The sequence below is a fragment of the Phocoena phocoena genome, chromosome 11, assembly GCF_963924675.1.
Source record: "Phocoena phocoena chromosome 11, mPhoPho1.1, whole genome shotgun sequence".
NCBI lineage: Eukaryota > Metazoa > Chordata > Mammalia > Artiodactyla > Phocoenidae > Phocoena > Phocoena phocoena.
The window spans coordinates 10596690-10665250 of NC_089229.1; the positions used below are offsets into that span (position 1 = coordinate 10596690).

A 68561-nucleotide genomic window follows, 5' to 3' on the forward strand; every position below is an offset into this window, starting at 1 on the left:
AGTCCCTGTTAAGATTTTAAGGAGCTAATTTTGGAAACTGTTTGTACATAATATGTCCCATATACAAGTGCTCAAAACTGTTGGCTATTGTTGTTATTGAGTGCCAACTCTGTGCCAAGCACGTTCCATAAAGCCATTCATTTAATGACATACAACCGTTATTGTCTCCACTGACCAGGGGCATGACCTCACTGAAGTGTCTGGTTTGGACTTTGAACCTGGGTCTGTAGGATCCTGCGTTTGGTCCTGGCAGGCGGCAGAGGAAGGCATGCAAGCCAGTGGGGCCCCAGTGACTCAGAGCTGGCAGGTCCCCTGGCCCGCCCTTTCCTACTGACTCAGCCCAGGCAATTCCACGGGCTTTTCTGTGGAATTCAGGGCCCCCAGGCAACGTTCCTGAGTGGCTGCCTTCTCCTGGATGCACTCCCTGGAGAGCTGGCAGGCGGCTCATGTTCCCATGGCAGCCTCGGGTGTGTCCCTCAGGTGTGTCCCCCTTGGGGTCTCCATCTTCTCTCAGGAGGAGAGGGTCAGTGACTTGCTGGGATGGACATCTCCCTCCAATTACCTTGTGGTGCAGAGGGGCAAGCCGAGGCAGAGAGGACCTGTGATGTGGCAGGGTGCTACAGTCATGGGTGGGGGTAGGGGTGGGCCAGAGAAGCTCATCTTCAATTTCTGGCTGCCTCTCCTGTCTTTTCTCAGCCCAGCCCTGGACCTCCTGAATGGGACCCCTCAGCCCAGCCCAGCTCCCAGCCCCTGGGAGCCCAAGGTCAGACAGGCACAAATCTCTCCATAATTGATCTGAACTGGAATGAGGGTGAGTCGCCTTTCTGCTCTGCTGCTGCCGAGGCTGCTGAAGGCAGTCACGGGGGAAAGAGAAGGGGGGACACGGCCACCCATTCTCCTCCTGACCCCTGTGGAGTCTCTAGCTCAATCACGTGATGCTGGAGGGTGCCCAGCTGTTCCTGCTTTGGGGAACCCAGGACTCACCCAGGCCACCAAAGCCTCGGGCCTCAGTTGCCCCAATTTCTGTAAAATGGTACTCTTATTTCCCCAGTGTCATTCAGATATAATTGATATACGATGCTGCATTAGTTGAAGGTGTACAGCACAGTGATTTGATACATGCATATATTGTGAATAATTACCGCGATATGTTTAGTTCACATCCATCACCTCACATAGCTACAAATTGTTTTCTTCTTGCCATGAGAACTTTAGAGATCTACTGTCTCAGCAATTTTCAAATATACAATACGGTATTGTTAACTATAATCACCCTGCTGTATATTACGTCCCCAGCACTTATCTTGTAATTGGAAGTTCGTACATTTTGACTCCCTTCACCCATTTCCCATGCCCCTAGCCCCCATCCCTGGCAACCACCAATCTGTTCTGTTTCGATGAGTTCGGTTATTTCGGATTCCACATATGAGTGAGATCATACGGTACTTGTGTTCCCTGTCTGACTTATTTCACTTAGCGTGATGCCCTCCAGGTCCATCCACGGTGTTGCAAATGGTAGGATTTCCTTCCTTTTCACAGCTAATGAAAGGTGATAGTCCTAAAGGCCCTTCTGGCCTAGACTCCTGCGATTGGCCACAGAAGACTCCCCAGCCTCCTCCTTCCTTCCCCATCTCCGTGGAACAGGTCCCAGGGAAGCAGGTCCCCCCTGGCCTACTGCACAGGGTGACCCTAGGGGGACACTGGACAGTGGGACAGAAAGAGATGTTGTTAGATGAATTCAATTGATAAGGTGCATTTAGGCCCATCAGATGAAGGGTAGAGAAAACTTAAATTGTGACTTGCCCAGGGTCACAAACGAGCGTTATACTGGGATTTGAACACTGGGGTGGTCTGGTTCTGGTGTCGTGCATCCCATCAAAAGGAATTCTCTCCAGTGCCAGGTCCATTCACCAGTCTCTTACTGAACACCTACTGTGTGCCAGGTCCCATGCTGGGTGCTGTCACCTATGCACCTATGGGACCCAGGCCCTGCTCTTGGTGAAGAGATGGCCAGACAAGGTGAGATCAGCCTGGGGGCTGGGGTCGGGGAGCCCAGGTCCACCATGCATCCACATTTCCAGTCTAGAGGAGAGAGAAATCAAGGCTCTGATTCCTGGGATGCAATCAGAGGCCGCCTAAGAGGAACAGAGAAGGTGCCAGTGTTGGGGGCCTCCCTGAAGGGGTGAACGAAAAAGTAGATGCCCGCCTCTGTGGGCCTTGAGGCTGGCTTGGGGGAGACAATAATAATCTGGTACAGTTGATCCTTGAACAACATGGGGGTTAGGGACACCAACCCCCGTGTAGTTGAAAATCCTCTTATAACTTTGCAGCTGGCCCTCCGTATCCCAGGTTTCGCGTTCTTGGATTCAACCAACCAAGGATGATACCGTAGTACATAGTTACTGAAAAAAATCCGCAAATAAGTGGACCTGTGCCGTTCAAACCTGTGTTGTTCAAGGGCCCCCAGTATTACTACTGATAAAAGGGAAAGCCAAAGTCTTGACAATAACCTGTATGGCCTTCTGCTCTGTATCCTTTCCCCTATCCTCCTGCCTTCTCCAATCTCCTCTCCTGTCCGACTCCACATCTCATCCTCACTGTTCTTGGAACATTCCAGCCCACTCCTGTTGACCAAGACATTTCTGTTCTTGGGGCAGAAGCAGGCAACAAACAGGTAAAGTAATCGAAGAATGGGGAAGTGTCTGATGATGGAGAAAACAGCACAGCGGGGCTTGAGGGCGTGCATGGGAGCCGTGCAGGGCGAGCTCTGCCTGTGTGGATGCTCCTGTCCCAAGGGAGGTGACTTTTTTTAAAACTAAATTTTATGTATCAATTAATTTATTTTTGGCTGCATTGGGTCTTCGTTGCTGCGCACAGGCTTTCTCTAGTTGCGGTGAGCGGAGGCTACTCTTCGTTGTGGTGCGCGGGCTTCTCATTGCAGTGGCTTCTCTTTGTTGCCGAGCACGGGCTCTAGGTATGCGGGCTTCAGTAGTTGCAGCACGCGGGCTCAGTAGTTGCAGCACACGGGCCCTAGAGTGTGAGGGTTTCAGTAGTTGTGGCTCACGGGCTCTAGAGCACAGGCTCAGTAGTGGTGGCGCACGGGCTTAGTTGCTCCGCAGCATGTGGGATCTTCCTGGACCAGAGCTCCAACCCGTGTCCCTTGCATTGGCAGGTGGATTCTTAACCACTGCACCACCAGTGAAGCCCAATTTTTTTTTAAAGATTTTTTTTCTGATGTGGACCAATTTAAAAGTTTTAATCGAATTTGTTACAATATTGCTTCTGTTTCATGTCTCGGATTTTTGGCCGCGAGGCATGTGGGATCCCAGCTCCCCAACCAGAGATTGAACCCGCAGCCCCTGCACTGGAAGACGAAGTCCTAACCAGTAGACTGCCGAGGAAGTCTCAAGGGAGGTGACCTTTGATCTGAGACTTGAATAGCTAGAAGGAGCCCTCCATGCCAGGAGCTGAGGGACAAGCGTTTCAGGCAGAGGGAACAGGCTGAATGAAAGCACTGAGGTGAGAAGAGCTGACCGGTTTCAGGAACAGAATGAGGCTGGTGAGTGAGGGGGGCAGTGGGAAGAGATGGGGCGGGGCAGCTGGCAGGGTCTGGGGGGCAACTTGCTTTATATTCCCGTTTGGTGGGAAACCTCTGGAGGGTATTAACTGCTTTTAAAGCCATCCCTCTGGCTACAGAGTGCACTGTAGTCCAGCGCCCTGTGGGTGGGCAGGTTAGTGGCTTGGACCAGCAGGGTCAGAGGTGGTGGGGCATGGATTTGTTTGCGATATGGGGACATGCTTTGCTCTGAAGCAGGAAGAGGACTGACTGCTCAGTGCCCATTTCACAAATAAAGGAACTGTAGCTCAGAGGCAGTCCCTGCATAGGGTGACCATTTTGTCCATTTTACAGATGTAGAAATTGGGAAGGGAAGGAATTTGTCCAAGGAGACATAACTAAGGTCAAATGTGCCCTAAAGTCCCTAGGGCACTTTCTCTGCTCCTAGACAGTCTTCCTCTCTAGGTGTGGCTGGAATTACTCATCACCTGCCTTTTCAGACAAGGAAATTGAGGCTCAGAACAGCACTCGTGGCAGTCAGCCTGGGTTAAGACCCAGGGCCGCTGATGCGAGGTCTAGACCCTCTGTCTCCCTGCCTCAGTTCCTGCCTTCCTGGTGTGGCTGTAGAGAGATGAATGTAGCAGAATCCACAAGAGGACATAAGGTGATCTTTTAAAAAAATATTTATTTAATTTATTTATTTGGTTGCTTTGGGTCTTAGTTGCAGCAGGTGGGTTCCTTAGTAGTGGCTCGCTGGCTCCTTAGTTGTGGTATGTGTGCTTCTTAGTTGCGGCATGCACATGGGATCTAGTTCCCTGACCAGGGATCAAACCCGGCCCCCACCCCCCCTCCACCATTGGGAGCGTGGAGTCTTAACCACTGCACCACCAGGGAAATCCTGAGGAGGTGATGTTTAATGGCACTCTTCCACCCTCGGTGCTGTGGACGCTCAAGGAAGCTCTGCCTTGTGGGGAGGGCAGGTGTGTGCCCCCTTGTCTCCCACCTGGCTAGATGCCCTCTGTGGGTGAGTGTGTGTGAGTGTGCCTGTGAGTGTGTATAACTGCATGTGAATATGTGAGCATGGTGCCCATGGGAACTGCAGGTTCTCCAGGACTGCTGGGCATCCAGCGACCCCCTGCTCAGGTTAGTGTCCCATCACTTCTCTGTCTACTTACCTGCAGGCCCCTTGGTTTCTGTGCCTTATCTCCAGGCCCTGCTTAGGCTTCTTGATGAGGAAATAATTAACCACAGAAAGATTTTCAAAGACTTTCATCCCATTATCCTGGCCAAGTTAAAAATATTGACAATGAACAGGGCTGCTGGCGGGAGGATTACAGGAAGCCGAGGGTACCTGGGGCCACTGGGAGGAAGGCCTGGTGTGTGCCTGGGCTCAGAGCCTGGCTGAGGAGACAGAGGGGCCAGGGGCTGGGCTCTGGCCTGGTCCCATTTCTTCCTCGCTGTGTGAATTTGGGCAAGTTCCTTGCCCTACTGGGCACCTGCTTCCTCCTCTGTGAACTGGGATTTGCACTAGAATCCAGTACTTCCAAAGCATTTCCCCCCATGTAAACTGGTGATCTCCAAAACAAAACAAAAAATGGTTAATTAAGTTTGGGAAAGAACACTAGGATTTATACAGTTAAACCAGTTTCTTTATGGCAGGGCTTTTCAGGGCCTTCATTTGTTGAAAATTTTTACTTCTTTGGATAAATAACACAAGTGCACATGGCATTTAAGTCAGATGGTATGGAAGGAGTTTGGGGAGCTTAGAACCCTTTCCTTCCGCTCTTCACTTCCAGCAGGCCCCACTGGCAGTTTCTAACCCACGGAGAGACGCTGTCGCGGTGCCAGCAGATATGGGTGCACACTTTATCATGATAAGTGACTACGAGTTTCCCAAGGTGGCAGGGGGAATATGGAGGCAGCGTTTCTCAAACTTTCTTGACTTGACCACAGAACCACTCCCAAGCATTTCTGGGTCTAGCATCTGGAGGAACACTCTTTTGGGGAAATGGATCCCTGGTCGTCGTGTTCTGCCATGAGACTTTAGGTAGAAGGGGATCTGGCAGGGGTGCCCTGAGAGTTCAGACTCCCATCTCTGAGAACACAGCCCTACTTCCGTCTTTTGTGGCCCACCCAGGGGCTGCGTTTTAGTTTGAGGGAAGGTGCGAGAGCTGGCAGTCTACCTGGGGACACTGAGGTCTGGGAAGGCAAGCACTCGCCCGGGTCAGGAGCAGGTCAGAGGCCTGGCTGGGGATAGGATCTCCTGCTCCCAGGCAGTGCTCTCACACAACGGGTCCCAGTAAGCCCACAGCTGAGCTGGGCTATAGAAGTGCTCTGACCCTGGGGCAGCTCTGGGGGAGAGATCTGCGGAGGTTCTCAGAAGCATGGGAGCCCTGCCCCACACTGCATGGTCATTTCCTGAGAGACGGAGGAGATAAGATTGTGACCGGGTGCGTGGCATCTGCACAGGGTTGGCGTGACACGTGGGTTGTCTGGGACCTTTGAGTCCTGAGTACACTGCGCTGGTGTGACGTCGTGTGCCGGTGTGACGTCGTGTGCCGGTGTGCCTCTTGCTGATGTGATGTGTGCGCCGTTTGGCCACCGTGCAGGCTGTGGGTCGAGGTGGGCGCCAGGTGCCAGGTGGGAGCTGCCGCGCGGTGCGCCGTGGGAGCTGACGCCGCGTGCCCCGCGCGCACGCGAGAGGGTGAGAGCTTGCATGTCCCGCCCGCGCCGCCGAGCCCCGAGGCCAGGCAGGTGTGGGCGGGCCATCGGGACCCCGCCGAGCCAGGGCCGGGAGAGCCGGCGGGAAACAGGAAGCGGGGGGAGGCGCGCGGCGGCCGGACGGCGGGGAGCCGGGCGTGCTGGCGGACGTGCGGGTGGTTGGCCGGCCGGACGCTCCTCGGCCCGGGCCCGGGCGGCGATGTGGGGAGGCCGGGGCAGCCCGGGCGGCGGCGGGGCCGGGGCCGGGGGCGGGGCCAGGGGCGCCGCGGACCCCGCCCCCCTGCGCCGGCGGAGCCGCCGCCAGAGCGCTGACCCGGGAGTCCGAGACGGCTCCGGCGTGCGGGGTGAGTCCCGGGGACGCGGGGGCCGGGCACCCGCCGGGCGGACCGGGCGCGGGAGGAGGGGGTTCCGGCGGCGACGGGCGGCTGGTCCAGCGGGCGACGCCCAGTGCTGGGATCGGCCGGCGCACCCCGCCCCCGGCGCCCGCGCTGACCCCCGCTCGCCTCTGGCCCGCAGACCCCGAAGACGCGGTCATGCCGGGCGGGGCCGAGGCAGGGGAGGCCGAGGAGGAGGCTGGGGCCGGCTCCGGGTCCGAGGCGGAGGAGGACGCGCTGTGGGAGCGGATCGAGGGCGTCCGGCACCGGCTGACGCGCGCCCTCAACCCGGCCAAGCTCACACCGTATCTGCGCCAATGCCGGGTCATCGACGAGCAGGACGAGGAGGAGGTGCTGAGCACCTACCGCTTCCCGTGCCGCGTCAACCGCACCGGTGAGCCGTGTGGGGCTCGGGGTCGGGCCTGAGTGGGCGGTGCCGGCCTTCCCTGGGGCCTTCTTCGGGACCGTCGGGCCAAGGGCTCCGATCCCCGGGGCTTCGGTCTCCACATCGGTAGAGTGGGATGGTTGGTGCGCCCACCATCCTCCCTCCTCCTGAACCACAGCGTGACCCAGCGTGTCCGCGGTGCCTAGACCGCGTCTGGATTTTTTCTCCCATTTCCTGGGCCCCCCTTAGAGCAAGGGGTTGGCTGTAGTTGCCGGTGCGGGCTGGGCTTGGGACCTCCCGATCACAGCTGGTGGATTTGGCAGCTTTCCTGTGTCCTTTGATCTCTTCTGTTCTCTCTGCTCGCCCCCCGCCCCCCACTTCTGTGTGCTACACACTCCTGGGAGCGTTTTCCTCAAGTGCTCAAGACCCATCTCAGCTTTCTGAGGGTGCCTTCTCCCATAAGTTGTGCCTTTGAACAGAGCTGGCAAAGGGATGAGGGTCTAATGGTGGAATTTCAGGCGTTGATCAACGAGAGAAATATTTTTCTTTGCGTTTGGGGATGGAGGGGGCTTCCCTGTGCCATTGAAAAGGCAGGCTGCGTTTGCTGGCCCTATATCTGTGGGGGCCGCAGGCAGCGTCTTGGAGTGCCATAGAGGGGGTGGATCCTGGCTTTCCTGGCCGTGGCAGACGGGCTCTCCCCGCTGATGTGTTGAGTCAGGCCCCTGTGTGTGTCACCGGTTCAGAAATCTGGGGAACGTGGGCCCTGGAGTATGGCGGGGTGTGGGGAAGGGGGGAGAAAGCAACTAGGCACGGGGAGAAGCCCTCACCTTGACCCTTGGGCACCGCCCCCGCCCCACTTCCCAGGGCGCCTGATGGACATCTTGCGTTGCCGCGGGAAGAGGGGCTACGAGGCCTTCCTGGAAGCCCTGGAGTTCTACTACCCCGAGCACTTCACGCTGCTCACGGGCCAAGAACCTGCCCAGCGCTGCTCCATGATCCTCGGTGAGTGGGTCCGCCGTGGGTGCCAGCGCCTCGGACACCAGTGCAGAGGTTCCTTACCCCGTCCCTGTCAGGGAGGCACTCCCATTGTCGCTGTTGAACAGGTAGGGAAACTGAGGCACAGAGAGAACTGTACCGGTTTGCCCAAGGTCCCCCCAGCAGGCTGAGTGTGGGACTGCGATTCTAATGCAGTTATAGTCTAAGTTCAGAGCCCCACACACTTAATGCAGCTCTTTCCCCCAAAGATGTGTCAGGCATGTGCCAGTTTACAGTTTCTTCTGTAAAAAATTCAAATACTCCAGGAGACTTGAAAGTAAATAGGAAAGATCTTTACTTCTTCCTTCAGCTCTGCTCTGCCGGTATCAGTGTGGCGAGTTTCCTTTCTCTTTGCAGTTATACACACAGACACACACACAGGGAATCATCTTACACGTCTTGCTCTGTGTTTCACTTTTTCTCAGAACAACTGATGTTTGTGTTTCTTCCACATCTGTTACACTTGTTTTAAATGGCTGCGTAGTGTTTATTAGTGACGTGCCAGTCATTTAACCCATCCCCTGTTGATGGACATCTAGGTTGTTTCCAGTTTGCACCATTACAAACAATGCTGGGAACGTCCTTCTAGGTGCATCTTTGTGCAAATGTGTGTCTCAGGAGGAGAGGTTCTGAGAAGTCAAATTTCTTAGAGAATGTGTATTTTGAAAGTTAAATCAGCATACATCCCTCCAGCAGTGTATGAGTGCCCATTTTGCTGTACCCTCATTCGTCCTGGGGATCATTTAAAAACATCTTATGCAGTCAGATATGTGAAGAATATGTTGTTGTTTTAAGTTTGTACTTTGTTGAGAGATGTTCACAGCTTACTAGTTAGTTAACCTTGGGCAAATGGCTTGACATTTCTGTGCCTCGGTTTTTCTGGCTTTAAAATGCGTACAATAAACAGTACCTATCTTAAGTGTTGTTGTGAAGATTAAATAATATATGTATGTAGGCCAAAGAATAAAGTCAATTGTTAGTGGTACTACTATTATTGTTATTATTATTGCTAGTGAGTTGGAACGTATTTTCCTATGTTTACCAGCCATTTTTGTTTTGGGATTTGCCTATTGATAGTTTTTGCCCACATTTTTATTTGATTGTTTGCTTATTGATTTGTAGGAGCTTTTCATATGTTGTGGCTCTGAGTCATTTGTTATATTTGTTATATTTTCTCCCACTCTGTTACTTGTCTTTTAACTTTGTTTCTTATATCTGTCATCGTTTAGAAATCTCTTAGAGCTCTTTGATTTTGTGCCTTGTTTAGGAAGGCTTTCCCTGTCCCCGAATTGTAAAAATTGGTTCCAATTTTCCTTCTAGTGTTCTTCTGGTTTGGGTTTTTCTGTGCAGTCTGTCATCCCCTTGGATTTTTATGTATTGACTTTTCAATTTTATAAAATCCCCTTGGATTTTATTTTATGTCTTTTCTCTCCCCTGCCCCTGGCAGATGAGGAAGGGCCCGAGGGCCTGACCCAATTCCTGATGACAGAGGTGCGGCGGCTGAGGGAGGCTCGCAAGAGCCAGCTGCAGCGGGAGCAGCAGCTGCAGGCCCGGGGCCGGGTGCTGGAGGAAGAGCGGGCGGGGCTGGAGCAGCGGCTGCGGGAGCAACAGCAGGCTCAGGAGCGCTGCCAGCGGCTGCGGGAGGACTGGGAGGCGGGGAGCCTGGAGCTCCTGCGGCTTAAGGACGAGAACTACATGATTGCCATGCGTCTAGCACAGCTCAGCGAGGAGAAGAACTCGGCCGTGCTGCGCAGCCGGGACTTGCAGCTGGCGGTAGGCCCTGGGGAGATGGGGGGTGCTGTGGGAAAGGGGCAGCTTTGCAAAAAGTGACGGTCATATGGTAGACAGCCGGTGTCCCAAAGCCACCATCTGTTGCATATTGGACTGTGGGCAAGTCCCTTCCCTGCCCTGTGCCTCAGTCTTCTCATCTGTAACATGGGAGTGTGGACTTATTACGGGAGCATTTATTTCATTGAATTATGACGGTGGTTTCGACTGGGAGCGATTTTGCCTCCCTCCTCCCGCAAAAAAAAAAAAAAAACAAAACAACATTTGGCCATGTCTGGAAACATTTTTGGTTGTCACAACCAGGAGTGTGCTGTTGACATCTAGTAGGTAGAGACCCAGGACGCTGCTAAACATCCTGATTGCACAGGACGGCCCTCCACAACCAAGAATTGTCCAGCCCAAAATGTCAGCAAGTGCTGAACCAGAGCAACCTTGGGTTACGAGGATTCCTTGAGTTTAAGTCACAGGATTTAAGACATGTACAGTGCCTGGTACAGAGTTAGTGCTCAAGACCTGGATTATCGTTAGCCGTTGTTATTGATATCATTATTAAGTGCTACTCGATGCCACACAGGTTACGTGCATCCTGTCATGTAATCTCACTAAGGCACCATGCACCAGGTTCTCATTTTGAAATAGATACAGGTTTAGGATTGTAAAGGGATTTGCTCAAGGCTGCAGATTGGGAAGTGGCGCAGCCTGGGTTTGAACCAGGTCCACCTGGCTCCGGTGCTGGCCTCCGCCCCATGACGCTGTTCTGTTTGCTCCCGTCCAGGTGAAATCTCACCTAATTCTTTTCCGTCAGCGAGTGAGGCCATGGCCTCTTACAGGCTGAGAAGCTGAGCCTGTCTTTCTTGGTTCCTTACTGGGGCTTCGCATGGGATTTTACTGCTGCCGAGGGCTGTCCCAAGGATTTGACAGTGCCCGCGGCACACAGTAGGCTCTCCCCAGTCATACCCAGAGAGGTTCCACAGGGGGGATTCTGACTGTGGGATTTGAAGCCCCCTGACCCCATGAGCCTCAGCTGTGGCTGGAGCTCCCCAGGGGGTGGCAGGTGCCCGTGGATGATGGGTGGCACGTGTGAGGCTGTCAGTGCGGTGCACTGGTGCGCTGGAGCCTGCGGCCGTGCGTGCTGGGGGTTTGATGTCTGGGGAAGTGAGTCCTGATTGGGGGTGTTGAGGCCACAGGTTGACGGGCCCAGGCTGCCAGGCCTACTTTAGCCTCAGCTTCCTCATCCTTGAAGCGCAAGGTCATGGATGCAGATGACATCACAGCAAGACAGCACCTCCTGTGCTGCAGGCATGGTCCTCTGGGCTTGCCGTCCATCAACTCCTTTAATTTCCCAGCAACTCCATTGGAATGGGGGTTGGGAGGGAACTCTGTTATTATCCCCATTTATGGATGAGGAAACTGAGGCACAGAGAGGTTGGTTGGAGTGCTTTCCCAAGGTTCGGAGATTGAGCATTTCTGACTTTGCTCTGGGCACTGCCGGGAGTGGGGTGGGGTGGGCTGGGGTGGGGGCCGGTGGGGAGAGCCTGCTCAGAGAGGACAGCACGATGGCCACCGGCCCCCCTGGGTGTTGGGAGGGGCTGTGGCCTGCGCGGTTGGTCTCACCTTCGTGACTGGGGTGGGGGATGCCCTGTGTGTGTGTGTAGCTGCCTGGAGTCTCCTGGGGTTGGGTAGGGGGATGTAGAAGAGGTGTCGGAGGTTCTCCGTGTGTCTGCGGTTCAGCTGTAGGTGCACACAGTATGGCCCTAGGGGTATGGAGATCTGCCAGTAGGCAGATAATAGCTGCTTTTTCCCAGTGTAGCGTTGGAGGGTGAGGGATGAAATTCAATTAATAGATAAGCTTTTCTTTAAATGTAGCTACCCTACATTTGCCTTAACTTACTGGAGCTTTTTGGCAACAAATTAACAAAGGCTTTGCCGATGGAAATGAACAGAGCAGCTGATGGTGCTTTTCTCGGCAGCTTGGGTTCCCTCCCGCTGTGGACAGGTGTGTAGTGGCTGTGATTTAATACTGTGTTTTATAAGGTGCAAATGTAATGAGCTGTTATTCCTAAGCAACATAAACGTAAAGGAACGAACGCTATAATTTTGCGCTAAGTGAGTTTGTACACCAGGATTAAATGCATCCGTATTTCTTGGCATTCAGCGGAGAGTCCCAGGTGCCCCGTCCCCTGAGCTCATCGGGGGAGCCTGCTGACCGTGGGTCGGGTGGGAGGCCATGGTGTGTGGCTGCGGTTTGCTGGAGAGGGCGTGACCACATTTGCCCTTGTAACTAGCTGTCTTTCTCTGGCAGTTCACAAAGCGTGTTTTGTGAGGGGAAAGGAATGTGAGAGTCATGAATTTCTTTCTGAGTCCTCTGCGGAGGAGGAGTGGGGGTGTTAATTCGTGGAACGGCCTGACCCAGCCTCCAGACCCTTGCGTGTGTGTGTGTGTGTGTGTGTGTGTGTGTGTGTGTGTGTGTGTGTGTGTCGTGGGCGGGGGGAGGAGGGGGGGTGCCATGCCAGGCTCTGGGGGTGTGCGGCTGCAAGTCCTTTCCAAGCGAGGCCAGGGCACTCCTAGGGCACCAGATGTCAGCATGCCTGAGTATAGCTCCAGAGGTCATTGTGCCCTTTTTCCAACAGTGACTTCATTTTGTGGCCTGCCACCTGCTTCTCCTCTTGTCACTGTCTAGCCATCACAGGTCTAGCCACCTGGACCTGCTGGACACCAGACTCTGGCTGAGTGCATTCATAATCCAGCAAACTGGCCGTGCATATCTGCTGTCTGCCAGGCGGCCACCACCCAGCCGCCCACCCAGCACCCTTGGCCAGTTTCTGCTGCCCACACTGAACCGGTGACAGTTGGGGGTCCTAGGATTTTATTTAAAGGTGTAAAGATAGCCGCTGTCGCACCCTCAGCAGCTCCATAGTTTAAAGGCCTCCGTCCACCTGCTGTCTTGTTTGATTCCTGCAATGACTTTGGGAGGCAGGTGGTGGAGCAGGGGGATTGAATGGGCCCATTTTCCTGATGGGAAAACTGAGGCTCAGAGGAGGTAAGTGACTTGCTCAGGATGACAGAGGGTAAAATGGTACAATTGAAATATGGATCCCGGACTTGGAATTCATGTTGGAGTGAACCAATCTCATAATCTTCCCAAGTGGAGGCTCTGGTAGGAATATCTTTAAGGGAGGGTGAGACTCACATGTGTTCCATGAGTGTATGTTGAGTGGGGAGGCTGGGTGAGAGGGGGACATCCTGGCCCCTGGGCTGGGTGAAACCCTCAGAATCCTCCTCCTCCTTCTTCCCCCCACAAGGAGATGAGGAGATTGAGGCACAGAGAGGGGCTGTGACTTGCCCAAGGCCACACTGAGTTAGAGGCCGAGCTGGGCCCAGCCCCTGGGTCCTCCTATTCTTGGTGCAGCCCTCCTTCCCCTCCGTTATGCTGGTCCTGTGCGCAGTGTCAGAAGTGTGGGACAGAAGAGCGTGTTATATACGGCCCCTCCACCCACAAGTCCTTGAGGCAGATTCCCCTGGGAGGGTGGCTTGGCCTTGCTGCCCCCCTTCCTTCCTTATTGTATTTGTCCAGCCTGTCCCTTCTTCCTAGACACGTCTCGGGAGGACACCTGCTTGGGCCTCTCTGGGAATCGGGGAGGCACCCAGGAGTGTGGGACAGGACCCCTCCTCTCTGGCCTGGCTGGTACTCCCTCCCCGAGCTGACCCCTGTCCTGGGCCCCAGGTGGACCAGCTGAAGCTCAAGGTGAGCCGGCTGGAAGAAGAGTGCACACTGCTGCACAGGGCCAGGGGGCCGCTCCCTGCGGCCGAGGAGAAGGACAAAGAGCCTGACAGCGCGGACCTGGTTTCCGAGCTGCGTGCAGAGAACCAGCGGCTGGTGGCATCGCTGCAGGAGCTGCAGGAGGGCCTGCAGCAGGTACGGGGTCGGGGGTGGGGGCGAGTGGGGGCAGTGCCGGGGGGCGGGGGGAGGCCAGACCCTCCTGCTGCTCACTCGTCCCCCTGAGGCCTGGAGAGTGAGGATTCTGGATCCGGGGATCTGAGATCTGGATGGAGTCCTGGCTGGCCCCTCGTCCTAAGCTCTGAGTGGAGGGCCTTCAGTGCTCAGCTTGCGCTGGGTGTTGAGTCTGGGGTCTGCGGGGGTCGGGGGGGGGTGGTGGTCAGGTGGGGCAGGAAGCCTCTAAACTCCCTGAAACTGGGTACCTGATTTTGTGTGTGAGCATTTTTCCGGGGAGAGGGCCTCCGCTTTCCTTGGCTTCGTAGAGGAGTCTGACCCTGGAAAGCCTGAGACCCCTGGGTGGCCCTGGAGCTTGCTCAGGGTCCTGTGGCAGGTCGGGGGCAGTGTGGGCCTACCACCTGGCCACTGCTCCTCGTAGGAAGTGGGGGAGGGAGCCGGGGCTCTGGTGTATTTCACAGGGTTGGGCGTGCCGGCTGGGGTGTGTGTCTGTGGGCTGGATCTTAAGCCTTCGGTCTACCTCCCTGGGCCAGGCTCAGACCCTGTGAAGACCCATTGTCGGGGTGGGGGGAATAGGCCTTGGAAATATTACCCGTCTGCTGTCCTGGGTGGCAGGTAGGGCCCAGAGCAAGAGAGAACAGGCCTGGTTCTTGTTGAAGAATAAGGTCCTGGTCCAACTTGTCTGAGCACGCCCACATCCACTTACCTCATTTGTACCCCCAGATGCTCCCTGGAGGGTGGGCAGGGCTGTTGGCGCCACACACACTCTACGGAGGGGGAAGCCGAGGTCAAGAGAGGTCAAGGCCCTTGGCCAAGGTGGCAGAGCTAGTAGGGTGGGGCTGAGGGCTGAGGTCTGTTTGTCCCCCTTACCCCACACTCAGGGTGGGCCCTGAGCCAGGGGCTGAGGCAGCCCTGAACTCTGACCCCACAGGAGGCAAGCCGGCCAGGGGCCCCAGGCTCAGAGCGCATCCTCCTAGACATCCTGGAGCATGACTGGCGCGAGGCGCAGGACAGCAGGCAGGAGCTGTGTCAGAAGCTGCACACGGTGCAGGGGGAGCTGCAGTGGGCCGAGGAGCTGCGGGACAAGGTAATGTCCACATCTCCCCCCTCCCCTCGCACCTGCCTTGCCCCCACCTGCCTTCTTCTTTTTTAACATCTTTATAATTGCTTTACAATGGTGTGTTAGTTTCTGCTTTATAACAAAGTGAATCAGTTATACATATACATATATCCCCATATCTCTTCCCTCTGGCGTCTCCCTCCCTCCCACCCTCCCACCCGCCTTCTTGCTAACCGCCTGGGGAGGGCATCACCAGTTTACTTCAGCCAGCCTTCCCCCAGCATCCGCTGTACGCCAAGTCCTGTGCCAAGAACTGTGCATTCATTTGCTCTCAAATATGTATTGAGATCGATCGGTGAACGGAACAAAGGTCCCTGCTCCTGGGGAGGGCAGATTCTAACAGGGGAGACAAACAGGACTCCATACACGTAATCCGCAGTCCGTTACCTCATGTCACAGAGGGCGATGAGTGCTGTGGAACAAGTAGAGCGGGGTAAGGGGGCAGATTGCACTTGAAATGGGGAGGCCCAGGCTGGCTGGGACCGGGTTGTTATCCCCATTTTACAGATCAGGCAGCTGAGGCCCAGTGAGGTGATGTCAGTCAGTGGCCCAGGCCACCCAGCTGGGGAGGTGGGCACTCATTATTGGGGCTCAGGCCTCTCTCCCTGGACCTGCTGGACACCAGCTGGTTAGCTGCCCCTGTCCCCAGCCCTGGGGTCCGGCCTGGGCGTGTCCCACCCCGCTCCGCCTGCCCACAGTACCTGCAGGAGATGGAGGACCTGCGGCTGAAGCACCGTACACTGCAGAAAGACTGTGACCTGTACAAGCACCGCATGGCCACCGTCCTGGCCCAGCTGGAGGAGATCGAGAAGGAGCGGGACCAGGTGAGCCCGGCCTGCGGTGTGCCCGGCCCTGGTTTTCGTCCAGGGGAAGATGACGAGAGGCAGACAGGACTGGAATTGTAGACAGAGATGAGCAGTACCCTTATCAGCTTAGGAGGGGACAAGTAGGCCAGGAGAAACAGACAGGGGGCCTGAGATGTGCCAGCCCATCCCCTCAACACACCTGCCTCACTGGGCTCTTGTGACAGGTACAAAGTTGGTCCTGGCGGCCTTTGCATCTGAATCCCTTGTTCTCCCTGCCTCAAGGGCAAGGCCTACACAGTGGGAGGTACTTACAGATATTTGCTGGTGAAGAAATCCTCAAAAGTTCTGGCTCCCAGGCCCTGGGTACCATAGCCCTCATCTCCTGAGGCCATAGGGTAGGCCGAGGACCTCGGGCCAGTTCCTCCGGGCCCGCAGCCCTCCTTGCGTGAGGCTCCCCATGCAGCGGGAAGGGCAGGAGGTTTTGTCCTTGGACCACGTTTGAATCCCACTAGAGGAGTTGAAGTGTACACGTGAGAACGGGCCTCAGGATCCCCTGGAGGGCCAGGTGAAAGCGCAGATTTGAGGCTTCGTCCCCAGACATTCTGATTCGTGTGGTCTGGGGTGGGCTCAGGAATGTGCGCTTCACCTGCCTGCTCCCAGCCTGTGGGCCTCTGGCCCCAGCTCCCTCTGAGACAATGGGTAGCAGGTCCTGGCCATGGGCCCAGCTCTCAGGGACCCTGGTCTTCACTGTGGGGAAAGGCACTTCGGGGGCACTGGGCTGGATTTGAACCCTGAAGGCTGGGAATAAAGACCCCTGCACCCAGTGGGTCCCACAGAAGAGTTCTAAGTTGTTTCGGGGAAACGGTACGAGCCTGGACTCTGCAGCTCTGTCCCTGCTGGCTTGGTGTCCACGTCTGTAAAATGAGAAGAGTGAGAATCTCTAAGTCGGAGAGTTACTGTGAAGATTAAATGAGCTGATACTTAACACAGAGGGCCTGGCACCCAGGAAGTCCTTAAGAAACGTTAGCTGCTGTTCCTGTTGCCACCCCCGCATCTGAGAGGTCAGAGGCCAGGACAGCTGAGCCGATGTGGCTCCTTCAGCTGCTGGCCCAACACCCTCCCTGCCCTCTCTCACCAGGCCATCCAGAGCCGAGACCGGATCCAGCTGCAGTACTCACAGAGCCTCATCGAGAAGGACCAGTACCGGAAGCAGGTCCGGGGCCTGGAGGCCGAGCGGGATGAGCTGCTGACTGCGCTCACCAGCCTGGAGGGTGCCAAGGCCCTGCTGGAGGCGCAGCTGCAGCGGGTCCAGGGTGGCCCCTACCTCAAGGTGAGCAGGGTCAGGAACCCAAGCTGGAGCTCTTGGCCAGGGCGGGACCTGGTGGGAGAACTCAGCCGGGGGTGGGGACAGGGGGGACCCATTGGGAGTCCTCAGCTGGGCCTGGGAAGATGCAGGTTCTGGGAGGAAATACGTGGGTCTTGGCTGGAGCCCTCACCCAAGGTCAAGAACATGGCAGTCTTGGAGGACCCTGTTGGCCAGGGTGGACAAAATGTCGCTCGGGTAGTTGTGGGTTGGTGTATCAGGGAACAAGACAGGAGCGTGGGAGTCTCTTGAGTTTCTGGAGTTGCACCTGGGGCACAAAGTATAGTTTGAAGCCTGGCTTAGCATATACTTGGAGAAGCCCGGCTGCCCGAGGGCCTGTGAGCATCTTAGAATGCAAAATGTGGGCCCTAGAAGTCCCTCAGAGACCAGCTAGTCCAGTTCCCTCATTGCACAGGGCCCAGAGAGGGTCAGAGGCTTCCCCAAGATCACACGGCCAGCCAAAAGTGGAGCTGAGCCCCCAGACGCCTTATAAACCAGACACTGGCTCTCAGATCTCTGCCTGGAACTCTGCCTTTTCCTATCATGGGTTTGCTTAAAGATGATCAGTTGAGTTTAATGCTTGAAGAAATAGAACAAAGGAAGTGTGAATCTGTGATTTCTGACTTTTAAAAATCCTCAGTGGCTTTTAGGTAAAGGCAAAACCCCTTACCGTGCCCTACAGGCCCTACAGGGTGCCCCTCCGCCCCTGAGCCTGGTTCTCTCGGTCTCAGCCTTTTAATTCCTGGAATGTGTCACAGTGCTGCCTCAGGGCCTTTGCACATACTGTTCCATCTGCCTAGACCATCCTTGAGTTCTCAGTTCCAACCACACTTTCTCTGGAAAGCGCTCTTATGCCCCTGGCTGGGTGGGGCCTTTTGAGTCCCTTCCCCACCCTGGCTACCTTCCTGCCTGGCCTTCCTGGCCGCTGAGCCTTACTTCCTTCATCTATCTGCTTGTTTATAGCTTATCTCCTCCACTAGGGTGTGAGCTCCACAAGGGCAGAGATCCAGCCCTCCTTCCCCACCACATCCCTGTTCCCAGCAGGTGTTGAGAAAATGGCAGGGGCTGGCCCTGGCCCAGGGCTGCTGACCTCTCCCCACCCCCTTCCTCTCCCAGGCCTGCGCCTCTTCCCATTCCCTGTGCTCCAACCTCAGCAGCACCTGGAGCCTGAGCGAGTTCCCCTCCCCGCTGGGAGGCCCTGAAACAGCTGGGGAGGTGGCTGTCACAGGGGGATCTGAGCCCCACACCTCGGTAAGACACCTGCCCTAGCCCGGACATGGCGGGTATGGATGGCCATCGTAGAATTACTGACACGTAGAGTACTCTCCAGTTTGCTGACAGTTCGGTTTCACACGAGAGGAAATCGAGGCCCACGAAGGCCAAGTGCCTTGTTTAAGCGTACGCAGAGCCAGCTCAGTGCTGGGCCTGGGCCTGGGTGCCGGGAGACCTGGGGAGCCACTCACATGCCCATAACCTTGCAGAGCCTACCCCTCGGCTCTGGGCCCTAGTTCCCATCTGTGAAATGGGCACAAACTAGGTACGATGAGTTGTGGGCAGGTCCCGTGGGGGTGATCAGGCCCTGCTGTGGCTTTGCAGGAGGAGGCCACGGACAGCGAGAAGGAAATCAACCGGCTCTCCATCCTGCCTTTCCCCCCCAGCGCCGGCTCCATCCTCCGCCGGCAGCGGGAGGAGGATCCCGCACCCCCTAAGAGGTAAACAGCTTCCTCCCAGGATCCCTGATGCCAGAGTCAGGTCCAGGCTGTCACCTCCCTTTACTGCCCTTAAATGGCTGGAGCTCTGGAAACCCAGGTTGCAGGAGTGATGGGCATGAATGAGGTCAGGGGTTAAGACAAGGTCAAAGGGCAGCGTGGGCTCAGTCCCTGCTGAGCACCTTGACGTGAGAGTCACTGGAGGTCAAGCCTCAAAGATCCTTAAGGGGGAAGCCTGGGTGGTTCAGGGCTAGGAGACATGGCGGAAGTTCCCAGGGGTCAGGGACCTCAAGCAAGAAAGTCAGGCCCCAGATTCAAGCAGCAGCAGAAAATGGGGGCCAGAAAAACTGAGCCGTATCACTGATGGCAAGACCAAGGGCAGGAGACGCCTCCTGCAGAGCTTGTGTCCCCCGTCATGGGCTTGGTCCCCCGTCATGGGCTTGGTCCGATGGATGAACTTGCCATGACAGGTGTGTGATGGGAAGATCATGGTCTAGTGTTGGAGGGAGGCAGAGCCCAGAGTCACGAATGACGAAGGTAGAAAGCGAGGCTGAGATGAGGCGTGAGAAGTCAGGGCAGCCTTCCGGGAGGGGGTGGCATTAAAGGACAGGCTAGGGCATTCTAGGTGGAAGAGCTGGGCAGAGGTCAGGGTGTTAGCTTCTCCTGTGTGTTTAGGGGACTGGGTGGCACGAGTGCACTGTGCCCGAGGCCCCTCCCGGGTTCTAGCCTGCACGCGCTTGGGGGTTGCAGGACATTTGGGAGGCACCGGAGCGCCGTGCTCAGTGCGGGCCCCTCTCGCCCTCTCTCTGCGCAGGTCCTTTAGCAGCATGTCGGACATCACAGGTAAAGGCCCGGGGACTCCGTGGGGAGGGCTCATCTGGGGGCTATGCTGCCTGCTCTGCCCTTGGCCTGCGTCCCCCTCCCTGAGGCTTTGCTGTCCTCTGGCCGGGCAGGGAGGCTCTGCTTGGGAGGCCCTGGGGGAGTTGCTTCCCACCTCTCACCCCGAGCCCACCCTGGTCCTCTCTCCTGGTCCCGGCTGTGCTCTATGGGGCTCCTCAATTCCAGCCTGTCCTCCACCCTCTTCTGGGAAACTGAAGGGTCACCCTGGCCAGCCCGGGCCCAGCCCTGAGCCCCGTGAGTCCAACGTGTTCCCGGGGCCTCAAACCTGCCAAATCCCCAGGCCTCTGGGCCATGGGCCATCCCAGGGCTTGAGGGGCTCAACCCGGGCCCTACCCCATTGCTCAGTCTGGCACCCCTAAACCTTACTCCTCCTCTCCAGGGAGTGTGACGCTTAAGCCCTGGTCCCCTGGCCTCTCCTCGTCCTCGTCCTCCGACAGCGTGTGGCCTTTGGGAAAGCCGGAGGGCCTTCTGGCCAGAGGCTGTGGCCTGGATCTCCTCAACAGGTACTGCAGCTGCCTGGGGGTGGGGGGGTGGGGGTGGAGCTGGGGGGCTGGTTCGGGTTCCCAGGGAGGGGCGAGCAGGGGCGGAGCCTTCGCCTCACGGCTGTCACACCATTAAGGTCTTTAGACAGAGTCACACGTCGGATTCATATGCCGTCACCACCGCTTATCGTCTGGGAGACTTGGGCTGGTCACTTCACCTCCCCGGGCCTCAGCTCGCTCACTGGCTAAAGGGCCACAGTGATGTCTTCCACAGGTGGTGTTCGGAGGTTTAGGGCTCGTGGCAGCAAAGCCCCCCACTTTGCCAGGCGGGTGGTGGGTAGATGGTAGCTGTTACTCGCGCTGCTTGCCTGTCCTCCCGGCTTGGGGTTCCCAGCAGGACTCAGCCTCCCAGCAAAGTTCACGCTGAGGGTGGGGTGGGGCCCCTGCAGCTGGGCTGGCCCCAGGCCCACAACTGAAGTCATGAATCGCCTCGGCCCAGAGCGTGCTGCAGGCCGTGTGCTCTGTCCGTTTCGGTGGATGCGTGGTCTCCCTGCTCAAGACCGTCCGTGATCTCAGGAGGGCAGGAGATGGAGGAGGCCGGTCTGAGAATGTGACCTTTGAACTCAGGGGCAGGCATGGGGGTGCCGCTGGGTGACGCGGAAGAAGAGAGAACAGAATCTGTTCAGGGATGGACCTGGAGTTTGGTGGTGACTGGAGTGTGAGGGTGGGGGAGGGGAAAGGCGAAAGGCTAGGGCAGGCTTTGTGAGTCAGGATGGGGAAGTGTGGATTTTGGCTTGCGCACCCTGGGAGACCTGGTTGTGGCTGTGGGAGCTTAGCTGTTACTAAATGCAGGGCCGGCTGCTGGCTGCCTTACAGCGTTCCCTCTGTCCTCGGAGGCAGGCATTATTATGATTACCCCTGTTTTGTAGGAGAGGAAACCGAGGCTCAGAGAGGTTAACTGACTTGCCTGAGGTCACACAGCTGGGACGTGCCAGGGCCAAGGTGCAGAGTGACCTGATCAGCTTTGGGTTTTGGAGGGGGCATAGGAAGCGCTGGTGTCAGAGCTGGAATGCGGGGGATGCTGATCACAGAGTGCAGGTCACACAAGAAATCAGGGCACAGCAGAGCCAGGGGCCTCCTGCCTCCTGGAAGCAGCTTGGCCAGGCCCCTGCCCCCACTCTCACCCTCCGGCACAGGGCCCAGTGTGACATTGTTTCTCACTGTGCAGGACGTGCTTCTGGGGGAAGGGGCGGAGGCGCCTCCCTTCCTGCCTGCCTCAGCCCTTCCTCCCTTCCTCCGCTCAGGCCTGCAGCAGGGGTCCTGGCTGCTGTCCAGGGGGCGCTGGGATGCAGCAGAGGGAGCTGGAGGTTCTGGCCCAGCCCCCACCTGGGCCCCATGATCACGTGGGGCCACCTCTGCTGCCCACGAAGTTCCTGGGGAGGAGGGAGATGGGGGAAGAACGAAGACTGAGGTGGACCGGGAGAGAAAGGGGTGGAGCGATGGGAGGTCAGGGACTCGAGTGCCCTAACGGGCTGGCGAGTGCTGTTTGCATGTGTCCTGGGCTGGAGGCAGGGTTACAGCTCAGAGCACAGGGGGAAGAACAGTCTTGGGAGCCAGCTGAAGTCCAGGCTCTGTCACTCGCTACTGTGGGGCCTTGGGCAAGTCATTTAATTTCTCAGTGCCTCAGTTTCCTGCTCTGTAAAATGGGTTCACAATAGTGCCTGTCCCCTGGGGTCATTGTTGGGGGTTCCGGTCCTCCTACTAGAGCGCTTAGTACAATGCCTGGCTCGCGGTGAGCAGGAAGCTAGCTCTTAGCTATTATTATTGGTGTTGTTGTGGCTTAACCCTCAGGGTAGCCCTGCAAGCCCCATTATACAGATGAGGAAAATGAGGCTCAGAGTCAGGAATGTGTCCCATGGCCACTTGGTGGTGGAGCTGGGGGTTCTGTTGTCCCTTCCTCCCGTCGAAGCTACTTTAACCTCGCACCCGTGTTAAGTGCCCACTGTGCTCTGGGCATTTCAGCCCTCTGCTCTCACCTGCCCCTCTTGGCTCTCAGGGCCTTGGGGCAGGGCAGGATGGGGGACATGGATGGACAGGGAGAAAAAGAGTGAAAGTGAGGTGCTGAATGGGGAGGGCACTGGGAGAGTATTGGGGTGCTGTCTCCCGGGCAGGGCCACCCCTGTCCGAGCTTGTCACGTAGACATTGGGTCTCCAGCACTGGCCGACCTTGCACAGGGAGGGTTTGGATAGGTCATCACCTGACTCCACCACTCACCACGTGTGTAACCCGTGTCAAGTTATAACTTCCCCAGGGCCTCAGTTTCCCTCTTCTCTAATGTGGGGGGAATAACAGGTGGCTCCTGGGGGTCGTCGGGAGGATTCAGTGAGGCAATCTGTGTGACATGCTTAAGTGTCAACTTCAAAGGTCCCTGGCCTGCCTAGGGATCTTCCCACAGTGCCCTGGGGTGGGGCAACACTCATGCAGGCCACTTAGCCCATCACTGCTCAGGGCTGGCAGAGTGAAGGACTTGGCCCCATTCCCCTGTGACCCAACTCCTGACCTGACACTGGGGAAGTGTCCTGGGGCCCCATCCTTTCCACCCCCCACAGGCAGGGTTGGGATCAATCAGAGTGTGCCGCCCGAGACCCAGGAGTCCTGAGAGGCTGGAGCAGGCAGCCCCTGCCCCGTACGCATTCCTTTCTCTTCCGAACCCACTTGTCTGCTGAGGCCTGGGGCTGAGGGACCTGGCCTGGACCCTGCCCCCAATGAACTGCCAGGTAGTAGCCTGGGGCTGTGGAGGCTCAGAGAAGTCACTTGGTCCCTTGGGGAGGTGGGCAAGGGCGTCCTGAAGGAGGAGATGCCTGAGCTGGGTCTCAGAGCAGCAGGAATTGGCAAGAAAAGCCTGAAAACCTGGGGTGGCTGAGAAATTGCCCTGATCCTGGAATTACAGGGAGGGGAGGGGGCATGCTTAGGCAGGGGTGGGTGGTGAGCAGGTCGGTCCTGGAGGGCCTGGATGCGGGCTGCCTGCTGGGCCCTCGACTGGGGAAGCTGTGATGGTCAGTTGTCTGTGGGTTTGAAATGGGTGGGGAAATGGGGCCACAGAGAGGTGACTAGTCCTGAATCACACCTGATGACAGTGAATATCTATTATTGAGCACTTAGATTCACTGGGCACTGTTCCAACAACGTCCCATTTTTTTTTAAAGTAATTTTATTTTATTGATTGATTGATTGATTGATTGGCTGCATTGGGTATTTGTTGCCGTGCACGGGCTCTCTCTAGTTGTGACGAGTGGGGGCTACTCTTTGTTGCGGTGTGCGGGCTTCTCATTGTGGTGGCTTCTCTTGTTGCGGAACACGGGCTCGAGGCACACGGTCTCAGTAGTTGTGGTTCGCGGTCTCAGTCGTTGTGGCTCACGGGCTCTAGAGCACGGGCTCAGTAGTTGTGGTGCGTGGGCTTAGTTGTTCCGCGGCATGTGGGATCTTCCCAGACCAAGGATCGAACCTGTGTCCCCTGCACTGGTGGGCGGATTCTTAACCACTGCGCCACCGGGGAAGTCCCATGTCCCATGTTTTAACTCATTGAGTTGTACAATGAGGTAGGTGGATGCAAGTGGGACTGCTGAGAACGAGGCAAGCAACCTGGCCGCCTGGCCCCAGAGTTCCTGCTGGTGCCCTCCATGCCACTTTTCTCAAACTCTTCTGACCACAGCCCTCCACGTGAGAAACCCAGTACATGTGCCTGAAACAAAAGGGTCACAGGAAGATAGTTGGATTTACTTGAAGGGAGGCAGGCTTATGTTTTCTATTCCATTCCATTAAAAAACAGTGCTGGTCATGACCCAGTGAATTTCACAACCCATTTAGTTGGAAGGCCCTGCAGCCCTCTGGTTTCCACCTCTACCTGCATTATCTCTATATTTGACCCTCACACCCACAGTGGGAGACGGGTGCCATCATCGTTCTTGCTTTAGGGATGCGGGGACAGTATCAAGTGGCCAGCTTACTCGTCCAAGGCTAGGCCACAGCGAATGCTGGGGTTGGAGCTGGACTGTGTGGCTTCAGCCATCGGGCCATTGCACAGCATAGCCAGGCCTGGCCTCAGGCCTCCTGTCTCTGCTGAGGCCTTTCTGTGCCACACCGATGTGGCCAGGACAGTCCTGGGGCTGAAGGAGCCTGTAAAAGCAGCCCTGCTGCCTCTAGCACCCATGTCTAGCCCCAGCCCCTGGGGCCTGGCTCTCTGTTTGGACTGAGGGGGCAGGAGCCAAGTCGGACTCCCCAGGGCCAGGGTTCCCCCCCTGCATGGGTGCTGATTGGGTTAAGGTCTTTGCAGCCTTGCCCACCCCGGGCTGGCAGCAGGGGGCAGTGTGGCCCTGTGGCTGCAGCTGCCAGGGTGGGTGGGGAGGCGAGTGAACGCTTGGGTTCTTCCTGGGCCCCCTCTCCAGCTGGGGCACACCCATGGACCCTGGTCTCTCTTCTTCTCCAGAACTGTGGGGGCCCATGGGGAGACCTGTGGTCAGTTGTCACTTAGTCTGTTCACAGGGCCTCACCACTTCTCATCCGGGGACAGGCAGAGCCCTGCCATGATGGGGGTTTGGTGACTCACTGCCCATGAGAGGAAGGCCAGGCGCCTTCATTCCGAGCCCTCCATAGGCTGGCTCCAGCTTGCCTTTTCTGGGAGTTAATTAGGGCAAGGAGCTTAGCACGGTGTCTGGCACATGGGAAGCACCCAGGGTTTCCTGCTACTACTATTATTGTTGTTATTAAGTTCTTCCACACTGTATCCTGTATCCTGTCCTCCACACCTTTGCCCACGCCAGCTCTTCAGCCTGGAGCCGTGTGCTCTCTGTTGGGTCCCGAAGTGCTTCTGGTTTTCACCATGATGTATGTAGCCCAGCTGCTGCTTCCTCTCGGAAGTCCCTCCCCTGTGTGCTCCCACTGCCAGCAGTAACCATCTCTGATCTTTTGCGATCTAAAGGTGACCTCCCGCCCTAGACTATGAGCGTAACAAGCTTATATTAGTCATCTGCTATGTGCTAGACACTGTGTTTGGTGGTAGGGATCTGAAGCTGAACATGACAGCAGGCTTATTCTCAGGGCGTTCTTTCTGAGCGAGGCAACAAATGGGAAAATACAAAAACGCGGGGCTTCAGCAGGAAGCTCCGCCTCACCATGTGCAGGGGCTGGGGAGGGAGAGGTCGCTTTTGACCTGAGCTTTGAAGGATGAGCAGAATTTGCCAGGCAGAGAAGAAGGGGGTGGGCATTCCCTGCAGGTGCAGTGGCCCGGGGTGGGAGTCATGGCATCCTTGGGGAATCACTATGGTTCTCCAAGAATGTTGAACTGAATCAAAATACTGAACGCTAATTCCCATCTCCTTTCTCTCTTCTCAGGTCTCTGGCCATCCGAGTGTCTGGCTGGAGCCCCCCGGGGGGGCCTGAGCCCCAGGACAAGGGCCTAGATGGCCTGTCGTTCCTCAGGGACAGCTGGTCTGGGGCTGTCGTTCGGAGGGTGCTCTCTGGGCCAGGATCGGCCAGGGTGGAACCAAGAGAGGTGAGGCCCCGCCCTTCTGAGCTGGGGGCGGAGTCAGTGCTTTAGTTGGGGATGGATACCCTCTGATTGGTGGATCTAGGTCACTGGGCGGAGTTTCTACGGATTGGCCGAAGCTGAGGCGGGCTCAGTGACTAGCGGCTGGTTGCCCCGCCTCAGCCAGCATCAAGTGAAATCTGATTGGGCAGGGGCTGGGAGGTGGGGCAGATTGACTGAACCTGGACACATCCCCACCCTTACACGTGGGAAAGACCAGACTGAGACAGGCTGGGTGAGGAGGGCAGTTGCCAAGAGCAGTGTCTGACTGGGCACCACCCTGTGAGGTGGGGGCAGCTGAATTTTGAGACATGGTCACCCCCACACCCGATGTCCTCCAGCCCCAGGGCTGTCTCCGGAAGCCCTGGGAAACTCAATTCCCTCCCTGCCTGGGTTTTCTCCCAGCCAAGGGCAGAGGCTGCTGGCTTGGAGCGGGCAGTCCTGGAAGGCGAGGCCCAGCAGAGAACCTTGCCCTGGAACCAGACATCCACACTCCCTCTGATGGACTTCAAGGGTAAATCTGGCCTGGGGGGAGGGACTGAGGACTCGGGAGTCCTAGAAGGTCAGAACTGAGGGCCCAAGAGAAGGCTCATCTGGTCCATAGTGTGGGTGGGACAGCCAAGGCCTGAGAGGGGGATGCTCTGCCTCCTGACCCCTGGCAGTTCCCTTCCCTCCCACGCCCCTGCCTTCTTGCCGGTTGTCCTTGTGCCCTTCCTCTGTCTTCTCAGTAAACAGCTTACAGTGAAAGAGCACTGGATAGGAGTCCAGAGACCTGGGTTCGGGTCCTGGTTCTGTCCCGAGTGGGCTTGGTGGCTTTGGGCCAGTTCCCCACCCTCTCTGGGCCTTGGACTCTCACTTTAAGAAGGGGAAGGTGGGGACTTCCCTGGTGGGCCAGTGGCTGGGACTCCTCGCTCCCAATGCAGCGGGCCTGGGTTCGATTGCTGCTCGGGGAGCTGGATCTGCGTGCCACAACTAAAGATCCCGCATGCTGCAACTAAGACCTGGCGCAGCCGAATAAATGAATAAATATTAAAAAAAAAAAAAATGGGGGAAGGTGGGGTCCTGGCCGCTCAGGCCTCGAGAGGGCCACATCTGTGGCCTCTCTGAGGCTGATGCCTGACTTTCCCCTCTCCTTGTCCTCCTTGCTGCCCCCTGCCTGTCCATGCCCAGCCTGCCAGTCCTTCCATGAGGCCCTAGACGCCTGGGTGAAGAGGCCGGGGGCCGAGCCCTTCTACATTCGAGCCAACCTCACCCTGCCTGAGCGGACCGACCCCCATGCCCTGTGCGTGAAAGCCCAGGAGATCCTGCGGCTGGTGGACCCGGCGTACAAGCGGCGGCAGGAGTGGTTCTGCACGCGGGTTGACCCCCTCACGCTGCGGGACCTGGACCGGGGCACTGTGCCCAATTATCAGAGGTGACACTTCCAGCAGCCCTGGGAGCTGGCAGTGGGATGGGGGACTCTTTCTCCCTCCTTCAGTTCCTCGCCATCCTCTGGGACAGGAATGGGGGACTGGAGGAGAGAAGGTGAGGGGCTCCCCTTCTCCCTACAAACGCGTGACACGACCCCCTTACACAGAGCCCAGCAGCTCCTAGAAGTTCAGGAGAAATGCCTGCCGTCCAGCCGACACCGGGGGCCCCGCAGTAATGTAAGCAGGGCTGGGGGGGCAGGGCGAGGGCCTGGGGAAGGGGTACTGAGGGGGCCCCAAAAGGGAGAGGACAGGCTCCATTATCCGGGAGCTGGGGGAGGAGACCCCACCCACGCTTGGTGGCTCATCTGCTTGGTGAGCTCCTTGGTTTCTTCTCCACCCAGACTGGCTGATCCTCTCCGATGTGTCCAGCAAAGAGAACGACAGGGCTCCCGTCTGGGTAGTTGAGAGGGGGAGGTGAGGTCGTGTGCCCCGCTGCCCAGGAGCATGTGTGGCGCGTGGTGAGCACTTAACGGAACAACAGTCACACCCCTTCTCTAATCCCTGGACCAGGGCTGGGCTGGGTGATGGCCCCCACTGTGCGCCTGGGCTGAGTGAGGCTCAGAGAGGTTAAAGCGGTCTCAAGAGCCCACAGTGCTAGAGAGAAGGTGGAGAGCCTGGGCTCTGGAGCCAGGCCACCCAGATTTGCATCCCTGCTCTGCTCCTTCTCAGCCTGTGACCTTGGACAACCACGGGACCCTCCCTTGAGGCTCTGTTTCCTCATCTGTAAAATGGGGGGATTATGCTGCCTGCCTCTTGGGTTTGTGCACGTGGGATCTAGTTAGTGTCTGTCACGTTGTAGGCTTTCAACACCTGTCAGCTATTGGTATAATTAATGCTGTCCATATTGGTTTCTGTAATCTATCTACCCAAGGTCACATTGCTAATTCATTGGAAGAGATCCCAGAGTTTGTCTCTTAATGTCTTATTCTGGACCTCGGTTTTTCAGTCTCTAAAGTGGGGGCAGACCTAAGGCTCCTCTAGCTCTAACTGGGTCTGGCAGTCTTGCTTCCCTTGGTCCCTAGTGATGGTTGCCCTTTCCTGCCTCGGGGGCTGTGCTGGGCCGGGTGGGGGCAGGGGAAAGCCTGGTGGGGAGGGGGCTCTTGTGCTGACCCATGAGCCTGGACAGTAGTGGCAGCGGGGCCCTCTCTCCCTGAGGGTGGGATGGAGCTGAGCTCTCAGGTGCCCCTCTTTCCCTACCCGTTCCCCAGCTGAAGAAGCGAGCCCTGGACCAGCTGCGGCTGGTGAAGCCCAAGCATGTGGGGAGTCCTGCTGGGGACTCCCCGGAGCAGCTGCTGCTGGAGCCCTGCTCAGGTGCGTGCGCAGGTGTGAAGGTGCAGCCTGCACTGCTCACAGGGTGCACATCGGGGTGTCCTCGGCCTTGGTGGGCCCTTTGGCCTGGAAGGGCCTGGGTTCCGGTGGGGGGCAGGGCCCATGCCAGGGGCCTGGTGGGAGATGGGCCACCAGGGTTGAGGGAGCTGTCTATGTCCAGGTGTGACTGTGGGTCTGGGTGAGTTTAGGGCACGCACGAGCACGGGCCTCTCCTTATCCTGCAAAGCATGCGTAGCTGTGTTTCTTGCCTGTGTGTGGTGGCAGGTGTCGTGACGACCCCAGAGGGAGTTTCTGGAGGCAGGAGGGTGAGGCCTTGGGCCAGAGAAGGGAAGAGGGGCTGGGGGAGCCCAGATGAGGGAATAGCAGTTCTGAGGGGCAAGGAGGAGAGGGTGGTTAGGGAAGACTTCCTGGAAGGGAGGTTGTTTGAACTGGGGCCTTCACTGATGAAGAGGAGTTTGTGCCAGGCAGAAGGCACAGCTTGTGTGAAGGCTCAGAGGCATGGCTGCATGTACTGTGTTTGGAGGACACCGAGTAGAGCAAGTGCATAACTCTGTCATGTGTGTGGCAGTGAGGAGGAGAGAGGGGAGGGGGGAGGGGTTCCGGGGGAGGGGGAGGGGGAGGGGTCCCCGCCCACCTGGGGACCTGGGAAAGCATGACCTGGGCTCTGAAAGGAGAGTTAACTGGGCCACCCCAGGGCATGCAAAGGCCCTGTGACTAGAGCTGCTGAGCTGTGAGGCAGGAATGGAGTCTGTTGTGAGGGGGCGCGTGGCTCGCTGCTTCTCCAGGCCCCGGCAGGTCTGGCTCACCCACGTGGAGGATGTAGCTTTCTTCCTGCGAGTTGTGGGAGTCACTGGTACGTTGAAAGCAGGGGAGTTACAGGATCTGACCTCAGTTTTAAAGCGTCCCTGCAGCTGCTGAGAGGATAATGGCCTGTAGGGGACAAGGGTGAGGCAGGGGATGGGGCGGAGCCTCATGCGAGGGTCCCAGGTCCCAGCGAGGGAGGGGGCAGCTCTGCTGTGTGTAGGAGGAGCAGCAGGGCTTAGGAAGGGAAAAAAGTTCGGGGCCTTGAGAGTATCGAGGGGACTGGCTGCCCCAGGAAAGAGGAGCTGGGGCCCTGCCTGCACCCCCATCTCTTCACACTGCCTTCCCTGCCCAGAGCCAGAGCGGAGCCTCAAACCCTATAGCCTGGTACGGCCCCTGCTGGTTTCTGCCCTGCGGCCCGTGGTGCTCTTGCCTGAGTGCCTGGCGCCCAGGCTCATCCGCAACCTCCTAGACCTGCCCAGTTCCCGGCTGGACTTTCAAGTGTGCCCAGCAGGTGAGCCTGCACGCCCGGAGAGGGGAGGGCTGGGTGGCACCCTGGGGCAGCCAGGCCCACTGGCCCTTCGTTCCTACCTTTCCCTGCGTGCAGAAAGCCTCTCTGGGGAGGAACAGTGCACATCGTCAGCGCCCGGAGCCCCCAAGGCCCAACCTGCCACCCCTGGGCTGGGCAGCAGGATCCGTGCCATCCAGGAGTCCGTCGGGAAGGTCGGTGCTTGGGGTGGGGCGGGGGGGGTGCCCTCTGGGCCCAAGAGCAGAGCCTGAGTGCACGCCTGTGCCGCTCAGTTGCAGAGTGACCCTGGGCAAGTCCCTTTCCTTCCGTGGGCCTGTTTCCTCACCTGTGAGATGGGTGGCCTGGGGCAGTCGACCTCATGTGGGTCACCCTGGAGAATTTGGCTGATACATTTCACCTGTTTGTCTTTGCCTTCAAACTTGCCTCTTCCCTGGGAGCTGGGGCTGCCGGGGTCAGCTCCATCCTACAGATAGGGAGGCTGAGGTCCAGTGGGGGGAAGTGACTTATTTCCCTGGGTCTTGGCCCTTCCCCTCCAGTTCTTTCCTTGTTGCCAAGGTCCCCCTGGATGCAGAAGCAGGACCCCGTAGGGGGCTGTGTTATGGGGCCCAGTCAGGGGGCAGGGAGCCTAGGGTCTCTGGCCTGAGAGTAAAATGTAGCCTTGACCCCCGGAGAAGAAGCACTGCCTGTTGGAGCTGGGTGCTCGGGGCGTGCGGGAGCTGGTCCAGAACGAGATCTACCCCATCGTCATCCACGTGGAGGTGACTGACAAGAATGTCCGGGAAGTCAGGTGAGATGGGCCGGGAGGATGGGAAGGACCCCAGCGCTTCCCCCTCTTTGGGTGCCTGTGTCTCTGTCTCTGTCCTTCTCTCTCCATCTCTTCCTCTTCTCCATCTCTTTGCTTGCCTTCTGTCTCTCTCTCTCTGTCTCCCGCTGTCCATCCTCTCCCTCTGACTCTCCTATCTTAGTCTGTCCCTCTCTCTCTGTCTCACTGTCTATCTTTATCCCCCACTCTGACCACCGCCCACCTTCCCCTCTCTCGGCAGGGGTCTGCTGGGCCGGCCGGGCTGGCGGGACTCAGAGCTGCTGCGGCAATGCCGAGGCTCGGAGCAGGTGCTCTGGGGGCTGCCCTGCTCCTGGGTGCAGGTGGCGGCCCATGAGTGGGGCCACTCAGAGGAGCTGGCCAAGGTGGTGCGTGGCCGCATCCTGCAGGAGCAGGCCCGCCTCGTGTGGGTGGAGCATGGCAGCGGCAGAGGCGGCAGCGGCAGCAGCAGCGAGGCCTGAGGCGTCCCCTCCGATGCCTGTGCGTTCCTCACGCACTTCAGAAACGGCCCCCGGCGAGGACCCTGGTGTGTGCAGTGGAGCTGGGTCCTCCCCATCCTGAGCCTTCCTAGACCCTGAGACGCTCGGCGTGGGGCCCTTGGCTCTGGGCTCCGGGCTCTCTCACCCGGAGGAGCCCCCGGGGCAGAGCTCCCTCCCATCCCTGTACTTGCTGCTCTGGGCCTTCCCGTGGCCCCGTGTCTCCACGGACCCATCTCATGGGTCTCATGCACACGTCTGTGTCCCCTCCCTCGTCGCTCACCTTGGAGCATCTGCGTTCTCACCCCTGTGCACTGGTTTGCACACCCAAGTTCCCATGGGGCCGGCTCGCGTCTGCCCCTCCCCCTGGCACACGAGGTCTCCGGGCTCCACAGCCTCTTCTGCTCACAGGAGCCCTGAGCCCGTCATGCGTGGTGCCCACCCGTCCAGCTCACATCTCTTGTGTATACCTCCACGGGGGCGTTGTGGCTTCCCGGGTCCGCTGTCTCCTGTGCCCCTCGTGTCTTCCTGTCACACGTGTGTCCGTGGTTCTCCCCTGTGTAAATATCATGCCCCCACCCCCGTGACCCTTGGGCACTGACCCGCGTGTGTTCCTGGTGAGCACGCCCAGGACCGTGTTCTCACGGCGCCTGTACCCGGCCCTGCCTCCCGGAGGGACGGCCAGGGAGGGGGCCGGCTGCCCCGTTACCAGAATGTACAGCTCGTAGATTTTTAACGGGCCTTTTTCACTTAGAAGCTGCACATCATGGAGCATTAAACAGTTTGTCATAGAAGCTGGTGGCATTTTGCTTGCTTGCATCCCTGGCCCGGGGCCCCCTTTCCATCCCCCGCACTTGTTGCCACCACGAGCTCAGGTTGATACCACCTTTCAGGTTCCCACTCTCCCATGGGGAGGGTCAGATTTCGCTCCTGACCCATCCCGGAGCTGCCTGCCATCTGTGCTGGCATCACCTTACCTGCCCCACAGATGGGCCACCCCTGCGCTCAGCTCTGCTCGTGTCTGATCGTCAAAGGAGTGTCCCCTGGAGTGGGGATGCCAAGCCAGCAGGGTGTGGTCTTAGGCTAAGGGGCCCAGCTGCTGACTAAGGGCAAACCCTCAGTGTATTACCAGGTCCCTGAAACTGTTTCGCTGGACAGGATGATCACCTCCAATGGGAGAAATCGTGGTGGCCTTACTGCAGGAGGTGCTGCTTGAGCTTGCATTGTGGGATTCCTTTCTTCAGGAAGCACCTATTGGACTTACATGCCTATATGTTCTTGGTCCTCCTGTGACTGTCCTCAGTCGCAGTGATGAATTTGGGCAGGCTCCTAGGAGGTTTTTGGGGAGTGGGTGTACTAGGTGGAGGGAACCTCAAGAGCAAAGGCTCAGAGGCAGAAAATGGGTTGAGATTGGCCACCTGGGGAGTGGTGGGAAATGAGGCTGAGAAGTCCAAGTCCGGGAGTCGGGGGCTGCTTAAATTGGAGGCCAGGCTCAGACACCAACTCCGCAAAGCCTGCCTGATTCTCCCAGCCCTTGGGAATTCTCCTGGGCCATGCCAGGCTCTGCTTTGTGGCAGGATGGTGGGTCTCTGTGGGTGGCTCTGGGCTCCCTGGCCATGGAGACTGGGTCATGCTCATTTGGGTAAACAAACCTCCCCACTTCCTTGCTGTGTGCCTGGCCTAGTGCTTGGTCTATGGACATATGAGTCTGGGTGAAGATGCAGGAGCCCAGCAGCTGGTCCCATCTTAGGTGCCCTTTCTATGGGGGTGGAGAAGCCCACCAATTCTTTCATCGTCACCAAGTCTTATTTTTGTCCCCATCTGACAACTGAAAGTAAAGTTCAGAGAGGTGAAGTAACTTGCCCAGAGTCACACAGCTAGGGAGTGCCCCAATCGGGATTTGAACCCTGGTTTGTGTGGCATGAAGCACGGGCTCATCCCTTGGTGATGCCATTCTGAGAAGACAGACTGTGAAGGGGCCTGGCACGGGGCTGGCCCATAGAAGGGTGACTCAAAAGCGTTGCTCTTCCTTTCCCCTTCCTTTGTGGGGCTCATGCAATTCACCGGCCATCTGGTACTTTCTTGTGTTTAATTAACAAATATTGATTGAGCTCCTACCATGTGCCAGGCACTGTTCTAGGCACTGGGGATTCAGTGAATAAACAGAAATCCCTGCCCTGATATTCTCATGAGGAAGACAGACAATAAATAAAATGTACAGGATGTTGGAAGATGAAAAGTACTATGGAGAAAACACAGCAGAAAAAGGGGCCTGCTGCGAAGGACGGGGGAGAAGGGATTCCAATTTAAATAAAGTGGTCTGGGAAGGCTTCACATAGAAGACATTTTTGTGTAAACTTGAAAGAGGTGAGGATGAGGTGTATGGATCTCTAGGGAGAGACCCAGGCAGGAACAGCATGTGCAAAGGTCCTGAGGTGGGTGTGTCCCTGAACTGGCCAGAAGCCCACTGGGTCTGGAGTGAGGAAGCAAGGGGAAGATGGTAGGATATGGGTTTGGAGGTAACAGGGCCCCCCTTACACAGGGCCTGTAGGCTGGTGTCTGATCTTTGACTTTTGTTCTGAGGGAGATGGGAGCCATCAGGGTTCTAGCGGAGGGAGGACAAGATATGAGTGACCTTGTACAAAACAAGACGGAGGTGGTAGCTGCAGAAGGTCCTCTGTCCACTGGCCTGGCTGGGAGAGAGGCAGCAATAAAGACTGCTGAGCAAGATGGGCTGCAGTGGGCCACAGCAGGACAAGCACCCTCAGGGGCCTCTGGTGGGCCAGACGAGGGCCAGCGACCTGGGTTCTACCTGGCTCTGTGGCTGAGCTGCTGGATCATCTTAGATCATTCTCAGCCTTATGTGCCCAGCTGTGAACTGGAAATAATTCTAACGCTGTTGCGAAGACCAGAGGAACTGAGCTAACTACTGTGGGAGCCCCAGAGGCTGGGAGGCTTCCTGGAGGAGGGAACCCTTGAGCTGAGCCTTGAAGTCCAAATAGAATTAAGCCTGGTGGAAGGAACGTGGGTGAGGATGGTGGGGGCTGGCGAAGAGCATCCAGGGTGAGGGACAGCGTGAGCAAAACCTGGGAGGCTGGACACCAGAAGATACTGGGTATTGAGTGAGCTTAGCCGGGGGTCTCTGGGGAGTGGGAAGGCTGGAGGGCCCCTCCCTTCCATCTGGCATGGAGGGGTTGCTTTTCTTTATTTTAAAATTTTTATTTATTTTAACATCTTTATTGGAGTATAATTGCCTTACAATGGTGTGTTAGTTTCTGCTTTACAACAAAATGAATCAGTTATACATATGCATATGTTCCCATATCTCTTCCCTCTTGCGTCTCTCTCCCTCCCACCCTCCCTATCCCACCCCTCCAGGCGATCACAAAGCACCGAGCTGATCTCCCTGTGCTATGCGGCTGCTTCCCACTAGCTATCTACCTTACGTTTGGTAGTGTATATATGTCCACGGCATGGAGGGGTTGTTGTTGCCCCCACCCTCCCTGCAGCAGCGGGCAGGGCCGGGCTGTCCCTTCCGCCGGTGACACTTTTTCAGCCACCTCTGGGCTCCCCTGGGCCGGCCCCGCCCCTGGGCTGCCCTGGAGGCAGGGGCGGGGCCAGGCGCCCCAGAGCCGGCAGTGGGAGGGCGGGCCCGGGAGCAGGTGGAGGGCTGGCGGCAGCGGCAGCGGGGCTGCCATGGCTCGGCCTCCGGGTCCAGAGCACCGACTCCCAACTCTCCCCTTCTGGCCTGCCCCCCATGCCTGGCAGACCTTTGCCTTTGCCGGGGCTCCCGCCTGACCAGCCTCCCCTCCCCGTCTGGTTGGGATTTGGGGGCTGAGCCGTCTGGGGTCCCAGGGCCAATGCAGTGCCGGCTCCTCCGGGGCCTGGCTGGAGTCCTCCTCACTCTTCTGTGCATGGGGCTCCTCTCCCTACGGTACTACTCAAGCCCATCCCCGCAGGGCGTGCCGGAGACCCCCGGGCTGAGCCCGCCAAGCCCTCGGCCCCCGGAGCTGCAGCTGCACGATGTCTTCATCGCAGTCAAGACAACCCGGGCCTTCCACCAGTCCCGCCTGGAGCTGCTGCTCGACACGTGGGTCTCCAGGACCAGGGAACAGGTGACAAGCGGGTGACTGCGGGCCGCAGGAGTGGCCTCTGGTCTGAGGGACTCACAGAGGACCTTCTACCGAGCTGGGGTCCCTGGCGGCCTCGAGGGAGAAGCTGCTCACCCACCTGCCCCACCTGGGCTGTGTTCTCGCTCCTTCCTAGGAGGACCGGGGGCTCCTGCGGCCCTGACTGTGTCCCTTGCTGGCCCCAGAGCCAGGTGCTTCTCAGGCCCACTGCTTCGTTTCTTTTGGGGCCAGGCTGGGCCCGTACCCCGGGCTCCTGGGTCCCTTCTGGGGGGTGGTCCCTCTATTCCCTGGTTGTCCTGGCACAGGTTCCGTTCCTGCCCACCCTGGCCCAGCCTGGCATCGGGGGCAATGGGGGGTGTTGGGCAGCTGCGACAGAGGCCCCCGAGAGGTCCTGACTCTGACATGCGCCCAGGCCAGCCCGCCCCCTGTCCAGGCCCTGGGTGCTGTCCTTCTGCCCTGGCTGTGAGCGTGGAGCACAGGGACTGAGCCGCTGAAGAGGGGACAGTCTGGGGGGGGGGGCTGTTCAGGGAGAGCGGCAGGGGGGCATCCTTTCAGAACTCCTGAGAGCCCTGCCCCCACGCCTCTGCGGCCCAGGGTGTGCCCAGGGCGGTGGCACCTCATCTCCTGTGCTCCGTTTCCTGCGGGGCACTTTCCAAGCGAGGGAGGCGGGGTGTGTGCTGTGATGATGGCGGCTGAGGTCGTGGTGGGCGAGAGGTCTGCCTGGCGTGTGGGATTGTGTGTGTGTGTGTACACCCGCGTGCATGCTCACCTGCACGGAGCCAGTGTCAGTGTTAGATGTGCCGTGACTAGAGGTGTGTGTGCCACAGGGCTGCGTGGCTTCTGTCGTTCTGGGGCGGTGGCTGTGACACGCCGAGTCCCTTCTGGCTCTTGCCCTCCTCACATCCAGTGCCCTCCTCAAGCAAAGTCAGTGATTCGGGGGTGCTGGGAGTCATCCCTGGGGGAGGGAGATTCTCACACACACACACGCACACACACACACACACACACACACACACACACACTGTCCCCACTTCGGCTCAGTGGAAGTGACGAGCCTTCGGAGGGGGTTGGGGGCTCCTGGAGACCAAGGAGCGGGGAGGCGGTGCCTGGAAGAGGCCAGGGCCCCCTGGGGAGGGGGCCCCCTGGGGAGGGGGCACCCCTGCCCTGACTTCCTAGCACCCTGGATTAACCCTTTCCTTGCTGTACCCCCAGCACCCCAGGCTCTTCCCTGGGGCTCTGCACAGCTTCTCTGGTTCCACTTGCGGAAGTCGCCAAGCCTGGCCCTCCCCGCAGACCTTCCTGTTTATGGTGCTGTGTCTGTGTGTACCCGGGAGCATGGCCTCACGTGGTCAGAGGCCCTTTCCTGTCTCGTCTCGATCACTATGGTGGTGTGCTTGCTCCGGATGAGGAAACTGAGGCCAGAGAGGAGGAAGTGCTTGCCCCGAAGGCCTGAGGGGGCAGAGCCCAGTAGGAGCCGGCTGCCATCTCCCGCTGGGGCCCCTCCTTCTCTGCTGAGACCCGGGATCCCAGAGCTGCCTAGTCACTTGGGCCTCCAGCCTGGGTGTCTGGGCCTGGCAGGACCAGGCCGGCAGAGGAGAGGCAAGCAGCCCCCCGCTGTGCCCTGAGCTCAATCCCAGATGCTAACCAGGCAGCCAGAGGGAGTGCCTGACGGCTGCCCAGCATCTGCTCAGCATATCGGGTTCATCGCCCTCTGGAACCTTCACGATAACCCGAGTGGTAGCTATTGACATTCTCAGTTTACAGGTGAGGAAACTGAGCAAGGTTAAGCAGAGGTAGGAGATGAATTCACTCAGTTGGACACTCCCACCCCACCCTCCCCACCCCTGCCCCTAGCACAAGGGGCAGAGTCTAGAAATCTTGTCCTTTAAGGCAGGGTTGAAAAAAGGAAAGATACTCAGAGGAAGAGGAGAGGAGACAGAGAGACCCACTCTTGCCACTGCATCTGGGCCCCCTTCGTTTCCACCCTTTGGCTCATCTCTTCCTGTGACCTTGGCCAAGGCCTTCCACCGTTCAGCCTCAGCTTCCCCAGCCACACAGGGCAGGAGGGTCTCGGAGCCTCTTTCAGCTCTGCTATCGGCAGCGGTCCTGAGCTGGTTAACTCCAGGGCTGGGCACCCGCCCCAGCTGGTTAAGGCAGCCGGGTGGCAGGTGGGCCTTTGTGGTAGCGAGCTGGGGCTCGTGTGGGGCCTTTGTCCCAGGCAAAGGGGGTGGGCTCGGGGGAGGCACGTTTTGTGATTCGGGGAGGGGTCTTCCTCTTCCCCACAGTCCTCGAGGAGGGCGGGTAGGGGATGGGGGAGGAACAATGGCCCCACATCTCCCCTCCTCTGCAGCAGATGGCCCCCGGCCACCCCTCCCCTGACCCCAGCAGGCTGTCTGTCCCTTTGTTCTCCCGCGAGGTTTTAACCATTGTCAGAGTCCCTCCTGGAACAAATCAAATGCAACCTTCAGCTCGAGGAGACTACCCGCCGCTCTGTGCCGACCTCAGGATTCCCAGGGACCGAAACGCCAGCCTCATGAGGCACCCTGCTCAGCCCCCGGGCCCTGCTCCCTTCCGCCTCCCCCCTCCGCTTCATTCACAGGCATTCCCTGGCCCATTTGGCCCACGCTCCAGACTTGAGAGAGTTCCGCTATCTGGGTGACTGTTTGGTGGCAAAAGTTTGCCAGGGAGCAGGGCAAGAAAGGTCGGACTTATTTTACAGGCTCCCCCGGGGGCTGTGTTGAAAACAGACTTGGGGTAAGGCAGGACAGAGCAGGGAGAGCAGGGAAAAGGTGACTGCAGCAAAACGGGCAGGAGGTGACGAGGGTGGGCTGGATCGAGTGCTGGCCGTGTAGGCTGGAGGGAGAGGGTGCACCCTGGGCAGTTTGAAAGTTGGGTGGACAGAATTTGTTGACAGACTGGATGTGGGTGTGAGAGAAAGAGAGGAGGCACGGTGACCCCAAGGTGTTGGGTTCCAGCAAGATGGGGAAGAGTGAGAGGAGCCCAGGTCCGGGGGTGCTTGGGTGCTCGGTGTTGTCGCCCTCAGTCTGAGGTGCCTGCTAGACCCCCAGGGAAAAGTCTGGCTGTAGTGGGAGTTGAGGGCGGGGAGAGGTCCTAGCTCTCCTCCTGCCAACCGCACCGCCTTGCTCCATCACTTAGCTTCCGTTTTGCCGTCTGCGAAGCGGACAGATCATAACCCCTGTCTGGAGGTTTAGTGAGGTCATGGGGGACCAGGTGTATGAATGCTGTTGGTGGGTCACCTCTCCTACCTGGCAGATGTGTAGGGGCCCCGACAGTTGCCCAGGGGGTTTGCGTGGCTGTGAAAGTCATGACCGTCTCTCTAAGTAGTTTGGTGTCCTAGTGTGTGGGTCTGTCTACTGAACAAGTGTTTAGGGTTCTGTATATGTGGAGGGGCCAAGCGGGACTGTGATGTGTGTGTGTAATATGATGTGTGATGTGTGTGCATGATGTGATGTGTGTGTGTGTGTGTGTGTGTGTGGTTGATGAAGGTGTGATTCTGCTAAGGGTGTGTGACTCTCGTAGGGACCCTGTGGGTGCTGGTCTGTAAGGGGGCTGAGTGTGAGACTGATGGGCTGGTGTATACCGCGAAGTTGTACAAAAGCTGGGTTTTGTGTGTGTTGTATGGGGGGGGTGGGTTGGGTAGTTGAGAAAGTCATGTTGTCCTAAAGGAGCGTGTGACTGTGAGAGGGGTGTGTGTCCATCACTGAAGGAGGACAGAGGTCTGCCATGTGTGTATCCACCTGGACTTGGCTGTGGTGGGCTGTGGGCTGCCCGGGACTCTCCTTGGCCAACCCCAGTCCTGATTCCTTTCTCCTTCCTAGACGTTCATCTTCACCGACAGCCTGGATGAAGGCCTCCAGGAGAGACTGGGTAACTCTGGGTGGGTTGGGGGCCCCTCGGCTGTTGCCAGGGAAAGCTGGGGTGGCTGTCCACTGGCCTGGGGTTCCCCAGGAAACACGGCTGCCCACCCTTGTCACAGGGGGATTCCCCTTTTGCCTAGGACGGGAGCAGGCTTCTTCCCTGGAAACGGGTATGGGTGTGGGGAGGGACTGTGCTAGACAAGACCCTGGACACCTGGGTCCCAGCCCGGCCTACTACTGTCCATTAGCTCCAGGGTCCTGGGCAGGTCAGCCCACCCACCACCCCCCCCCCCCCCCCCCCCCCCCCCCCCGACTTCAGCTTCCCCATATGTAAAATGGGACTGGATGCACTGCTCCAGGCTTTCTGAGGCCCCGCCTTCCTCTGCATTCTCACACTGTGTAGGGCTGTTGGGAGGAGCTGGGCAGGGGCCCCTGACCTGTCCTCCCTTCTTCAGGGTCCCACCTCGTGGTCACCAACTGCTCTGCGGAGCACAGCCACCCTGCCCTGTCCTGCAAGATGGCTGCTGAGTTTGATGCCTTCTTGGCCAGCGGACTGAGGTGAGTTCACCTTGGTCTTTGGGGGCAGGCGTGACCTTTGCCTCGGGCCAGTTCCTAAATGAGGTGTCTTGTCAAAAAAGTAAGGTTGTCCGGGCCCTGTGAATTTAATCACATGTAGGGCCTGCTGGGATCTGTCTCTGGACAGACAGATGGGATTCAAATTCTGCTGTTCACTGGCTGTGTGACCTTGGGCAAGTGTCTTAACCTTCCTGAGTCTTGGTTCCCACCTGTGAAGTGGGCACAACTTCCTCATGAGCTTACACCAGACGCTGCCTGGCACAGAACACACCAGTGCCTTCAGTGTTAGCCTCCCCCACCCCATAAGTCTGTTGACTTATTATGAGGGCGCAGGGCGGAGTCTGGCTGGCTGGCAGCCCTTGGGAACCCCCTCCAAGTTCACTGTCCCGCGTTCCATCCCCACAGGTGGTTCTGTCATGTGGATGACGACAACTATCTGAACCCGAGGGCGCTGCTGAAGCTGCTAAAAAGCTTCCCGTGGACCCGCGACGTCTACATCGGCCGGCCCAGCCTGAACCGGCCTATCCACGCTTCTGAGCCGCAGCCGAACAACCGCACGGTCGGTTCCCTCGCTGCCTCCTTTGTGCATTGGCCGCTGGCCCCGGGGGCGGGGCCATGCGGGGGCGGGGCTGTGGAGGGGTCCGGTGGGTTTTCTGGGTTTCAGATTTGGCTGCATCCGGGTGTGTCAGGGCTGGTGGCTTCGCCTGTGATCCTCAGTCTCCTCCGTTATGAAATGGGGAGATTGAGACAATGCAGGTAAGGCACAGAGACTGGCGCTTAGTAGGGCCTCGGCCACGGAGGAGCAGTGGCTCGTCCTGGTCACACAGTGAGCACGGGGGCGGTGAGTTGAGGCTTCCTGACTCCACGGCAGGGCTCCTAGCCACCTGGCATCACCATGTAGTTGTACGGATTGTTAAAATGCTGAATCCGCTGGGCCGGGTAGTAAACTGTGGCTGCCGGGAGCCCCTGAACCCTCCCCTCCCCTCCTCTCCTCTAGACACCCCTCCTCTTTCCAGATTTCACTAACCAGCAACTGAGTTGACACCTGGTACAACAGGGTTCCCAGCACCGGCTTCAGCTCCAGACCTGAATGGACAGGTTTAGGTCGCCAGATTTTGCCCCTAGGGCTCCCTTGGCCCCTGTGAAGAGTCAGGCCATGGGTCCCCCTCTCTAGACGTGGTGCCTGGAGAGGGAGCTGGGCCAGTTGTGGGGTTTTCTCCCTCCCAGGGTCACCATCTGCTTCACTAGGGAAACCAAGAGCAGGGAGCACAGAACCTTAATTACCTGCAGGTAATCAGCCTCTGAGCCCTAATTAAATCTTCCTGGGCCTTGGGGGAGCGTGTGTGAGCGAGCTGATGCCAGGTGAGCTGCGGGGTCTTCCAGACTCCCACACCTCCTCACCCCCGACCTAAGGGTTTGAGAGCTCCGCTCTGGAACCTGACCCCCCGGGTTCACTCACCAGCCCTGCTTTGCTACCTCCTGGCTTTGTGACCTTGAATGAAGTCACCTCACCTCTCTGTGCCTTGGTTTCCTTATCTGTAAAATCAGTGAAAACAGTCACTACCTCATAGGGCTGTTGTGAGCAAAAAAAGAATTAAATGCGGTCATCTATCCAAGGGCTTGGAACGGGATCTGCCACGTGGTGGACACCAGAGAGTGTTATCAATCAGTACCCGACTCAGCACAGCCTCATCTCTGAGCTGTGTTCTTCCTGTGCTGGCTCGGGACACACCCAGTCCCCGGCCTCACAACGTGCATGAACGCCCTCCTTGTCAGACACCCCACCAGCGGGATCCCAGGACTCCGCTCCAAAGTGTCCCGGTCTGTTAAGACCCTGGCACCCCCCCAGGGTGGGACAGCAAAGGGGGCAAGGGCTCGGGCTTGGAGTCAGTCCCGGCTCTGGGACCTCAGTCAAGTGACCTCAGTGCCGTGCACCTTGGTCACCTCACCTGCAGCGCAGGGCTCTGCATAGTCAGTGCTCAGGGTTAGACACTTGCATGGTCGCTGCCGACGTTGCTACAGTTCTCTGGGAGTGGAAGCCCTGCCCTCATTAATTCATTAAACAAGCATTTATGGGGCACCTCCTGTGTGTCAGGCCCTCAAGAAACCATTCATTCTGCCTGGTTGAAGCCCGACCTCTCTCTAAGAGGGCAGAGTTTCCAGAAGTAAGCTCGTAGATGTCTTTAGGAGGAGAACATGTCCTCTGGGCCAGGAGAACCACCGGATTTCAGACCTGGAGCCAATGTTGTACTCACAGGTGGCAAATCTGAGGTACAGAGAGGGGCAGGAACTTTCTCAAGGTTACACAGCTGTGCAGTGGAGGAGGCGGGGGCCCCTCCACTTTCCAGCTCCCTGCCCACGGCTCTTTTCTCACTGCTGCATCATGGGAGGTGACCCAACCCAATGCAACACGCATCAATGAAGCACCAACTCTGTACTTGGGAGAAGGTAACTTTAGGGCACTTGTCTGACCAAGAGATGATACAGCTGAAGAGGTTCAGTGTTTCTCAAAAGCCTTAAAGAAATTCATGGGTGAATTCACAGGTCCTCACAGAGGAGGTAGAAGAGGCCTTGGGCCATGGTGATGTTGGGTGAGGGCAGAAAGTGGTTTACACCCCAAAGGGGTGGTATTGGTTGCTGAGATTGAAATGCCAAGGGGTTTGCTGGCCTTAGGGGCTCACAGGCCTGCCTGCCCTTCTCTCTTTCCTCCACGAGACCTCATTCTCTCCTTTTGCAGAAAAGCTTTCTTGGCCCCAGGAGTTGGGAGTGGCGAGGCCAGTGTTCGTGGCCCGGTGTAGATGGCATAAGGATTACCTTTACTGGTGACCCTGTAAAAGCATCTCTCCCTCACAGCATATGGAACTCAGGCGAGGACTCTGATTGGCTGGCTGAGTCATGGGCCTGTTGCTGAGCCAGTCACTGGGTCAAAGGTGTGGTCTTGTGATCCGTCATTCCTGGGGCACCTGCCTGGATCTGTGACCTATGGGAGCAGGTGCTGTGTTGGGCGGTCCCTCCTGAACCGCGTGGGGATGTTTCTCTGAGCACTGGGTGGACAAGTATGATATGTGTCCTCTTTAACTGAAATCCAGCCAGATTGGGGTCTAATTGTTGTCCCCATCATTCTTAAATAGCTATGTGACTTTGGGTCTCGGTTTCCTTATCTATAAAATGGGCATAATAATGTCAGGCTGTAGGAAGACTCTAGTGAGATGTGAAATAAAAAGTTTTGAGCCATGCTTGTTGGGGGTAAGGGGGGCCCTGGCTGTTGCCCCCACCCCAGGCTCACCCTACGTTTTGGCCCTCCCCATCTGTCCCCGCAGAGGCTGGTACAGTTCTGGTTTGCCACCGGGGGCGCCGGCTTCTGCATCAACCGCAAACTGGCTTTGAAGATGGCCCCATGGGCCAGGTAAGCAGAGACCTAGAGACTAGTGGAAGAGGTTGCGGGGGTGCAGAGAGCGGGTGTTGGCTGGTGTGTGGGTGGGGCCTTTGCAGCAGGAAGGGCTTGAGAGCGAGCTCAGGAGAAACTACCTCTCATTCCCACTGCATCACAGAGTTACAGTTAGTGGTGAGCAAGCCACCTGTCACCATGCCCTTGGGGGTACACCGCCTAGTGCACTCTGCCACACACAGGCAAGTTGTGTAATCTCCAGGAGCCTCAGTGCCCCTATCTGTAAAATGGAACTGATAATACAATGGCCAGTTGTTGTTGTAAGGGTTAAATGAAAAAGTGTCTGGGCTGGCACCTGGCAGGAGCCCGGCAAACATTAGGTCCTGTTTTCAGCCCTCTTCTGACTGGTCACTGTCACAGGGGAGGTGAAGGCCAACTGAAGGGGCACTCAGAGGAGGGAGTAGGGCCTTCTGCTTGGGGAAAGGAGGGAAGGCTTCCTGGAAGAGGTGAAATTTGAGCTGGGATGGTCCTAGAGGGCTCAGACTGAGGGGGATCGTGGGAGTAGTGGAAGCGCTCAGTACCTCGTGGGGGTACTGATATTCTAGAGAGGACGTGGCCAAGGCCTAGCCTCTTGAGGTCTGCCGAGCAGGCTGTTATCAACAGACACATCAGTGTCGCTACCTTGAATTGAGGGTTGACTCTGAGCCAGGCCTGTGCTTTGCTAAGAGTATCACAGCCCCCAGGGAGGAAGGGGTGTTGGCCTTATTTCTACTTGGCTGAGGAAACTGAGGTGCTGAGAGGGTAAGCAAAGTAATTGGTTCAAGGTCACTCAGCGGCTGGGTTTGGCTCTAAGGCCTGCGTGCTTTGTCACTACACCAGCCTGCCGTGCCCTGCCCTGGACGGGAGGGGTCCTCCGGGGCCAGTTTGTGCCCTGGCTGGGAGCAGGAGTGCTGTCCTAGCATCTGTCGACAGCAGGCATGTACACACAACCAGGGGTCATCCCTGTGCCTGGGCTGCCCCCATCTAGGCTTCTGTCCACCTCTATGGTACATTCGTGTGAATTAGAAAAATGTACCCACTCTGGGGAGGTGCAGCCTGGGGAGGGGGGCAACGGCTGGGTTTCCGCACCCACTCGACCCCTCGGTCAGGCATCCTGCACAACGGGGCAAGCTGCTCCACCTGGCACCCCCGCGGCGTTCGTGGGGTACGCAGTCAGGTGACGCCCTTGCCTGGAACACTGCTCCTCCCCTGCTCGGCACCTGGCTGACTCCAGCTCATCCTCTGTTTAAAAACTGCTACTGCCATGATTAAGTAAAGAGCAAAACAAAAGACTGCCGCATCCTCTGGGAATCCACCTTGTCCTCCCTGTGTCCCCACGCCTCGTGCTTCCCTCTGACTTAGTACCAGTCCTCTGAAATGACCTGCTCATCTATCTGTCTCCCTCCAGAATCGGGGCTGCTGTTGAGGGCAGGAAGCATTTCTTTCTCATCTCTTTGTCCTCAGCCTCTGTGTCATGGTGGCTGGCAGCAGGTAGATGCTCAAACTCAAGAATGAATGAATGAGTGAGTGAATGAATGAAAAGAAAGAGAGAGAAAGAAAGGATACATTTTTATAAAGGGCTGCATTTCACCTTTCCTCCACTTAATCCTCACAACAGCCTTGTGAGGGCAGGCCCATTATCATGCCCATTTCACAGAAGAGGAAACTGAGGCTCCCCGAGGCTTGTGACTTGCACAAGGCTACGCAGTATGCAAGAGGCAGATGCTAGAGCCAAGCTCTGTTTTCCCAGCTGGCCTGGGCGGAGGCAGGGTCTTCAGGGAGGCAGGGAGGGCTTTAGGTGTCGAGGGCCTTAGGCCAGTGGCTGCAGCATGACTGTGTCCCTCAGTGGCCCCCGCTTCGTGGACACATCTGCCCTCATCCGGCTGCCTGACGACTGCACTGTGGGCTACATCGTCGAGTGCAAGCTGGGCGGCCACCTGCAGCCCAGCCCTCTCTTCCACTCCCACCTGGAGACCCTGCAGCTGCTCGGGGCTGCCCAGCTCCCAAAGCAGGTGAGCCAGCCTTGGGGCAGGTGGCACTGGGGAAGGTGCTTGTGGGGGCTCTCCCCTATTGATGGAGAAACTGAGGCCCAGGGTGGTAAAGGATCCCCTTGAGGGCATGCAGTGACTCAGCTCTCTCCACCTCTAACCCTCAAGGGTCTGCATTTATGATGCTAAAATTATTTGATCTGGTTCCCAAATGCCAGCTGGAGGGACCTGCACACATGAGATGAAGCTCGTCTTGAGGTTCAGACCACCCAGCTCGCCACAGGCTACCTCCTTCCCTGTCTCCTCTCTTCAACCTCCCATCCTCCCCGCACCCTCTGAAGGGGCCAGTCCTTTTCAACCGCCTATCGGCAGCCCTCTCCTTCACCAAAGCTTACCCGTCTACTGATTGCTGCTTTTCCTTCTCACCCAGGTGTCACTGGGAAGGACCAGGTCTTCAGTAGGGACATCCAAGTGTAATGTCAGGCTGGGGGAGGGGTAGGGACCCGTCCCACCACCTGGCAAGGAATGACTGCTGAGGTCCAACTGGCTCTGCCTTGCAGACATGCCCTCCAACTCGTGGGTTTCCAGCCCCGTAGGGCGTCCTGGCTGGGAGGCCCCTGGGATCTTCTGCCTCATGGTGTGAGTGAGTCAGAGCCCTTTTGGCTGCAAGTGACAGAGAGGCAACAGACTAATTAAACAGAATTCGCGTACCTGAGAAGCTGAGGGCTTGGCCTGACTTGCTAGATCTGGCAGGGTCTGGGTACTCAGACCCTGTCCCCTCTCTCATGTGCCCTCCCCCACGTTGGCCTCATTCTCAGGCAGGCTCAGCCCTCATGCTGGCAAGGCGGCAGCCCCTGGTTTCCACCCCACCCATGGGAAGAGAGCTCCTCCTTCCACCAGATCTCAGGACTGGTGCTCATTGGTCACATGGCCCACTTGGGTCACATGACCTGTCTCCTACCAGTGCCTAGAGTTAGAGTTGATTGGCCAGACCTAGAACGGGGATGCAGATTGGTCCCATTAGGATCACAGCCAGGAAAGAGGGGCAGATTTTGGACGGCCAAAACCAGGGCACCCTAAAGGTGGGGTTTTCAGATCCCCCGCTGTGCCAGGCACCACACTGGGGCCTTAACTTCTTTAACTCTCTGCTGCCCCACAGCATTCACGTGGGGGTGAGTCCTAACGTTATTCCCATTCTACAGATGGAGAAACTGAGGCCCAAAGAGTGGAACTAACTGTGGCACACAGCTAGTAGAGGACAGAGAGGGATTTGAACCCTGCTCGGGTGGCCCCTTAGCCCACAGTCTTTAACCACTGTGCTTGGCTACCTCTTGATGGGTGTCATCATCCTGTATCCTCATTTCTCGTGGAGTGACCTTAGGCTCCGGGTGGAGACGGATTGCCCAGGCCCTAGAGTGGGTCTCAGGAAACCTCCATTCAGGCATGCAACTTTCTGGAAAGGTGCTTTCCCGCCTTGAGCCTCAGTTTCCCAATCTGTAGATGAGGGAATCGTTCCAGCCTCCCTAGTAAACTGGACCGTTGGCGGCACAAATGGGATTATGGTCAAAGGGGAGTGGGGTGGGGCCCTCAGCGGAACACCCATTACTGATGGTGGAATTTCAGGTGCAGAGGAGTGCTTTTCGTGCCCCTCAAAATGCCTTCTGTGCCTTCTCTGTTTCTGCCCAAATGCTGCCCCCTTGTGGGGTCGCCAGTGGGACGCCCTGCGCCCTTCACTCTCTTCTCTGTGTCTCTCTGCGCAGGTCACCCTCAGCTATGGCGTCTTTGAGGGGAAACTCAACGTCATTAAGCTCCATGGCCCCTTCTCCCCTGAGGAGGACTCCTCCAGGTGGGTCTGGAGGCTGAAACTCTAGGATGGGAGGAGTGGGGCCTGCGTCCAGGCATCCAAAGATGGGGGAGCCAGGAGGGAGGGAAGTGAGAGAGGCCAGTGACTGACAGCGCAGAGCTGGGAGTGGAGGGAGTGGATTTCAGTGTCCGCTCTGTCACTGGCTTGCTGTGTGACCTTGGGCAGGTGCCTTGCCCTCTCTGGACCTTAGTTGCCCCATTTTTAACACAAGGAGGCTGAGCTATGTGGATCTGAAGGGCTCTCCCAGGCCTGATCCTCTGGGAGACTGTGAAAGACTGAGCTCTCTTCACTGAGCAAAGGAGATGCTCTAATGGAGGAGCTCCAGGCAGTCATGGGGAAATGAAAAGAAAATCTTTCTTAGGGTCTTTGTTTCTTTGATGATACTTTTCGATGGATAGAGGGTTGGAATGGGGGCTAGAATGCCACTTAGGCACCTTCCAGTTCTGTCCCCAAAGACTCCCTGGGGGGATTAGGGCTGCTCAGCCCAGCCCCCTCCGTCCCACCCCCAGCCCCGATTGCTGTAGGGCAGCTCAGAGCACAGCCTGTGACACACTGTGGCAGGGGAGCAAGACCTGCTTAAGGAAGTAAAAGAAGCCAGTGTGACTGGAATGTGAGAGGAGAGAGGAGAGTGGAGTCAGATTCAGTTGGGGAGGTGGCAGGGAACACCCTCCCCCATGCCCCCAAAGGCCCTGTGGGCGCTGTCTGGACTTCGGATTTATCTGTAGGGTAATCCTTAGGGGAGCCAGCACTCCTGCCCCTGAAATTCTGTAGAGCTGTCTGGCTGGGGGCAGAGGAGTCACAGCTATCCCAAGGCTGCCGGGACCAGGGCTGTGTTGAACAAGTCAGGCATTACAAGGAGACAGAGTTTGGCTCAATTTCTAAGAGGAATGGAGCTGCCTTCTAATAGAGTGAGCTCCCCATCAGTGGAGGTGTGCAAGCTATGGCTATACTGCCAAGGCGTTTAAGAATTGGTGTTAAATTCTCTCAAAGCCTGAAGATTTAGAATCTAAAGGTTGCTACCTAATGGGGCTGGAGCCAACTGGGGACTCAGATATGTGCGGTCAGAGGGTGTGGCCTCAGCTGGGGCCTCTTCATGGTTTCTCGGGCTTTTGAAGTCTTTATAAACCAGCGGTTCTCAACCAGGGATCATTGGGCAACTCCCGCCCACGCCCCCCACTAGGGGACAGTTGGCAGCGTGTGGGGGCATTTTTGATTGTGAAGACTCAGGGTGCTTGCTGGCATCTAGTGGCTGGAGTCCAGGGATGCTGCCAAGTACCCTACAACGCACGGGACAGCCGCACAACAGAACCATCTGGCCCCCAGCGTTCATGGTGCTGAGGTGGACAAACCGTGCTCCAGAGCATCTCTGTGACGTGCTCCCCAGGAACCCGTGGGAGTGACCCGTCTTGTCCGTTTCTGGTCTCTCCACAGGTTTCGCTCCCTCCATTGTCTACTCTACCCGGATACTCCCTGGTGCCCACAGCTGGTGGCCCGATGAACCCTGAACCTCCGGGCAAAGGTTGAGCTGAAGCCTTTGGTTGCCCTTAGCCTCCCAGGCGGCCTTGAGGGCCCGTGGCAGTTCCTGTGTGGGCAGCAGTCCCTGGCAGGGCCTCTGTGGTGGGCAGGCGGTAAAGGCATCCCAAGCCCCTGGGAGGTGGGCTGGACAGCCCAGGACCAGGTGCACCATGTGAGGGCCAGAGAGGCCTCAGGGGCTGGACTTCATGGGCCTTGGGTGGCTGAACTGAACAAGGGTAGGGGTCCTTGAGCTGCTCGGGCTCAGGAGTCCTCACTCTCCAGAGAATTACCTGGGTCCCTTGGTGTGGTCAGAGCCCCCACCTCTGGTCCCTCAGTTACTCTCCCGGGGTCAAGCGCTGGGCCACCCACTCCTGGCTTCCTCGGCTGGATCCCCAGCCACCGAGGGGATGCAGGTGCAAGAAGGGCAGAATCCAGGGTCTGCGGCAGATACTGTTATCGCTGACCAGTCTCCGGTCCCTGCTCCCCCCCACCCCGATTTTGTTTGGAGCATCCGCATGTCCAGACCCAGTTGATGAATCAGACAGAACGGGTCCTAGCCAATCACGATGATCCTTTTGCTCACTTTCCCAGCTTCCCTTTCTGTTAGGAGCTACTATATGACCCAGCTCTGGCCAGAGCCAGAGCTCTGTCTGTTAGTGCAAATAAAGCAAAGCCAATAGAGAGGCTTCTGGGGAAGGTTTTGCAGCCCCAGACCCCATCTTCCTGCTGTGAATGTGGGTGTGATGTCTGGGTCTAGGGCAGCCACCTTGCTACCATGAAGGAAAGGCCAAGACAATCATCCACAGCTGTCCCTTCCAACATCTGGTTGTGTAAGAATATTAAACCCTTATTTGTTTAAGCCTCTCTTGGCTCAGTTTTCTGTTACGTGCAGCCAAAGTCGTTCCTGACCGAGGTAGGGTCTTTGATCTGTCTGTCGTAGTGGTGTTGATTTGGGTCCCTCGGCTAGACAGCCCTGCCCTACCCTTGCTGGCTGTGTGACCTTGAGGAATCCACTTGGTCTCTCTGGCCTGTTTGCTCATTTTATATATGAGAAAAGGAATACCTACCTCGCGGGTTGTAGGTGAAATGATGCAGAGTTTGTAAAGGGCACAGCATGGAGAAAGGAATGGCTCAGTGAAGTGATGGAAGTAGCGTGTGCTGTGTCACTGCATGCCAGGGCATATAAGAGTGCCAATGTGCCGTACACCCTTCTACGCTCGTCTGTGCCTAAGGACATATGTGGGGTGTATGGATGTGTTTGTGCCTGTGTCACACCTGTGTGTGTGTGTGTGTGTGACGTGCACGCATGTGAATATCTGTGTGCTATGAGGTGCTGGTTTGCTGGGGACGCTTCTTCCTTTTATCTGTCTTCAGGGCCTGGGTTGGTGTGGCCAGAGAATCAAGGAGGGCTGAATGGAGCTAAGGGATTCAGCCTCTGGTATCAGATAAAAGGACACTTTGAGAGCCCAGGTAGGAGCTGAGTAGAGGTAAATGCCCTTAGAATTTCATGTCCCAAAGAGGTTGCATGACTGAATGAAAGTGCTCATGGTGAAATTTCAGGCCTGATGGTACCTGTGGGGAGGGCTAGGAAGGGAAGTTGTCTGCTCCCCGCCAGCGTCATGCTCAGAGATGTTGTGTAATTGACGTCACAGCGGGGCTCAGGGCTGAGGGGAGGAGGGAGGGAGGACAAAGGGGCTCTGACCCAGGCAGCTGGGGCTGGGGGCTCCTTTGGAGCACGTCCTCCAGCCCTCGAAGGACCTTGTCCCTGCCGCAACTCTGTCTGGGCTGATGGAACCGCTGAGCACTGGAGCCTTAGCACCTTCTTTTCCAAGGAGGAGCCTGACCCAGAGGGAGGCCGCTCTGTGCGTGTTAGGTGCAGGGCTTCCTTTCTTTCTGGGTTGACCTAATGCTGGGTTTGTGGGATGCGAGCCGAGTGGGGCGGCCCCTGGGCCCACAGCCCAGTGGGGATGGGATAGCGTGCTGTACTGCCGCTGTCCTCTCCACCCTGTACGCGGAAGGCTGCTGGCTGGACTGCTTTTAGAAGCAGCAGCAGATTTGCAGGTTGCTCCCAGATTCTGAGGGTCGGGTGGAGGGAATAGGACTCGGGCCATCTGCTGCCTCCATTGTCCCAGAATAGCTGCTGTAGGGCGGGGAGCAGAGTCAGCAAGGATCAGAATTGGGATGGAGGAAGGAGGGAGGCTGAGTTTAACCCTCTGTGGGTCCGTATGGGAGGGTGTGAAGCTGCCTGTAGGCTCTGCTAAGGTGACCTGTGTGGGCCCCACAGGCAGGGACTGGGAGCAAGGTTGGACCACCTTGTCTCGGCTTTGCTGTGCACCTTGGGCAAGCATTATTTCCATTTTACAGGTTAGGAAACTGAGGCACAGGGAGAAGTCCTTGGTCCAGGTCACAGGGCTTTCAGGTGCCAGGGCCAAGGTTTGAGACTCCACAGCGGTCATCACAGCGTGGGATGACCCTGCAGGGTCAGAGGGCCTCCTCAGGCCGGGGCTCTATCCTCCTTTCCCCCTCTGCCTCTATGCCCTTGGGCGGGTGACTTCACTACTATTCACTGGCCTCGCCTGTGGAACAGGCACAATGACCTCTACATAGTGTTCGGGGGCGGTTTTGAGATGCTGCACAGAAAACTCCTGTGGCGGGTAGTTACTCAAGAACCACTATCTCCCTGCCCTCCCCAAGCTCAGTGTTCTCGGCCGTAAAAGGGGGTGGAAGGGGCGCTGGACTGGCCGTCACCTCCACTCCGCCATCTGGCCTGGGTCATGGTCAGTCTCTCCTGTGTTACCACAGCAGCCTCCTCGCTGGCCTCCCCTCAGGCCCCCTCACCCGTGCCCACTGGTGCTGAGCACACTCGCCTCCTCGTTACTGCTGATGGGTGTACAGCTTCTCTGCCTGCCCCAGCTCTCCTTCTCCCTGGAATGCACGACTGGATCGCTCTTGTCAAGCTCCAGTGTCCTCTCCTAGGGAGGCTGTCCTTGATCACCCACCACAAAGTGGCTGCCTGACCACCATCACCTTGCTCTGGGGTAGCTCTTTTACATGGCTCTAAACGTCTCTTGTTGATGTACCTGCTTGCTCGTGTGTTTGTTGTCCGCCCCCATCTGAATCTTGGCTCTGTGATCCCAGGGATTGTGGTGGTTTTTCTCACTCCTGCTCACTGCCTGGTGCATAGTAGATGCTCAACAAATATTTGTGGGATGAGTTGAAAAGTGAGTGAATGAGTTTCTCAGAGCTATTCCAGCTTTGTCAGTTTTTAGATTTTACGAAAGGTGCTAAAATCCCTTGGGGACCAGGTGATGGGGAAGCTTTATAATGGAAGCATCAGGCTGGTAACACTGATCATTTTTAGTGTCACACACGAAAGGAATATCTGACCTTACTTGCTTCTGATATGGTGCACTAGGAAGGACACAGCTTCACCCGGGAAGTCTGCTTGCCAAAATAATTGACTCTACACAGATCAACCCTCTGGGTCTAAATATCAGTGTCCAGGAAATGGGCGGGGGGGCGGGCAGTGGAACATGTAAAAGGACACCAGGAGGGCTCAATCCACCAAATCAACAATGAGGACAGTTCTACAGGACAAAGAGCCTGGTTTCTTCAACAAGTAAAATGACATAAAAAAGGGAAGGAGGAAGGACTGTTAGAGATTAAAACACATTTAGAGAGAGTCATAGCAACAAAATGCAGTGCACGGAGCTTGTTTAGATCCTGGTTCATAAAAATGGACCCTACAAAGACATTTTCTTTTTTTAGATTAATTTGTTCTTTTATTTGTCAGTATAACTACAGTACCCTGCAAACTTTTTTAATCTAAAAAGTACATTTTACATCACAATCCAACAAACACACGTATATGATATGTATACATATATAAAAGTGAAACAAAAGTTTTGCCAGAAACGTCCACCCTCAGTGTTAATTCTTTTCAAGACTTTTTTTTTTTTTTTAAACCAAGGTTGAACTGCACTGACACACCATAATCACCAAAGTTCCTAGTTCATCTCAGGGTTCACTTTATGAAGTGAATAGTGTTGCACGTTCTATGGGTTTGGACAAAAGTATGATGACATAGGGCTTCCCTGGTGGCGCAGTGGTTGAGAGTCCACCTGCCGATGCAGGGGACACGGGTTTGTGCCCCGGTCCGGGAAGATCCCACATGCCGCGGAGGGGCTGGGCCCGTGAGCCATGGCCACTGAGCCTGCGCGTCCGGAGCCTGTGCTCCACAACGGGAGAGGCCACAACAGTGAGAGGCCCGCGTACCGCAAAAAAAAAAAAAAAAAAAAAAAGTTGACATAAAATCATTATAAAGTCATACAAAGTATTTTCACTGCTCATAAAAACTTCTGTACTCTGTGTATTCATCTCCCCTCTCCCCTCAAACTCCTGGAAACCATTGCTCTTTTTATTGTCTCCATTGTTTTGCCTTTTCCAGAATGGCATATAGTTGGAATCTGTTTTTCGTTTTTCTTTGAAGGGAGGGGTTCAAAGCCTATATGCCTGTAAGACCACTCATGGTTCACCCACGTGTGGACAGGACAGGCTGTAGGTGGCAAACTCCCCCACTGAATACTGTAGCTTTCCTTCCAGTACTGAGCCCCGTCTCACTGGTCCTGCCCAGCAGCCACGTGGAGGTGCAGGGGGATATGTGTTGGGTATTTGTTCATAGGAAGGCCACAAGGTTTGTGTCCCTAGTCACAATGAACCCAGATTCCTGTCGGGTGTTAAAAAGACATTTTTGATAAAAATGAGGAAATTTGAATGTGGACTTTGCATTAGATGGTATTAAGAAATTGTTAATTTTATTAGGTGTGATAATGAGGTTACTTTTTCAGAAATGTTCTAATATGTGAGAGATACATTCTGAATATATTCTGAAATGATATATTGTCTGGAATTTTCTTTAAAGAGATGCTTGGGGGAAGGAGTTAAATAAGGATGTTAAAATGGGGACGGTTGTTGAAGTGGGGTGATGGGCACATGGGGGCTCATTATTCCTATTCCCTTTATTTTGGTGTGTGTTTGAAATTTTCCATAAAAAAAGTAAAATTAAATAAATAAGAGGGCCAGTGGATATTCCATTTTGCTAGCTATGGCCCTCCCCCTTTGCTTTTCCTTTTTCTCTCTCCCCTGTCCCCTCCTCCATGCCCCACATTCAGGCCCAGAGAACATCTGTTCTTATCAGACACTGCTGTCCTGAGTCTACTTTCTGTTCTCCCCAAACACCCAGAGGAAGGAGAGGCAGGCCTTGACCAGAAGCTGGCCCCTGCCTGATTTGCATTTTGCCTGTTTTCTGGTTTCCTTGAGGCCCATCCTGACTTCTTTTGGTTCTGAGCACTTGTCCCAGCTGCTTCGTAACCCAGCAGCACTTTCCTTGGGCACAGTCACTGGGCAGATTCCTCCGCCCACTTCTCACTCCCCCTAGTCATCCATCCAATAAGAATTTACTGTTCACCTCCTCTGGTGGGGGCATGGGGAGGTCCCGGTGTTAGAGGCTACACAGGGGAGTCAAGTGTAAGCCCTACCCTCAATAGGGAACTCGAATCCCAGTTGGGACAATATTGAAAACATGGTGTATCATGTAATCGATGAGGAAATGTGACCATGGGACAGAAGAAGGGAGGACTAAATTCTAGGGGGTATGAGGGGCAGCAGGAATCAGGAAGATCTGGGTCTTGAGCCATGAGGAGGTAAGAAGGAACAGAATGCATCACATATTGCCTTGAAGATGGGTCTAGGGAGACCCTAAGGAAAGATAAATGTTAGTTATGGTTACAATTACTGTTTTCACATGCCTACTTATCTCACCTTGCAGGGCAAAGATGAAGTGTGTACCTGGCACCGTGTCCACATAAAACAGAACAAGTTCTCTCCCTCCTTCCCTCCCTACATCTCCTCCTGAATGACTTTGTAAATTTCCCCCAGAGCAGAGACCTTGCTCGATGCAGCTTTGTGCCTTATAGTATCTGGCACAGTGCCGGGCACATAGCAGGCACTTCATGAAGACCAGTGACTATTTAGGTGGGTGAGTCAACCTCAGGCTAGTACAAACCTGGCTGTATTAGAATCACAGGTGCTTGGTAAAAACAGATTCCAAGGCCCCATCTTAGATCCTCAGAATGCAAGTCTCCAAAGAAGGGGCCAGAGAATCTGCATTTTTACCTGGTTTCCCAAGAGGATCTAAGTGGCTGCTGGGTTAGAGAACAAGGATTGGAGGTGCGTTCAGCACCATGGACAGAACCTCACACTGCTGCCTTTATCTACTCTCCTTCCTGGGACTAGATGGGGCGAGGGCATTCTATGTATTATACGGCGGGAGTTAATGGTCTAACCCTGATGGGGGCCGTGAGACATCTGTGGCCTTGGCCCTCAAGTGTCTTTGCTTCAGGAGCACGTGTCGGGGTGGACACTGGTCCTGCTGTGGGAGACAGCTCTGACTGCACAGGGAGAGGCAGGATAATAAATATTCCCTCCATTTCTTTTGTAAGTTGTAAGCGACCGTCATACTGTACAAGCAGCAAAGCATGAAGCCTGAGCCAGTGTGAACAAATTAATCCCCCAGCCGTGGTTTGAGCACCTACTGTGTTCAAGGGCTGTGCTGGTAGCCAGGGGGCAGAGGGATGGGTGAGATACAGCTGCCACCCCAAGGAGCCAGCAGCTTGCCAAATATGGTTCATTGACTGTTAGAAAGCAGAGCTGCCGTGAAGATAACCAGACCCGGAGTCAGTGAGTATGCTTACTGGAGAGGCTGCCAGGCGAGTGGAGAGGACAGACACGTGGCAGAAGAGGCTTCCTGGATTTGAGACCTGGCCCTGGCGCACCGACTAGCTGTGTGGCCTTGTGCCTGCTGTTTAGCTTTCAGAGCCTCAGTTTCCTAATCTGAGAAGTGGGAGTGACTACGTCCTTCCATCTCCCAGAGCATTTATAAGGAACATGCCTACTCAGCCCGGTTCCAGCGGTGCAGCCCCAGCACCGTTCATTCACTCATAGACTCCACACTTATGCCAGGCATGGTGACAGTCACTGTGAACAAGGGGCATGAGAACTGGCACACAGGGGGAGTAAACTGGGGGGTAGGGCCATACTTCTGGCCTCCAGTGAGACTACATTTCCAGCCTCCCTTGCAGTGAGAGGGTGGCCATGTGACTGAGTTCTGGCTGATGGATGTGCCCCACTTGCAGGCCTGGCCCATAAAATCCGCCCCCCATGAGATGATCTCTCTCTGTCCTCATCACTGGCTGGATGGGGAGGACTTTGCGTTATAGGAGCCTGGAGATGGGAGGAGCCCAGGTCCCAGAATCTCTTCGTGGGAGTCTGTCCATCAGACAGATGCACTGAAGTGTTAGAAGAACCAGAAGCAAACTGGTGTTGAGTTGAGCCCTTGGGTTTGGGGATGTTCGTTACAGCACTTAGCCTGCCCTGGCTAATAATACAGGGAGATACAGCAAACAAGTAAACAAATAAGCAGGAGTTCTAGAAGCTGATGGACTGAGGAGAGCCACACAGAGGAAGGAGACAGTGGGGGAATGTTTGGAGGATACATTATGGATTTATTTTTAAGTTCTTCTAAGCTTAAAAAATAAACCTTTAGGGGCTTCCCTGGTGGCGCAGTGGTTGAGAGTCTGCCTGCCAATGCGGGGGACACGGGTTCGTGCCCCGGCCCGGGAAGATCCCACATGCTGCGGAGCGGCTGGGCCCGTGAGCCATGGCCGCTGAGCCTGAGCGTCTGGAGCCTGTGCTCTGCAAGGGGTGAGGCCACAGCAGTGAGAGGCCCGCGTACCGCAAAAAAAAAAAAAAAAAAAAAAAACCTTTAGCCCCTCAATTGTCCAGGTCTGAAATTCTCTAGCTTTGGCTATATAACTTCCTTCTCAAGCCTCCTGAAACCTCATCTTCTGTGATGTATGTCACTCATAACTCCACCTTCTGGATTTTATTTCAAGGACCTTCTGACCAAGTTTTGTCTTTAGTCTGGCCCTGCTGGCTCAGAAACCTGTCCCTTCATGCTACATAGCTCCAGTGACCTTTCTCTCTCCTGTAACCTGGCCTTCTGGGAAAAGAGTCTCCAGATGGACCTGTGTTCCCATCTCTCCAGCCCACTGAGCCTCCCCCCACCCCAGCTTTGTTCAGTATCTGGGAGAAAGTATATTTGCACCTTTAATGACTTTACAGAGGCAGGATACAGACCATGAGAGTGAAAACATCCAATTTACCAGTTGGTTTGCAAGAGATATTTATGTAGTCCAAATCTGTTTTATTTGTATCTGATTATTTTTAAATTAAATTGAAATAAATTCTAACACATAAGTAATATGTTTACCATTCCATTTCCCATCGCTGCATAACAAACTACCCCAAAACTTGTGACTTAGAACAGTGACACCACTTATTTTGCTCATGAATCTGAGATTTGGGAAGGATTTTGTGGGAAAGCTTGTCTCTGTTGTACTTGGTGTCAGCTGGGGCGGCCCCGGCTGGGACTATGATTATCTGAAGGCTCTTCCACGTGTCTGGGGAAGACTCAAATTGCTGCTCTCATTCTATGAGCCCTCTCTGGTATGACATTGCGGGGTAGAGGGACTTCTTACATGCTGGCTCAGGGTCCCAGGTATAAGCTGGGTTGCCCCCTATGACCCAGCTTAGGAAGTCCATCAGCATCAACTAAGGCCAGCCCATATTCAAAGAGGGGATTTAGACTCCCCACCCTTGCCTTTAAGAAATTACGTTATTAATATAAAAAATTGTGTTAAAATATAATATATATAAAACATAAAATTTGCCATTTTAATCATTTGAAGTGTACTTCAGTGGCATTAATTGTATTTGCAATGTTGTGCAATCACCACCAAAACTTCTTCGTAACGTTTCATCCACGTTGTAACACGTATCAGAACTCCAGTCCTTTTCGTGGCTGCATACTATTCCATTGTCTTTATATGTCACATTTTGTTTATCCATTCATCCATCCGTGGACACTTGGGTTGCTTCCATCTTATGACTGTTGTCAGTAACGCTGCTATGAACACTGGTGTACAAATATCTGTTTGCATTCCTGCTTTCAATTCTTTTGGGAATATACCCAGGAGTGCAATTGCTGGATCACATAGTAATTCTGTGTACATTTTTTTTTTGAGGAACTGACATACTGTTTTCCACAGCAGCTGCACCATTTTACATTCCCACCGGCAATGCACAAGGGTTCGAATTTTTCCACATCCTCACCAGCACTTGTTTTCTGTTTTTTAAAAAAATAATAGTCATCCTAATGTATGTGAGGTCTCGTCAGTGGGTGGGCACCATCTCATTGTGGTTTTGATTTACACTTCCCTGATGGTTACTGATTTTGAGCATCTTTTCATGTGCTTAGTGGCCATTTGTGTGTCTTCTTTGGAGAAATGTCTTTTCAAGTCCTTCGCCCAGTTTTTTTTTTTTTTTTTGCGGTACGCGGACCTCTAACCGCTGTGGCCTCTCCCGTTGCGGAGCACAGGCTCCGGACGCAGAGGCTCAGCGGCCATGGCTCACGGGCCCAGCCGCCCCGCGGCATGTGGGATCCTCCCGGACCGGGGCACGAACCCGCGTCCCCTGCATCGGCAGGCGGACTCTCAACCACTGCGCCACCAGGGAAGCCCAACCCAGTTTTAAATTGGGTTGTTTTTTGTTGTAGATGAGCCCTCGTTCTTTCTTGCAGCCATGCAGCATTTCGAAGAAGCGTTGTACAGTTCTTTTACTAACCAGTCCTCTGCTGGTGGCTGTTCGGGTTGCTTCCAATCATATGCTGTCCATGCAATGCAACAATGAATCTTCTTGTACCCGTGTTATTATGCACACGTGTGAGTATATTGAAAGATAAATTCCTAGCAGTAGGATCGGTGAATTAAAGAGAAGCTGCATTTATCGTTTAGGTAGATACTGTCCAATTGCCCTTGAGAGAGGATGTACAGATTTATATCCCCTGTAGCTATGTAAGAGAGCAAGGTGCAGCTTTAAAACTAACACACATGTTTTCGGCATTGTGCCAAAGATTTCTTCTTCCTTGGGGATGCTAGTCTGACATTTCCTAATACCGATTAAAACATTGGCCTAACACTGCCCTCTGTTAAGGGATTTGCAACTCAACTGCATTTGTTCATAAAATGGAATTAATATCGAATAACTTGTCAACAGAACTGATTTTTGACCCTGTGCTATGACAAATCTATTCATGGTTTTTTGTGTGTGTGTGTGTGGTACGCGGGCCTCTCACTGTTGTGGCTTCTCCCGTTGCGGAGCACAGGCTCTGGACGCGCAGGCTCAGCGGCCATGGCTCACGGGCCCAGCCACTCCGCGGCATGTGGGATCTTCCCGGACCGGGACACGAACCCGCGTCCCCTGCGTCGGCAGGTGGACTCCCAACCACTGTGCCACCAGGGAAGCCCTATTCATGTTTTATGTTTTAAAAATCTATTCAAATTTAAAAAGCTGCTCCTTAATACTATTAAAATGATATAAAAAATTAGACTCAATCTCAATAGGTATGCCAATCTTTCCAAATAGGATGCAATTTATTTTTATCAATATTTTCCCAGAGGTATAGCCATGAAAATTCATGATGGGAAATTCTTTTCTGTTATCAGTGGTATCTAACAAGAGAATGGAACAACTCACACATTAAATATTAACTCAACCTGCGCTTTTTAGATGACGTGTGGATTTAGAAGCAAACAGCATCCCTTTCCAAAGCCAACGCCAAACACCTCACTCCTCCAACTTCTAATTAAGAAAGTAACTGAAAGATGTTGTGATCAAACCGGGATCCAATTAAAATAGATAAACAGACTGTAGCCACATTAACTACATTATATTAATATATGTTCATAATTAACTAGACACAGTTTTCAAGAAGAAGGGGATTTTTTTTTTCAGGAGAGAAAACTCCCGTAAATGAACTAACTTGTAAATCAACTCAGGACAGCAAATTCTATATCCTCTGTACGGCAACGAATGTAGTATTTATATTAACTGATAATAAAGACATATGTCAAATAAAACATGATGTGCAGGGTGACATGAGAAATAATTAGTATGTTAAAACCATAGTGAACACACATTAACTTTGGACTGTGTGTCAGTGTAGAAGCTAGTTCACATAAAGAATAACTCACTTCTCTTTCCTTGCACGATAACTTCAAGTTCATCCAGTCCAACCTCTTACCCAGCAAAGGAGTCCCAGGTCACCCAAGCACAGCTTGCTTCCTCCAGTGATGAGTTTTACTATCTCAAATGGTAGCGAAGCCATGCTGCTCCTTATAAGTCACCTAAATCGGCTGGTTTGTGTCTTTCGCCTCCTCTGGGAGCTGTCCAGGACACACTGGCTTCTTCCTCAGCCACCGGAGATTCAAAGACACATACCTGCCCAGACGTATTCTTTTTAAAAAGTTCCCCCGGTGATTTGTTTGCAGCAAAGTTTGAGACTGTCTACCTTCTGCTCTACAAAGAACATCATAATCTGCTGGTCGTCTCCTCATTCATTTATTAGCATTAATTGAACACTTTCTATGCTAGGTCCTGAGAATACCCATATGTTACTTACTTAATGGTTTTTTTTTGGTACCTAAAGACATTTGTTTTAAACAGAAAGTTTATATAATGGATTTGATGGGCCGGATCTATTATATCTAACATACATCAAAATAGGTACATAATTCTTAAAATAAACAAGAATTATTATCTAAAAAGCACACTACTATCTAAAAGGTATCTTGTATATTACTAGTGATATCTACACCACCTTTTAGGAAACAATGAATTCATTTCCACGTTTGTTCACTCGTTCTTTCATTCATCCATCCCACATTGCCTGAGCTCCTCTGATGGGTCATGCTTGATACTGGGCATCCTCCTCTGCCTTCTTTCTTGACCATACCTAGTGTCCATCTGCCACCCAGGAGCCTCCCGAGCTCCCTGCGGCTGGAACAGGAATGGAGCCATCCCCAACGTCTTCAGGCCCAGATGTTAGACCTGGGGGTGGAGTCCCAGTGGGTAGTGTAGGCTGTTACCACCAGGGGGCACTCCTGCCTCACTGCTGGCTTCTTCCCCAGGCCAGGGACCGGCCAGGTGGGCCCCAGCTGGAAGGTTAGGATGCCTGGGATGCTGCTGGGGACGGGGACCAGGCCAGGCTTGGGAAGAGCCTTGTGGGATAAGGAGGCGTAGAAATGGGCCCCCTGCACTCAGATTCTAGGAAGTTTCCCCTCCTCCCCGTCAGGGGAAAAGAGCACACAGTACATCTTTTTACACAGGAGCACATGGGGACAGCAGCCATCAATTAAATAATCCTGCCATTTGGTGAAGGGCAAGGCTACCCCATGTGCAGACGCTGCCCACCATGATCACCAGACAGCATGCCTGTGGCCGATCCAGAACCTGCCCTGTACCTCAACCCTTTGCTGATTCTTTCCAGGGAGAGGAGAGGGCTGATGGGGGTCGGTGGGGGCCTTTCCTGGGGTCTGAGGCCATTCCTGGGGTCTGAGGCCACACTGATCCCCACCTCCAGCCAGGAAGACCAGTCCAGGTGGACCTTCTACAACTGTTCTTCCCCTGGGCCTCAGTTTTCCCTTCTGTAAAATGGGACTGAAATCATTTCTGCCCTGCCTGCCTCTCTTGGGAGCACGGCTGTGAAAACTGCTGCAAACAGCAAAGAAGAGGTTTAAACAGAAACAAGAGAATCTAAGATGGAACTTGGAGCCTCCCCTCCCCGCCCCCCCCCCACCCCTTCCTGTTTGGAATTTGTGCCAATTTGTAATCTGTGCGAGTGAGTCTGTGCTTCACCATGCCTTGCTGGAGCTGGTAATTAGGTGCGGTGGTGGCTCCTGCTTTGCCCTCCGATGATTTTTCTCTAATTGCTCTAATCTATGTTTTCACGCACTCACTGGAAAATGAGAAGAGTCGCCAGCTCCACGGAGGAAGGGAGATGAAGAGTGAGCCCCGGGCAAGGGGGAGGGGAGGTGTGCCGAGCACCTACTGCCTGCAGCCCTGTTCCTGGGAGCTGCGTTAAAGGAGGACACGTGGGAGGGTGGATATTCCTGGGGGGCCTGCATATCTGGGAAAGGGGATGGGTGAGGATAGGGAAACCTGATTGGGTTTGACTCTTGGGTAGAAGACTAGGGGGGCAGAGCTAGCTAGGGGTAGGAGTCGGGGCACAGGGCAGAGACACCCCAGGGGAGCAGGCCTGTTGGTGAGTGTGCTTCAGGGTGCGTGTCCACCTTGTTTCTGGGAGTGCACAGTTGTGGCTTTCTCTGAGACAGGACGATTCCCCGTGGTCTTTCTGGATTTGTCCTGCCTTTGGGAGGACAGTTCAGTGTGCATCTGTGTCTGGGGTTTTGTCTCTGACTGTGTCTGTGCATGAGTGTGTGTGTGTGTGTGTGTGTGTGTGAGACAGAGAGTGAGGTTGTCTGTTACCACCGGTAGCTGCTGGCTCTGTGGGATTCAGCTTCCAGCCCTGCAGGGTTTCCTTTCCGAACCTCTGGGAACCTCACCTTGGGACAGAGGTGGCTGGTGCAGCTTGCGGGGTGGTGCTAGCCTAGATAGCAGCTTAAGCCCCTACTGCTGGGGTAAAGCGATTATCCATGTGTGTGTGCATGTCTGTGTGTGCGCAGGCACTCACACTTGGGTAGGTGGGTGAGACTGAGCTCACAGCTCACCTACCCCAAGGAAGCTCCAAACATTTTCCCATGGTGTTTCCTTCCCTCCCTTTCCTTGCTGTGATTCGCTCCCTCTGACCTGGATACGTGCATTTACTCCAAGACGCTCTGTTCCTAAATTGCTCCTCTTCCTAGGGGTTCTCTGGCTCTGATGGTGGCATTTCAGTCAGTGTCAGAGGGGGCCACGGTTTGGGACATAGGGTGCTTCCTGGTGTTGCCTTAGTAACAGGGACAGGTTGAGATTTTTGACCCTGTGTTTGACGAATGAACCACGTATAATCACCACTTAGTTTTACTTGCATAAACTTAACCAAGAGGGAAAGCTTTGCGTTGCTCTTCCTGGTGCCCGGAGACCCTACACAGGGTTAATTATGATCAGAGCAGTGAGTGTGAAGTCCGCGAATGAAATGTTCCAAAACTGGTGAGTAAATTCAGTTTCCTGTAACAGACACACGATAAAGAAAGTTCTCAGCAGAACATGTCAACAGTGACTGATACTTATATCTCCTCCTACATATCAGGACTGAGCTCTTCCCAGGTCAGCTGCTAAAACCCTCAAAGCCACCTATGGTGCCCATTTTATAGATGAGGCACAAAGAGGGTAAGGAATTTGCCTTGAGATCACACAGTTCATGGAGCAGGGACTTGAGCCCAGGCTGGCTGGTACCCTTGCTTAGTACCCAGCCGCTAGGCCATGAATTGTAGGACAGCCCTGTAGGGTGGTCTCAGTGTGAGTTTAATGGTTTCCCCTCTTGCAGGAGACCCACAAACCTTAGTTTCACATGGCAAAGACAGGGGAGGACAAGTTTAAAAGAGACTTTGACCCCACCTGGCTAGTATTCGTTTTGTTTGTTTGCTCTTTGTGATTTGCGAATATCCTCCAGCTTCTCCTTTATTTCTACAACAGGCATGAGTTTCAGCCCAGTGCTTTGCTTTCTCAACTACACTTGTCTCGACAGCTCCAGATGCAGTGACCAGCGTGGAGCACCACTCACCCTGAGTTGTGGGGCGCCCTCCAGGTCAGGCCAAGGCTTTTTTTAAACAAAAATTATTTATTTAATTTATTTATTTTTGGCCGTGTTGGGTCCTCGTTGCTGCGCACGGGCTTTCTTTAGCTGCGGTGAGCGGGGGCTGCTCTCCGTTGCAGTGTGTGGGCTTCTCATTACGGTGGCTTCCCTTGTTGCAGAGCACAGGCTCTAGGCGCGCGGGCTTCAGTAGTTGTGGCACGCGGGCTCAGTAGTTGTGGCGCACGGGCTTAGCTGCTCCGCGGCATGTGGGATCTTCCCGGACCAGGGATCGAACCCATGTCCCCTGCGTTGGCAGGCGGATTCTCAACCACTGCACCACCAGGGAAGCCCCCAGGCCGAGGCTTATTCACAGTGTCTGGGAGCTGGGATTTGAATGCTAGTCTTTTGGGCATAATGGAAATCTGAGAGGGAGGCAGGGAGGCTGGGGGTGCACTTGGAAAATGTGGGTGCACAGTAATATCTACCTCACAAGGCTTTTGTGTTTTAGTTTGGGACTGCTTCCTGTTGCTGATGGCTTAAACTAGATTTAGGCTTATCTCTCTCTTACATAAAGGATGTCAGGAGAAAAGCGTCCAGGACTAGTGGGGGGCTCAACGGGGTCATCAGGAACCTGGGCTCCGTCTCTCTTTTAGTCCCGCCAACTTTAGCATGTGGGTTTCATCTTTAAGGTCACTTCGCGCTCCAAGAAGGTTGCTGGATCTCCACTATCACATCTACTATCTAGGTGTGGTGGGCACAGACTGGCTGAATGTCCTTCCCGCTCTGTCCCACCTAACAAGTTATGCTCGCTCCCTCATTGGCCTCTCCTAGCTGCGATGGAGGCTGGGAAATGGAGTTTTCTGGCTGGGCCCAAGCGAGTGTTTGTCACTAAGGTAAATGGGAGACAGGATATTGTAAGTCTTTGCCACAGGGTACAGCAGAGTCCCGTGCGCCCCAAGGTGAAATCCATCTCTTTTTCCAGGTTCTGTGACTGTTTCAAACCAAAGAGCCAGCCGGGGTGAGGGGAAGGAGCCCCAGCAGTGAGTGCCAGTTCCCACGCCCTCCAGAGGCCTACTAGTTCGGGGGTTTATTTCCCCTTTATAATATCCAGTAGTGGTGCCAGCCTTGGAGAGGCAGGTTCTGCTGGACAACCATGGAGGGGTTTGGGGGAGAGAGGGAGGAAGCTTCCAAGCTCGGGGCTCTGTGCCTTGCAGGTATGTTCCAGAAGGAATTGTGGAGCAGCAGTTATGGTACAGCTTGGCCCTTAGTTGGGAGGTCCAGGTGATCCACCTGGGAGGACAGGATGGGGTAGCCCGGAGTCTTTTTCTTTTTTTGCGGTACACGGGCCTCTCACTGTTGTGGCCTCTCCCATTGCGGAGCACAGGCTCCGGACGCGCAGGCCCAGCGGCCATGGCTCACGGGCCCAGCCGCTCCGTGGCATGTGGGATCTTCCCGGACCGGGGCACGAACCCGTGTCCCCTGCATCGGCAGGTGGACTCTCAACCACTGCGCCACCAGGGAAGCCCTAGTCTGGTGTCTTGAGGATGTGCGTGCCCTGTCTGGGAAGACCCCCTGACCCTCTCCAGCAGGCCCAGCCAGCCCCCCACAACCCAGACCCAGGGGCCAAGTGTATGCTCCTCCATTTCTGCTGGGCCCTGACCATCCGAGGGAGCATTTAACTGCTCAAGGCACATTCCTCCATTTCCTCACTGATCCTCTCCACATATTGGTGAGGTTGACAGAGAGTCTCACCCCCATTTTACAGATGTGAAAATTGAGGCTGAGAGAGGCTAAACCATGGGTTCAAAGTCACACCGTGGTCAAGCTGGAATGGGTCCCAGGTTCTTTGATTCCGAGGTGGGTGAGAGATGGTCTGAGTACATATTCCAAATGTACTATCTCTTCCTTTCTTTTTTATTTTATTATTTATGTATTTATTTTGGCTGTCCCAACCAGGGATTGAACCCAGGCCCCCAGCAGTGAAAGCACTGAGTCCTAACCGCTGGACTGCCGGGGGAATTCGCTCATTTCTTTTTTATTTTAAATTAAGAGAAACTTGAGATATAATTTACATCCAGAAAAGGAAAGAAAGTGCCTGGATTCTAAATGTATAGTTTGATGGATTCACATATGTTTATCAAATATTCTCAGCACCCCAGAAGGCTCCTTCATGTTCCCTCCCAGTCACTAACCCCTCCTCCCCCAAGGCAGCTCCTACCCTGACCTCTATCACTAGAGATTGGTTTTGCCTGTTCTTACCCTTCATTTAAACAGAGTCATAGAGCGTGTTTTCTTTCTTTTGGCTTCTTGGACTTAGCGCGATGCCTGTGAGATTCATCCAGGCTGTGGCATGTGTTTCAGTAGTCGATTCTTTTTTCTCGCTGAGTAATATTCTGTTGTGGGGATATACCACCATTTTTTTATTCATTCACTTGTTGATGGCCATTTGGGCTGTTTTCTGTTCAGAGTGTGATAAGTAAAGCTGCAGTGAGAATTCATGCTCAAGTCTCCGTGTAGACACATGCTTTCACTTCTCTTGGGTAAATCCCTACAAGTGGGCGATCAATGGGTGTAACTTTGTAAGAAGCTCCAAACAGTTCTTCAAAGAGGTTGAATGATTAACGGTCCCACTGGCTACGTAGGAGAGTTGATTCTCACTTCCTTCCAATATTTGATATCGTCAGTCTTTTTTTTAAAAATGAATTAATTATTTTTGTTTTTTTATTTTTGAATTTTTTAAATTTATTTTTTTATACAGCAGGTTCTTATTAGTCATCAATAAGATGACTAATTTTGTTCTCTACATCTGTGTCTCAGTTATTATCAGTCTTTTTAATTTTGACTATTTGTGTGAGTGTGAATGGTAGCTTATTGTGGTTTCACTTTGCATATCTCTGATAGTCGCTAATGTGGAGTATCTTTTCATGTGCATGTTGGCCATTTTGATATTCCCTTTTGTGAGCTGCCAGTTCATATCCTTTGCCTATTTAAAAAATTGTTTTGTGTGGGTTTTTTTCTTATTGATTTGTGGGAGTTCTTTATATATGCTGGATACTAGTCCTATGTCAGATATATGTATTGAATTATCTTTTCTGCATCTTTTTTTTTTTTTTTTTTTTTTTTTTTTGCGGTACGCAGGCCTCTCACTGTTGTGGCCTCTCCCATTGCGGAGCACAGGCTCCGGACGCGCAGGCTCAGTGGCCATGGCTCACCGGCCCAGCCGCTCCGTGGCATGTGGGATCTTCCCGGACCGGGGCACGAGCCCGTGTCCCCTGCATCGGCAGGCGGACTCTCAACCACTGCGCCACCAGGGAAGCCCTTTAATGCATCTTTGGATTGGCTTTCCCTTCTCTTAACAGTGTCTTTTGCTGAATATAAGTTCTTAATCATAATGAAGCCTAGTTTACATCTTTTTCTTTTATGATTAATGTTTTCTGTGTCCTGTTTAAGAAAGCTTTGCCTCCCAAAGGAGTCTTTTTGACATATGACTCCACCTGGCCTCGCCCCATCTGGCTACTCTCTCTGCCCTCTCATCCTCTATTAGAAGTGCCTCCCAGGAGCAAGGGGTGAGGAAGGCAGAGATGGGCTGGGAGATCTGTGGGGAGGAGCAGGGTTAAAGCCTCCCCAGGACAGAGATCTGTGTCTCCCACCCCTTCCTTCCCCTGTGTGGATTTGGGTTGATGCTGGACTGCAAGATTAAAGCCAAAGAGATTAAAAGATTACCTCTGGCAGGGAAGGCAAATTCTGCCCCTTTGCTCCTAGAGCCATGAGGGGGAGGGGGGAGAGTTAGGGTGGGTGGGGGGTGGTAGTGATGGAGCCACCTTCACCTCCAGGGCCATCCCCTTCCTGCTGAGAGCCGCACCCCTGGAAGGCTGAAGCCTGGGCCACTCTCACCGTGTGTGGCCTTGGGCACTAGCTCACCTCTCTGGGCCTCAGTCCCCAAGTTATAGAGGGGGTGGGGGGCTGAGCTGGATACCAAGCACCAACATGGGCTTTAGTGAGTCCTCAAAGCGTGACCCCGACGAGCGGTCCCAGCATCTGCTGGTAAAGTGTTAGAAATGCAGATTCAGGCCCCTTCCCACACCTACTGAGGCAGAAACTCTGCAGGATGAGGGGGGACAGCAATCTGTGTTTTAAAAGCCCCCCAGGGGATTCTGATGAACATGAATGTCTGAGCACCAGTGCCTTTACTTATGGTAACAATTGCTAATTTTTAGGGTATTTAACTGTGCTCACCAGTGACTCTTCTAAAAGAGTAGGTACCCACTCACTTATGGTGCTATTACTCACCCGACTTTACACAAAAGGAACTGAAGCACAGAGAGGTGAAGCTGCTTGCCCAAGGTCACACAGCTACTAAATGGCTGAGCCTGGACTCGAACTCAAGGAGGCTGCCTCCAGAGGCCAAGCCACTAACCAGTGCTGTACATCCTGGCCTTTTCAGAAGCCCCCCGGCTTTTGTCAGCTGCTCTAGGGAGTGGTGGCTCCAAAAGGCTGACCCCCTGGGGGTCCCTGGCTTGCAAGTTCCTTTCCCAGCTTCCCCCACGGCCCGCTGACCACAAAGGGCACCTTCCTGCTTCCTCTTCCTGCTGGGAGCCCCCTCGGCTGAGGCTGAGGGAAGCGGGTGCTGAGAGCTGACCTCAGCTGCATGGTAAGCCAGACCCACAGACAGGGACCCACGGCTCCACGTCTCAGAAATTCATTCGTGTCTCAGTTCATTCCCTCAATCAGTGTTTATAAAGGGATCCCGACCAGAGTGAAGTAGAGGCCAGCAGAAAGCCGGAGGCAGAGAGAAGGAAGAGGGGAAGAGGAAACCTGTCCGTTGATTTTATGATTCTCCCTGCGAGTCCCCTCCTGCCGCTAGGGATGGTGCCAAAGCCCAACCCCCGATCACGGAAAGTGATCAACAAACAGCCAAGGCTGAGATTTATCCGGGCAGCGCTGGGGAGTGCTGCACCCCCGTGGGACAGAGGGCACCGGCTGCAGGGAGAGAGCAATTCATCACAGCTCTCTAGGAGAGCAGAGAGCCTCCACCGCCTGGACCCCCACTGGCCTGGCCCACACTGGGCTGCCCAGCCTGCCCTGCTTCAGTGAGAGAGGACATATCTTTGGGGCTCCCAGTACCCACCACTTCTCTTCCCCAGTTCTCTTGGGTCTGTAACCTCTTTGAACCTTTGACTGGGGCGTGGGATGGGGAGGAAAGACCTCTGGATACAACCCTGGGCAAGTGCCTTCTCTGAGCCTCAGTTTCCCCATCTGTAAAACCAGGGCCTCAGCCCAGCTGGCCATCC

The 68561-nt window shown here is 55.3% G+C and overlaps 2 protein-coding genes and 1 pseudogene across 3 annotated transcripts; 2 read left to right on the forward strand and 1 right to left on the reverse strand.

Moving 5' to 3' along the window:
- Window positions 1-6810: 6810 nt before the first annotated feature.
- Window positions 6811-31185, forward strand: CARD10 (caspase recruitment domain family member 10). Its single transcript, XM_065887394.1, has 20 exons — window positions 6811-7045; window positions 7901-8038; window positions 9519-9844; window positions 13584-13775; window positions 14743-14898; window positions 15630-15755; window positions 16876-17067; window positions 18217-18351; window positions 18697-18812; window positions 19624-19652; window positions 20089-20212; window positions 25584-25743; window positions 26182-26290; window positions 26947-27190; window positions 27353-27422; window positions 28454-28556; window positions 29731-29889; window positions 29983-30098; window positions 30579-30691; window positions 30948-31185. The coding sequence occupies exons 1-20, from the start codon at window positions 6811-6813 to the stop codon at window positions 31183-31185; spliced, it is 3081 nt and encodes a 1026-aa protein (XP_065743466.1).
- Window positions 31186-34892: 3707 nt separating this feature from the next.
- Window positions 34893-49437, forward strand: MFNG (MFNG O-fucosylpeptide 3-beta-N-acetylglucosaminyltransferase). 2 transcript variants are annotated; one of them, XM_065887094.1, is made up of 8 exons: window positions 34893-35315; window positions 39170-39218; window positions 39664-39766; window positions 40190-40343; window positions 43105-43190; window positions 45058-45223; window positions 46960-47045; window positions 48495-49437. In XM_065887094.1, exons 1-8 carry the CDS (start codon window positions 35061-35063, stop codon window positions 48559-48561), a joined length of 966 nt encoding a protein of 321 aa, XP_065743166.1. In that variant the 5' UTR covers window positions 34893-35060; the 3' UTR covers window positions 48562-49437. The 2 variants fall into 2 exon arrangements, with proteins under 2 accessions (XP_065743166.1, XP_065743167.1); XM_065887095.1 differs by lacking the exon at window positions 39170-39218 and having other exon boundaries at window positions 35061-35322; window positions 48495-48561.
- Window positions 49438-53236: 3799 nt separating this feature from the next.
- Window positions 53237-53329, reverse strand: LOC136131662 (small nucleolar RNA SNORA11; annotated as a pseudogene).
- Window positions 53330-68561: the final 15232 nt, after the last annotated feature.

Excerpts from the sequence above, each read along its gene's own strand:
- CARD10 (XM_065887394.1), top strand. The coding sequence starts at position 6,811 with ATGCCGGGCGGGGCCGAGGCAGGGGAGGCCGAGGAGGAGGCTGGGGCC. Across the intron at positions 18,352-18,696 it reads GATCTGAGCCCCACACCTCG|GAGGAGGCCACGGACAGCGA; the intron begins GTAAGACACCTG and ends GTGGCTTTGCAG. Across the intron at positions 28,557-29,730 it reads GCTGCTGGAGCCCTGCTCAG|AGCCAGAGCGGAGCCTCAAA; the intron begins GTGCGTGCGCAG and ends TTCCCTGCCCAG.
- MFNG (XM_065887094.1), top strand. The coding sequence starts at position 35,061 with ATGCAGTGCCGGCTCCTCCGGGGCCTGGCTGGAGTCCTCCTCACTCTT. Across the intron at positions 35,316-39,169 it reads TCTCCAGGACCAGGGAACAG|ACGTTCATCTTCACCGACAG; the intron begins GTGACAAGCGGG and ends TCTCCTTCCTAG. Across the intron at positions 43,191-45,057 it reads AAGATGGCCCCATGGGCCAG|TGGCCCCCGCTTCGTGGACA; the intron begins GTAAGCAGAGAC and ends TGTGTCCCTCAG.